The following is a 72,089-nucleotide window of genomic DNA, read 5'->3' on the forward strand; positions in this document are numbered from 1 at the left end:
CGGCAATACCTCCCCTTCTGGAAGGGTTGTTCTTCTCAGCTTATATGAAATGAAAAGGGATGAAAAGGAGAAAAAAGAACGAATTGAAGAGAATTGTATATATATAAAATATACTACCATAAAATATCTGGCTTGGAATCTACCTCTAAACTATAGAGGTTTGTCATAGGAGAACAAAACATATACGTATGTATATCAACATCAAGTATTATAGCATCGTATTTCACGTGTCTGAATATTTACTATTTCGTCCATCATTCTATGGATCCATGCTCTTGCTCGAGCTTATAAACAATCACTTTTGAAACTCCCTCGACATCGAAAATCGAATCTGGGATTTCATTCTAGACGTCATCGTTATTAGAATTCTATGCTTGCATCGCAACCTTCCTCGTATAGTAATACGACTCTCTATTGATAAGAAGGAATAAATATTCAATAGGTAGATAATCGACTTAATTAGCCTATCAATGATAACTTATACACCACCACGACCCGATTAGTGGTACTCACTCTCAACATCCATTCCAATACAACTCTTACGGTTGTAAGTAATCGGCTTATTACTCGCAGAATCATTCATGCATTACTATGGCCCACCGTTGACCTACTGTAGACATTCGTTTTCCATGAAGTTTTAATAGCTAACCATACGGAGTCCATTCATATCATATCGAATCCTTCTAAGGAGGTAACATAATCACCATTCATGATTCGTGAAGAATATTCCTGCACCTGACGTACATACATGACATGAAGCAGATAAAATTGCAGAAGAGTTTCAATCAAAGCAACGATAGCAGGCTAATACCATTATTAACCATATTTCTTTACTGGGAGACATGAAGCTCAAAGGTTCATTTAGTCCTTTCGTAACATGCTCCTGGCTTATCTCAAGATAGGACCTTCTAAGATAGAAAGCCCGCTCACGGTGATTACATGAATTAAATCTTTACCAAACTACTATTACGGTTGAGTACCGCACAGTCATCAAAAGGAATGTCAATCTTTCACACCATAATACAACCTTCACGGAATTAACCATTATCACTGTATTCCTCTGGCACGAGCGCCGATAATTGTCCTCTTACACTTAAAGTGTTGGCCACCTCTTTGGCCTTTCCTGATAGTAAAATTTCCTTACAATCAATGTCATTTTAACCACCTCCAACTAAATTTTCTACCTCATTTCAATCACTGCTTATGTGAAAATGCTTCTCTTAAGTCCTGGTGAGAAAAAAAATCACCATTTTTCCATAAGTCATTGCCTTAGTCTTTAGATGTGAACATTATCATGGCTGACTCTTGATCATACTTAGGACGTCTTTTATCTTGGGCCCTTATTGCTTTAACAATTCTGACCTTCATTGGTTCAATCTATACTATTTATGGTTTAACACGTGCCCACCTGACATTATTATAATTACGCCATATTTCCTTCATCAAAATTCCTATTCTTAAGAACTTTGAATATTACCTTTCTCCTTGTAAAACCTCTAAGGTTATCCTTAAATCCTTCATCAGGTACACCCTAGGCACAGGGCATATCAAGATACCATTTACTAATACCAGAATCATTGTCTATATACTTCTGAAAAATTTCTCTACTAATCCTTAAAGGTTGTTGTTACCTTAATCCTTTCCAATTCATACTGTCAAAACTCATGATGTCCCTATTAAGGGTGAAATGCCAACCTTTATGCATTCCCCTAGGATTTATTTCAAGTTATCAGGGTTTTATCCTTAATTCCACCTTTAAAGATACTTACACTCTTCCATGGATAAACCAAGTCATATATACTTGATAGATTACCTTATTCAATCATTCTCACTTCGATAGTCTATACTTAATTTCACAATAGCATCCTTATTCAAACTGAGGTCAATCCATATGGCCTCCAAAAGATAACAACGGTTTTTTTTTCGCTTTGCTTGCCTAATTTGGTAATGATAACGGGGATGTTCTGGAAGATATTGGTCGTGTTCAACGTGAACTTCTTCTTAATAATTCCTTATTTACTTTTGTTGTCTATCTCAACAGTCATCTCAATATTGGGATATCTTTCATACCTGGCGTCTCCCTTTCTGGGTATCAAGCCACCGGTCTTACACTTCACATTCTTGAAGGTCACTTCCTTCATCCAATTTTCCTAATTTCTTACTTCCTTGTCTCCTCAGTCTATCCACGTCTCATTATTTATCCTTCAAACTATCTCAAGGTTTCCTCGAATCCTCCCAACTTACAGGGGATAAAATATATGTATCTCTTATGCCTTCAACCATCAATTTTAACTCATGGTGAATCACCTTCATCCTGACGATTACATACTTTTCTATTTCTATTGCTACGAGTCATTAGGGTTTCCTCATACCCAACTCCCTTATCATTCCTCAAACTCTATTGCCTTTAAATTCCTTTCCACTTCAGTTTCTTTTTATTTTCCTTTCTCTTATCATTATTTCATGAACTAACACAACATAAGCATTGATTTCAAACATCCCGTCATTCTCGATTCGTGTCCTCAGAACAAATCTTGACAACTTTTACAACTTAGATTCATAATTCATCATACTCGTCTGCCTTTGTTCTGGCTCTAAAGCTTTTACACTATCTCCATAACCTTGGGAAGTACTTTCTTGAAAATAATTGACTGAACTTAAATCAGTTTATTAATATCTCTTGCTCCTTGCCTTCATTGGCCTTTCACCAGCGGGTGGCCTCTCTCTTAGGAGGGTAAGTGACAAAAATAGTCTTTTATGATTCGTCAATCATTTAGAATCTCAAATGATTCCTATATTTCCTTTAGCCAGGCTCTTGCCTCGACTGGGTCAGCTTGTTCCTTGGAACTTTGAGAGCTTAGCGACTTAAAGGTCCTGAAAGAATTTCTCACTGCATTGTTTCCTCGGGGTGGTGGTTGGGGATAATAGTCTAAGTTATGTCTAGAAAGGTCCATAAATTGTTGTATAGGAGTACCGTCTGAGGTCTCCTTTCCTTACTCGACTTCTGTTTCCTTAGTCTGAACGTTCCCTCCTCCTCCCCATAATCGGGGTCATCTTACATGTTTTAAATCCTCATTTTCCACTTCATTATGTTATGGGTTCCTTCTATCTTGATGGCGACCTCCCTGACTATCATGTTCAGGGTTTGCTCTAAATCTTATTCCTCGAACTAGCTTTCATCTAAGATCTCATCTTTAAGCTCTTGAAATTTTGGAACCCAAAATTCTGTAGGAATACCTCATTATTCCCTTATCATCTTTCTTAGTATTAATCTCTTATCTATTTGTTGGCTCTCTGCCTTCATTCATCACTTTTTCTGGCACAATATGTTCTTTTCCAATAATTCGGGCTGTATTGCAATCTCAAACAGCTTTTCGGTACTGGCTCCAGTTACCTTCACTTCTATTTCCATTTTCTCAACATCTCTTATAAACTTTCCCAAAGACATTTTTATCTCGGGTCTCTCCTTTATACTAAGGGCATTAGCCACCATTTTGGTTTTCCCTGGATGATAAAGAATCTCATAATCATAATCCTTGATTAGCTCTAACCACTTCCTCTGGCGCATGTTGAGCTCTTTCTGTATGAAAATGCACTAGAGCACTTATGGCTTGTGTAATCTCGCACTTCTCTCCATACAGGTAGTGCCTCCAATCTTTAGGGCAAAACTATTTCCACGAGCCCAAGCTCATGGGTGGGGATATCGAATTTTATATTCCCTTAATTGTCTTGACGCGTAAGCGATTACCTTGTTGTGCTGTATAAGAAGCACCCTAATTCCTTATGCGAAGCGTCACTACAAATCACAAAATCTCCTTTTCCATCCGGCAACGCCAACATAGGAGCCGTCACCAACCTTTGCTTCAGTTCTTGAAAGCCGTTCTCGCATTTCTCTGTCCATTCGAACTTCTCAGTTTTATGAGTAAGCCGCGTTAAAGGGGCTACTATCTTTACGAAGTTGAACGAACCTCCGGTAGTGACCGACCAATCCTACCTCTGGTAGTTTCCCTAACCATGGTTATCAATTCCTCAGTGGTCCTTTATTCATTCTTGTCAGGATCCCCCATGGGATCCTCCTCAGTAACAATCCCTTCTAGGATAACATCCTCAACCGCTACATCCTCAATATGAACATCATCCGGTCCCTCGTTAGGACGCTCTATCGGATCCACAATCTGATCCCCAATATGTAGTAAAACATCATCGCGATGTTGCTCCTCAACCTCAGGATTCGGAGTCACGCTACCATATACGATAACGAACTACGCTTCTATCACGATATTTATAAGGGTTCCCATAAGGGTTTTAACTATCAGTACTACGTTAGGTAGTCCGACTATGAACTTGGCAAGTGTTCTTATTATCTTAGTGAACTTATTATTTTAACGTCATATCATCTCTGAGGTTTATAACGCTTAGCTCTGATACCATTTCTGTAACACCCCTAAATCCGGGGTCGGGGATCCGGGTTGTCACGAGTTCCATTTCCCTTAATAACACGCAATCTTAATAAACATACTGTGACCCCACAATAAACACACACACCACAAGTTATAGTCTCAGAGATGAATATCCAAAAATAACACGAGTCATTTTATTCCACAATTATATGCCATTACACCTTAAAAGGGTTTCTGAATAAATTTACATTTCTTTGACATTATTACAATTCATAAAGATACATAAGTCTGGTACATCAAAAGTTGAAAACCTAGCCTATTGGTAGTTCCTACCTCAGCTACAGCGACATCAACGCCTATAGGAAACTGCAGAACGTTTCCTATCCGCTCGCGAATTGGGAGTTTGGTCCTGTTCATCTTGTCTATCTGATGTTGTGTGATGAAAGAAGAAAGCAAGGGTGAGCAACAAGCCCACCAAAATAATATGTATAATGATTTCCAATATGTGAGCATCCTCATAGTACTCATGAAAGTCTTGGTCAAGTAAAAATGAACCAAGTTTGATACCTTACCGCGACCAAGTCGCAAAATATTCAGTATATATGTATATATACTTTTCAAAATCTTGGAAGTCCTCTTCCATGCATAATATACACAGAGTTCCAGTTTATAACTGTATAAAAATATCGTTGCAAGGTGATCTCATATATCTAACCTTGTCTCAACGTTTTTCTGAAAATCTTTGTCATGTATAAGATAATCATTAACTAGATATAAGTTGAAAAGATAAAGTTACAAGATACTCCAATATACTTATATCTTTTCCGAATACTACTTGAACTACCACCGTTCAAGGTATAATCAGTTTCAAAAATTCATCACATGGATGAGACTACAAGAAAAGACTTGGATAGATTCAATCTTTGAAATATCATTATAAATAATGAAGTTACGAGATACTTCATTAAGTCCCGATATATATACACCTATATATATACATTTCATACACTCCTTGAAAACCTCTGTTATGAAAATTATAAACAGAGTTGCAATATCCAATGAATTTGGAAAGGAGAAAACCATGGCATAAACCTGATATCTTGTTGATCTGGCAAAGATAACAATAAGTAACCTTTTCTACTAGTAGATGGATGAATCCCCCACCGGTCATCACCCTGGCCTCATTAGGACCTTGTGCTGGACCGCCACCCAGCCTCTTACGCGTTGATGGGCTGCCACCCAGCCACTTACACTTTGATAGACCGTACCCCGGCCTGTCGCTTATGCCGACTCAATTAGATGGATTTACTTCCCGAACGTTGGGTAACTAATCAATTCATTTATCAAAACAACAACCTCGTTGCGAATATCAAATACACCACAGAGCCGGATCCCTCAATTTTTAAGCGAGTATTTAAATCCCCTTCGAAAGGAAGATCTTAAATTTGAAAACGAGTTTTGGGATCCGCTCCAACTTTTAAAATCATTTTGAAGACTCGAAAACATTTTTAAGAATGTTTGGAGTAATGCTGATTTAATAAAATAAATCGGTCCCAATATATTAGAAAATATATGAATATTATTATTTAAATAATATTTCCATAAGAGTAATCCTTATAAAAATAATTGAAGTAGAAGTTTTAAGACTCATACTTGAAATGAATAATAAATAACCAAAGATATACTTATACGAAAGTACGATCTTAATTTGAATAATCGAAAATAATTTTGATTATCGAAACATTATTCTTTAATAAAATAAAGAATATTATTTAATAAAAGAAGCGGAGTCATAAGTCCTCGAATGAATATTCAAAATAATATTCATTAATAAAATAAGCGGAGTCATAAGTCCTCGAATGAATATTCAAAATAATATTCATTAAATAAAATAAAGTTATCGAATAAACCTTATTCGATTAATAGCTTTGAAAACTATATCTATATATATATATATATATAAATATATATTATACTCAGGAACATCGACTATCGGTTTAGAAAATGTTCACCTTTGGGTCCCCTTTACTAAGGGTATACGCAACTACTACTTATCTCTAGCATAGGTATTATGCAACTTATAAGCATTTGAATCAATAATTAGATATCAAGATTACGAAATAGGCATGCATATATACCATATCAGTATGCTCCAATATATCGCAAGATTTGCTAATAACAATCATGCACTTATCACAAGATAATGCATATGCATATATACATCACAACAACAGTATAACGGGTAGAAAACTTGCATGAGTGCTCCGGGGTAGACTTAAGCTTAGAGTGGGTCCGGTAACCTATGAACAACAACATAAGCCGGAATTAAACCAAGGTCGCTTAAGAAACTAGACTTTAACTAATTGAACCCTAACGTTTGCTTATGGTCATTTCTACGCTTAACAAATCACATAAGTCATTTGAGTACCCTCGGCTCCACCATTTTTAATAAATTAACCGTTACAAATTTTAAGGCGACGCTTTCGCGAATACCCTACCAACTGCCTAGTCCACTTTACATAATTGTTTCATACTCCAATTAGTCATTTAAGGGCTTTAACCAAGGTTTCAAAGTAAGTCGAGGGGTAATGGTTCGTTCGCGAAACGCCGTTACTTAAAACAGTCGTTTCTCCTAAACCGTACATCGGATTCAAGCGAACCACATATCAAAACGAAGATCATAACATGAACTATCTAAAAATGGCAAACGTTAGAATCTTTCAGTGAGTTCATGGGTCCTAAAGGTAAGAACAGGACAGTTAAGGAAAATCGGGCTTTCTAACGTTTATGTTTACGCGATTTCCAATTTAATTAACACTCTAAAGTATCATCAATTCACTCACAACCACCAATACAATAATATTCAACCATCATACTACAAACTCAGTCCCAAACTCCATGTTTTACCAATTTATCCAACCAATCAAAGACCCAATATTCAAAACCAATACAAATCCACCAAAACTACTTACAATCAAAGATCAAGCCTTAATATTAACAATGCTTCAATAAAACTTAATGGAATCATAATATCAAAGCTAGGTTTTGAATTTGATACCTTCCTTGGTAGGTGTTAAGTTGCTAAGAAGCCTTAGGGAGCCTTAATTTAACGTCCTACAAGCTTGATCTTTCCAAAGAAATCAAGAACACAAAGTTAGGTTTTGAAGTTTCTAAAAGTCCGATTTAAAGAACTGTAAACAAGAGGGTCTTAGAATGCTTATTTGGACAAGACTTGTGAACAAGAGTTGTAGCCCATCTCAATACCGTTCCAACGAGCTATAGAACACAATATTTGAGTGAGTATTGAAGGAGATATGGTAGATTTAAGTTGCTGCTCTGGTTTTGGCCGAGAGCAAGGGAAGAAAAAGTGAAGTAAAAATATTTCTAGTTTGATTAAATGATTTGTGTGGTGTTTAGCTTGGTTACTTCCTTTTGTTGTTAATTAGATTGTTACCATGGTAAAAATTGTGTGGCTCACAATCAACCAACCAATCCCTCCATTTGTCATGCTTATGTCACCATGCCTATGTCATCTTTCTCATGTCATCCTCTTACACTTGTCTTCTTCTTGTTGGTGGGATGACATCATCATCCACTAACCTCTTTGATTAACCCCTAATTACTTGGCTAATGACCACTTATCTGTTATACGGTTCGCTTAACTTTCGTTCTCGTTTATCATTTGAGGGATCATACCTGGGATCTTATTACTTAGGTTCCCCTAAACCTTTCTCAGTATTTTATATTCCTTTTATGATCCTCTCTAAAAATCCTTGAATTTAAATCCTTTTTATTATTTTACCTTATATTCAATTATTTCGGTATCTGGTGGATTTTTGGGAAAAATCAAAGTGTTCGGATTTGGATTTTGACGATCTTTACATACACTTATATACCATATAGAGTACTAATAAGACCTCAGAATATCAATAAAAGAACTGCTACATTGTGTGGCATGAAAAGTTTTCTTATTCAGCATAATCAGCAAAATCACTATTCATAAGGTTTACAAAAAGTCCAAATTTTTTGGGGTTATTACATATAACGTACTTCTTGAATTAGGTCTCGTAAGTAATCAATTCTTTATAGGGTCTCACTTCTTCTTATTCGTTGTTTTTTTAACTTCCGATAATCAGTACATACTCTTATACTTTCATTCCTTTTTCTCCCTTGACATCACTGGTACACTTCACGATTCGCTTCTTGTAGAATCACTTCCTGGGTCTGCCTTATCTACTAGGCCTCTAATATTTCGCCTTAACCCTTGGACATGTCCACACTTCCTAATCCATCTTGAAATTTCCTTTTTATACCTGGTTATCACTATTTTTCTTTATATTTCCGTATATCTTGGCATTTCTTTAGTGAATTAAATACTTTATATTGTGAATTCCCCGTGGGATCTCATTTCTTAATCTTTCTACTTATATCATCCAAGTGCTGGAAGAAAATCTGGGGGTATCGTGATCGTTCTCCTGGGCACATAAATTTCCTCTTATTAACTGTTAACATCGTGATCCATTATCCTCCCTTGACATCTCCTTATCTTCTCTTAACAACTCTGACTAAAAGGGTCATACTACTCATCCTTGTTTCCTTGGGATTATATATCCGATTTCCAACTCCAATTTCTAAAATTCTATGGATAATTCTTTTCGGTGCAGTCCTTATGTTTATTTTCTCCTTTTTGCTTACTGATTGCTACTACATTTGCTTTTTCTCGTGAATACATACTTTAAACTCTTATGGTTCGTATAGATCTTACACCTTTCTCCATTTCATATAAACTTCTTGCTTTTCTTGGTTAGCTTCGTCGAAAGTATTGTAACTTCCAAGAAATCTTGCACCAATTTTCAATAATAACCGGTCCATGGTAAAAATCCTTACTTTTATTGGTACTTTTTGGCCTTTCTTTATTCATAGTAACTTTGATTTCTACTATATCTCCTTTGGTCTCCTCCTCACTGATTACTTATGCTTCCTACCATTAAAACTTTCACCTTGTAAACCTTACATACAATTTCTTTCTTCTCCGACTCCCTAGTTGTCATTAAATGCTTCGCATGGTCCTCCATTGACTTTAAGTAACAAAATTACAACTCATCCAGATATCCCTTAAAGATTCTGTCCATCGAGTTCACATATTACTGGTATATTGGTTAATTTAAATGACAATACGAGAACGGTACTTAGTTCTGAAAATTATCTTTGATATATCCATAGATTTAATCTTCAAATGGATAACACCCAAATCTTAAATCAATTTCAAAAAATACTTTACTTCTTCTGTTTGACCAAACAAATCAGTAGTTCGAGGTAATAGATACTTGCTCTTGATAGTAAACTTGTTGATCTTTCACAAATCGACACACAATCTCATACTTCCATCTTCCTTATGAACAATTAGTACCGGTGCACCTTGTGGGGTACACTAGGTCTAATCGCTCCTTCTTCTAACATCTCCTGCATCTGTTTTGCTAATTTCCTTATTTTAACTGGTGTCATTTTGTGGAAGGCCTTGGTCACTGGCTTCGTTTCAGGTGCTAAGTGAATCGCGAACTTCATTTCCCTATCTGGAAAAAATTTTGGTAATTCGTCTGGAAATATATCTTGGAACTATAAAATCTTCAAATTCTGTTTACTCCTGACTTCTATTTATAATCACCATAGTGCTTACCTCTTGGTCACCGTAACTTCTTAGCTTACGTCATCGTTAACAAATTCTTTACCTTCTTTCATCCTCTGAACCTCACCACCTTCTCATTTAGCGTCCTCGGAACTATCTTTTCATCACGACGATCTATCTGGGCATCATGCTTAAATAGTTAAGTCATTCCTTAGAATAATATCAAATTCTCACAAACTTATGGTCAGAAATCTAACTTTCACCATTGGTACTCACTTACATAGCAAATACACGTTCTTGAATTTGTTAGTCTTTTAATCATAATCTTACCAATTTAACAAGGTAAATCATCTTATCAACAATACCTTAGGGAATAAACAATCAAGTTGCTTCCACCTCTTCCAATACTTTAACGCATAAAGTATTCACCATAATCATCCATGTCCTCACGTCCGTATTCTGAATAACATCTTTCACAGGAAAATTGCATATTCTCGTTCTCGAAGGCGTATTCCTTATTGGAGTAGATTCCCTTGGTTCTTAGTGCATCCCTGACTGGGTTAGTGATTTGCAATTCTCGCCATATGCCCTTGTTTGCTTTCCATGCGTGAGAGGTAGATGGAACTTTGCCCGCTTGGTCTATAAAACGTTAATTTCTGTTTGAAAAAAAAACTCTTGCAAAGAACGATAATACAACGAAGCAACTAGAAGGATTCACAATTCAACAAAAATTAGAGTTGAAAAGAAAGGAGAAATAAGGATTTGAATATGAATGAGACAACCACATTGGTACTTAAGATGGCCAGTCTTTCATACCATATGGCACACATCACATGATTAGGTGGCGTCCCACCCGACTCTTCGTCATCCTGACAAAGCGTCTCACCATAACACTGTTTATCCCAATCAGAGAGTAAAACTTGAGGGGAATAATTTAAATTTGAAAGGAATGCAATATCCTCCTTTTTGATATCATCATAAGGAGTTTATTAAGAAAAGAAGTTCATATATTTTTAGGAATTTAAAAAGGAATATACGCTGCAATATTGAAGACAAGAACGACACCATTGGTCACCATCCATATTTCACTTGTATTCATCATTCAAACTTGTTCGATCATATTCCCATTGTTCCATGTAATAATTTTATAAAGTACGTTGAAATGCCTTCGCAAATTAAGCATTATGGTAAATTCTTACTTGTAGCGTCTTACGTCTTTAACATCGCACCTACACGTATAATACTTTAACAATTCAATCATAATAGCGTCCCTACCAGATAACCTTGAGTTTTTATCTTTTCAATTTAAAATAACCCCGAATCATTCAACATAACGATCATTTTGTTAATAATATTCTTATTTTGGAAAGGTCTGGAAATCTTCCAAATCTTCTTTGGTCATGCCCAGGATTCTGTTAAATTAATGAATTCTTTAAACTTTAATGGTCTCTGCAACGGGATGAATAATTACTCCGTACGCGGATTCTGTTATTAACTTTATCAACAATATTTGCATCTTACCGTTAGGAATAATCAACTTCTTCATAATCACGGATCACTTTATTCTCTGAATTAACAATACCAAGTCTAAAATAAATATCCTTCCAGGTAATCCGGGTCTTTTTACAAACAAGAAACTCAAGTAGTAACTTGACAACCAGTGTTTAAAACTTATTTTATTCAAAAAGGCTTTTAGAAATTTTGTAAGGAAAAATCTTTTCGAAAACTTGTTTAAAAATTTTGGAAATCACAAACCTGGTTGTCCTTACTATATGAGTTGGTTGTTGTCCTTCCTTCTTATAACAAGGTACCAAATTAAAGAAACGATCACATAAAAATTCATTTACTTCAATCTACCCTCTCTTCTTTATTGGGTCTATTTGCCTTCCTTAATCGACAAAAACTTCAGTTGTCGTTGCATGCTATCTTTTTCGTAGCTTCACATCAAGGCTTCCATACTGGCAATACTCCCGACATTATCATTGCAGTAGTTAAATAGAACAGGCTATCCAATTGTCAACAAATCGGCTAATGTCACATCACCTTGTTAAAATATATACCCCGTCATCATAACACAATTATCTAACTTCAAGAAATCTCCAGATCCAAAATCTCCTCTAACTCTCTCTTTTCGGTACTTATCTAATCCATTCCACAAGCTAGTCATGGGCGGCCTACTTACTAATGGCTTCTTTTATCCTGACAACAGCTATCCTTTGGAACATTTGAATCTTCTCTCTAAACTCCTTCTTACCTTTATTAATATCTCATGCATTAACCATTTACTGTAGCTATTGAATCCATCCTCGTAAATACTGTTGCTCCATAAGATAGGTTTTAAACGGAGGACATAGAACATGATGTAGGATAAACTGAAGAGATACACTCACAGCCGAATGTCCAGTAAAACAAGAATAACAGATGGAGGTTCCTAAATAGGTCATTTCATATCAAGAGGTGGTAAAATAGCGTAGAATAGCTTGGAGAAGCGCAACTGTCAGAACAGAAGGTAATACCATTAATACCGATGGAGGAACAAGGTGCAAATCAAATCAGAGAGAAGATGACAATCCTTTAACGAAAAGCTCCAAACGATCAGATGATAAAGGGAAATTAGGATCTGCCATTGTCATTGTCTGGGAATCACGTCGCAAGTTAAGAATCCCGAATCTCAATACGAACCGTGTCGGAGACCTACTATACAATCGCACTCAACCTCACAATGTCTTATCTTTCTATTTCCTATTCCTAATCCTAACCCCCTACCCAATCCCGACAATCTAGGCTTGTTTCAGTGACTTATAACCTGTAGCTCTGATACCAACCTGTGGCGCCCTCCAAACTCGGGTCAGAAGTTTGGGGTCCATAACACATACACAACATATAAACCTGTATATGAAATATTATTTGTAACGACCCTGCTCTACATAACCACGGATCGCAACAGGTTAAAGTATAAAAACAAGCCACAACCTTAACTTTTATTACAACATACCAAATCCCAACTAATTTAACTTATAACTGATAATAAAATTATTCTTACAATCCGACTATCTCTCTACCGCATGAAGCTCCTGTTAGCTCGATCCAACTCAACTGGAACCTTAGCCCGCACTTTGGACTGAGGAACTTCACTATCATCCATATTCTTTTCAACTATAAAATATATAAAAGAATCGCAAGGGGGAGCTAACTAGCTCAGCAAGTCATAATAGTAATGACTGAGGTTGAGCAATGTTCAATTAGAATGATTCAGAAGAATCAAGTTTATTGTTAAACAATCATTAGAATTGGATATTCATTTTTAAGTTTTAAAACCAAGGATTAGGCTGCTGATCAGTCATGCACTAACCCAGAGCAAAGCACACAACACTTCTCTAATTACTGGATCCAAGGCACACATTGGCCTATAATCGACCACGAATCTGGTCTGACCAAGAATCTGGTCTAACCACGAATCTGGTCCTTATTTAGAAAACTATCCAATTCTAAAATAATTCAGTATGACAAACAATATACTTACAATAAAATAAAATCATAATCAATGATGATCAAACACTTGAATAAAATTGTGAAGAAATTCATAGATATCACAAGGGTATATCAGGGTATGTATAAGAAACGGTTTTCAGTGTGTACAAGGGTCAGGTATTAGACCAGTAATGGTTTTTCAGGGTATGGTTCTTTGATGTTATAAAGAATGATTGGAGTATAAAAGTTTCTATGTTTTCAAACAATTCTCTTCCAGTGTTTGGTGTTTGGTAGTTATACATTTGGGGAGTAGCATCATATTTGTATGGTTTGGTGTCTGAGGATCAGCAAAGGACGGTTTACAAAGAATAAGGCTTATGGCTCAAGATCAACAAAATCAGGGTTCAAGGTTAAATAGTTTAAAGCACTTGCAATATAAAACAAGAGTCATTTTGAATAATAGTGATATGTTATGAAACAGTTCGAAAACATGGGTAATATATGTTGCAGAAAAGTTCAGAAATACTTGCCTTACAGGGCTTTATAACTATTACTGATCAACTCTGAGCCGACTCTATCGCTCAGGCTTTAACGTCCAATCACTAGATCCCATTGGATTCGACTTCGACACTCAGGTATTTCTTTGAAACTCTATTGAGCTCGTCGACTGACCACTAGGTTATCTTTTAGTCCATCGTCCACTTCAGGTTCCCGACTATAACCTACAGGGTCGAAATACCCTACGTTAGACGTCTAGGTATACTTGACATATCCTCGATACCAATTTTACCCAACGATATTCAAACCCGACTCGTAATTATGCATATTATAATAACACACGCAACAAGTAGGGTTAACAATCTCGAAAATCGGTTCCGTGTTCGTTTTCGGAAAATACATATACTCTTTATTTTACGAAATCAGGGTTATTGATTTGGAAAAATATTTCATCACATCGTACAACCAAGTTTCGTATAAAACACACAAACATATATATATAGTCTCTCGACGTCCCGATATTCATCGGATACGTTCCCGTATTTACGTAATTCAGTTTCCGTAAATCGATCAGCGTCTCCTTTGTTTATCGGACTACCCGTTGAAACATCAATCGACGTCAATTCAATAACAACAATCCAATTTAAAACACGACAACCAATCAAAACTCGCAAATTCCAATCACCGATACAATATAGTTATTAATTATTACTATTCGCATGTTTATATTTTTAGTCGTAGGACTCAGAAATGATTCATCACTGTCCACCGTCGGCTCGCCGAGGCTCATCGCCGACGGCGACAAAAATTCGCGGGTACCGAATGATTCGGATTTCCATCGCGAATTTTCACCGATTGATTTTTATAATTCCATGAAATTTATTTTACATCACAAAATGATTATCAACTAAATTTTGTAGATTTAATGAAACAACACTGTCAGTAAAAGCCAACCAAAGTAACAGACTACACTACGCGCCCACGCGCACCAACAACACCAAACGAGCACAGAACAGGACAGGCCGGAAAAGAAAGTCGAACGGCAACAATAACACAGTATACTGAACTAACAACAATTTATACCATACAGATATAGGCATATTTATACAAATACGTGTATATGCAATCAAACGGAAAAAGATCAGCCGAACCCACCAAGTCTCGCCGGTATTAAACGGCGGCTCACCGGAGACGAAAATCAGGAAACCACAACGAGTCGAAACAGGGAAACGGAGATGAAGCCAAAAGAGTCAGCAAATGGGAGAGAGAGATCGAGCCCCTCCCCTCTTGCCCACTTTCAATCCCCTGCCATGTTCACGCTCATTTGTTTTTGTTTATATACTATATATTTCTTTATTTATTATTTGCAAAACTGAAGATTTGAGAGACTAACACGTGTATGGTAATGGCACAGAAATTTGACACGTATACTCCATGCCCCCGAATAGCCTAATTGTTGTTCCGCATTACGAAATTCAACAAGCAGACTTACGATTGAGTAAACCCTAATAATTACCGAAATAGTTTTTAAAATATCCTAAATAATTTAAGGTTATTAAAAATATTTTTTTCGTAATTTTCGAAGTATATTTGAAACATAACTTATATCCGCATTTAACAATTAATGATCCGAGCTGCACTTAAAATAATTTCAGAAAATCACGAAAACAGTCCTAAAATGGTAGAAATATCCCGAAGTTTATAAAAACGTAATTTTCAAAATTTTAGAGTAATTTTCAAAATTTTAGAATAATTTTCGAAGTGCACTTTATACCCGCTTTTTAACAATTAAACGAAACAACGCGCGGGTGAAATTAATCCCGAAAATTTCCAAATTAATTTTAAAATTCTCAGAATATTATAAACTTAGAAATATATGAATTTTTTGATTTTTGAGAAACTCTGGAATTAAATACGGATTTTACGAGTAAAAGAAATCAGAAAATCATTTAAAGATAAATAATCAATAAAATACTGATTTCTCAATTTTGTAAAATCCTAAAAATAATTATTATAATTATAAAATCCTAAAAACAATTTTAGAGACACTTCAAGTATTTATACAAATAAATTTGCATTAAATCCACTTTAAAAGTGAAATAATTCAATACAATTCCTTAATTAATCACGCGAACAACCCGGTACATCATAATTCACACCTAGATAATAATCAAACAACACATAGCGGTCAAAACTAATACACATATTTTATTTAATAATTTCCATAATAATCACATATTAAAATAATTCAAAAATACACAGGTCATTATACGCAATGGGCTATACTTTATCCAAGATAAAAGCTCATAGAAGTTGGGAACCATAAAGTTACACCCCAAGTAATGTAATAGATCAGGTGACATAAGTGAGTGCCCAAGACACGAAAGTAGAAGGTTAGTATCCCATGAGAAGAGTAAAGGTGGGAACTCCATCTGACCACTACCAAAGGAAACCCCATGCGAATGCTCAGAATCTACAAAAAAGCCTTAAACGATATTCCTTGGCCCAAAAATATAGTTAGTAGATAATTACCTATAACGTGGAGTTAGAGATAGAAACAAGTTTTGATTCAATATCTTATAAGCTCAAACCGAAACAACGAATAAAATTGATTGTTCGAAGGCCGGAAGCCCGATTTAGGATCACAATCCGAATGAAAGAATCACGACCCAAAAGGTTAGGTATCTAGGTCCAAAAATAATGAAACGAGAGTGTCTAATGTCCATAACTAGAATTCATAGACGCAATCAGATGTGGAAAGAAGGCCAAAATGGTTTGTACACGACTAGAATCCTAGTTACAAGATCAAGAATACCAGTCATAAGACTAGGTAATTGGTCGTCAACGAATATAGATTTCTAGTCGTGAGAGCGAAAGGGTAGAAGGAATTTAAGTAATTATAGTTGTCCAGCCAACGACTAGAAGTAAAATAAGGTTATAACACAACTAGAATCGAGTTGTAGGGCATGGATTCCTAGTCATAAGACTAAGATCTTAGTCGCCCACGACTAAGTTTTTCTAGTCGTCCAGGCCAACGACTAGATTTGGAGTCATAACACGACTAAAATTCTGACCTTATTCGATAAAATTTATCGAGTTGGACCTTATTCAGAATTTTTTTAATCTGGTTTGGACTTTATTCGAAAGAATTTTTTCCGATTAGAACATTATTCAGAATTTTTTAATTTGGTTTGCACTTTATTCAAATATAGAATTTTATCCGAGTTGGACTTTATTTGAAAAAAATTTATCCGAGTTGGACCTTATTCAAGAATATTATATGTGAGTTGGACCTTATAAAATTTTATCACGGATGGACACTCCTGGAATGAGCCAATATTTTTTTAATAATAATATTTATACAAAAACAAGAAAATAAAAGAAAAAGTGAGGTCTTAATGAAGTCGTGACGAGCTCATTCTACTCGTTAATGACATGAAATTCCTAGTCATAATTGCCAACGCCAAGGCAAACAAAAAAGGTGAATGTAAAAAAATTGGCAAAGTGTAGTGTAAAACGAGGTTTAGCATGATTTACAACATAGCCACTGACATTTGAAAATTGACAAATTCGCACATGGAATCTACAAAATGACAGGTTTATAACTTAAGTTTGTAATTTTACAAAAAATCACCTAGAGTTTGAAAGGTTACATAATCAGATTTTATAAAATTACAAAAACAACCTAGAAGGGAAAAAAACAAAAATACCCCTGAAGGTATGTAAAAACTCCTAATATATTAGAAAACAAGGTACAATGTGGTACCAGCAGACATGTTAAGGACAATTTGGCCATTTTGTCAAAACTCAAAAGCATTTCTGAAGTGAAGGTATAACAAACATATTTTTGTGTGGCCTCCTAAATTCATCCATATAAACATTTTACATATAACAAATATGTGAGTAGCATTTTTTATGGGATTTCTTCAACTAAATTTCTTATTTATTTATTTGTAATAGAAATGAAAATCAGCTTTGGAAATTGGATGCAATTACTAATTCATGATGTGGCATGTACAGAATGAAAACTTCATTTTCTTAGCCTATAGTAATTAACGAAGTTATATCATATAATCTTTTCACAGAAAAAAAAACAACTTAAGTGGTATTAAAATAAATAAAATAAAGAGGTAATGTACTGGAAGTCGGAAGACAAGCTAGAATATCTACATAATAAAACTTGGGGAGGACTTATTAGGTTTTTTGGGAGGATTGGCGTGGTGCAGTTTTGCTAGTTGGTCAATTACTCTAGCTTAAACAACTACGGAATTAACTCTATATTTACAACTTCGGTACTATATATATATATATAAGTTGATTGTTTTATATACTTCCGATCGTGTCAACATATGAACTGAAGTGCATTACTACATATCTGTGTTTCTATAATTCTATGTGTTTTGATGATCGAGGATGCATGAGATATAAATACAAACATATAGGTTAGTACATTTAACAAAAAAAAATAACAGTTTTAGCTTGAATCAAGTATATAAAAGTAATGATCTGATAGTACGTAGTTTCAGAAACAAATCCTTAAAGTGTGCACATATAGTGAAAAATCACGCCATGATCTGTTTTATTTGCACATACCCAGCACTTGAACACTTTAAGAACACCACCGCACTAGTTCCTTTATTTTCTTGCCATTTCCCTTAAGCTTTATTTTTCTCTTCTTCATTTTTATTTGAATTTAAGTACAAAGATATTCTTGGCTTCACAGAAATCATCTCTTTTCCCTAAACAACTGCAAAATAAAATCAAAAGAATTTCATGGAACTATTCGGATATTGTCGAAGCAATGTTGCATTATAATGGGCGGTGTGGACGTGCATTTGAAAAATTGAAGAAATAAAAAGGAGATAAGAAAGTGGTAACAGGGATTATCGTGCTCAATGTTAGGCCAAAGACTCACTCGCTGTCTAGACCCCACAAAATTTAAGTGGAAAATGCAGGCAATATATATACAAATATGTCTGCCCTATAATTGACCTCTCTTTAACATGTCACCTTCCACCGATTTATAAACCACCCATTATGTAACACATTCCAAACTCCATTCCCACAAAGTGTATTGTATTATTCCCAACAACATTTCCACCATTAGAGAGCCGCCATGGCTGATGATCAAGATAGTATGTTAAACTCATCTTCCTCTAGTCGTAATTGGTTTCATCAACATGTCCATGCACCTTCACTTTCGTCCTGGGAAATGAACAATACAAACCCTAATTGGAATCCTCAAAACCCTAATTCTAGTTACTCGTCTTGTGAGGAAGATGTTTCCATGTCTACATCTGCTTCGCTTGCTCGTCTTACCGTGCACCCTACTGGTAGACTTGATGGTCAAGGTTGTGTACCGACGGCGAATGATTTGATGGAAGAGGATTCTGCTGATAATCATTTATGGAACCATGTCCTCTTGTAAGTACATATAAATATATACATATAACATAGAGAAAAAACTATTCTTATCCTGTGACAACTTAGCTAGCAAAAAAAATTAGAGGAATCAAACACGTGACATAATAAAAAAATTTGAAACTAAAGTAAATGTTGAAAGTAAATCTCATCTATATACATAGTCTAGTTTTAATTGTAGTTGATTAACTGTAAGTCTGTAATATTGATTTAATCATTGTTTTTATTTTCAGAAGTGGGGTAGAAAACAATGGAAATTTGCACAAGAGTACTGATCAAGATGCTGGTGATAATATGATCAATGCATTTTCCTTAAGGAATTTATCAGAAGGTCGTTTGTTTGAACCAGCTTGCAGTGACTACTTAAAGAAACTGGACAATGGTTGGGAGATAACTAGCTTTGAAAAGAATTTTAATGGATATAGCAACTCCATGTTCGAAACCGAAAGGCTAATTACCAAGGCGTCAACTTCAGTCAATAACTGGTCTATAGCTCCGCCTGATCCAGAAATTAGTAGCCAGTTCAATCCTTTATCTTGCTTTATCTCTTTGAGCCCGACTGCAGATCAATACAGTATCCCAACTACTGATCAAAAGTTGGTAAGTTCGTATTTGCCTCATAGCCCAAAGTTGGAACATGAAAGTTGTGCAAGTGGAAATTCACATCCAAGATCACTTGGTAGTAATGGTACTGGATATCCAATAGGGATGGACAATACTTCAGCGGGAGATAACAGCAAGTTTTACGGTGCTCTGCCAGATGTTCCCTGCAGTAAGGGGATAAATTTTGCAGATTTACCCCGTTTCAATAGTAATTTAAGCAAACCATGGATGAGTAAGGAAACCAAACCTATCTTGAAAAGCTTGAATTTATCGGATTGCAAGAAGCACTCCGTACAGAAAGCCTCACATACAGTAAGCCTATTCAATTTCAATGAATTTAGTGAATGCAATTTTTCACGTACGTAGTATTAAAAATCAATTAGATAAAGCAAGCTATTACATGTTATACGTGTAACATTTTCTTCAGCCTACTGCATCAAGATGCAATACACTGACAGATAACAGAAAGGGACATACACTCGCAAATGAAGGAAAGAAGAAACGATTTGAAGAGAACTCGGACATGGTGTTAAAGAAGCCTAAGCAAGAGAGCTCCACAGCCTCATCTGCTAAGGTATTATCTTTTACATGTTCTTAATATGTAGCTGATGATGATGTTTAAAAGACCTAAGCTTGTCCTTATAAATAGCTTACGCACATATCGAAGGTACAGGTACCGAAGCCAGAGTGGAGAGAGAAGATAACATCCCTTCAGCAAATTGTATCTCCTTTCGGAAAGGTGAAAGAAACTTCTGAACTTTTAATTTATGTGTGTGGGCGGCACCAATCTATAAAACTCTAGCTCCTGTCTACTGGGACTAATTAATACCTTCATTATGTTACTTTAAAATTTTGTCTAATATTTTGTTTGGTGCTGCAGACCGATGCCGCGTCTGTGCTATTTGAAGCAATCAATCATATAAAGTTTCTTCAGGATCAAGTACACGTAATAAAGCTTCTTGATTCCTCTCTAATTCCTCTTTTGGAAATTGATTTCTTACTTAAATAGTTTTAACAGATGGTCCGTGATGTTTACTAATACATTTCCGTAATTTTGCAGTTATTAAGCAATCCTTATATGAAGACAAACACCATGAAGGTATAACGACATATATGCAGATGAATTATTAAGACATAAACTTATCAGTTGATCACATTGAAATAATATAAGATTCTTGCCACGGAATAATTGTTGGATCTGATTTAGTGTAAAGTAAAAATATTCTCTGTAAATTTCGCTGCATATAAATATTTCAGGACCCATGGGGAGGAATGGATAGAAAAGTTAGGGGACAAATAGAAGTGGATCTCAAGAGCCGAGGTCTTTGTTTGGTTCCAGTTTTAAGTATTCCTCAGGTTTATCGTGACAACATCGGACCTGATTACCTGACTCCCGCATACAGAGGATGTTTATATAGATGAACGAAACTATTAGATCTTCTATGTGAATCGTTTGTCACTTAATAACTTGATCTTGTAGGAGACAATTATTATATATACGGTAAAATGACTATATCTCTTTACTGTAATTCTAGCTAGTGACTAGATATGCTACTCTCCAGTCTCCAGTCTAATAAAATGTCTTTATTCAGAGAAGGTATTTTCAATGCATCTAGTATTATTTGTGACAAAAATGTTCTGTACTCATATTGCAGAAACAAAAATGTTGGGATAAACGACTACTAACTATAATTTACGATGGGATCGTCGCTTAACCTATTCAAGCCATTGATATGATCGCATTGCCCTAGCTAGTTCAGTACATTATGTTGATCATAGGCTTGCAAATGACTGGCTACCGGGTATGATAAAACGCATTAACGAGTGGTTGTCTTGACAATTGCAAATTGCTTTAACGATTTCCGGTCCTCCACTGTCGTTTTTACAGGAGTTTCCAAGTAGAGATTACAAGGAAGAAGCGGATATACATAATAAAGATTAGGAGATCAATTTGACTTTCTATATGAAGACCGGAAAATTATAGGTGTAGTTTGAACAATTTGGAATTTTGGATGAATTTTCACAGATTATCGTAATTAGAGATGCACGAAAAATCCGGACCCGAAAATCTGACCCGGTCCGATCCGGTCAAAACCCGGTCAAAACCCAGTCAAGCCCGGGCCGGTCCCGGCCCGGGCTTCGGGCCTCTTATATTTTTAGGCAAATCCGGCCCGGAACCCGGGCCGGCTCAATTAAAAACCCGAAAAAAATCCGGTTATAATCTGATTATTCTAATATATTTTCTTATATATTTATAAATTCACATTTACTATAAATATAAATAATACTTTAAACACATATATATTTACATATTTGTGATTAATAAATACACTATATATATTCGAATATCATTGTTATCATAACAATGATAAAACATATTATTCTATAAGCATGTTTATTTTTTTCCGAACTTAAATGTTTTCAACGAAGTAATGTTTTCATAAAATATTCCATGTAAACTAATATATTTTTACGATGATCTAGTTCCTAACACATGTATTCTTCGGAATCTCTAATAATACTCGATCCGATATCAAAGTCAAAGCCCGAAAAGTCCGGCCCGGTCAAAGCCCAGACTTTTTAAGACCCGGTCAAAACGCGGCCCGATGGGCCTTTTGTACACCTCTATTCGTACTACATAGATACAAAGCCTGTGGGTTAGATCTCAAATAATTATCCTTACATATGAGCAATGTTAGTGGTAAAGATCATATTACCACTGAGTTATATCGACTTATATGCCTTATAAATAAGTATATGTTCTAATAAATCTCGGACATGGGCGAGAATCCATATAATGACAAGAGAAAAACCTTTATAATTGAGCTACGCGCTCAATGACTGATTACTTAACAAGCAAGTATTGTAATTACCTTTTATGAGAATTGAGAGATGATGTCATGCAGGTGATGTTTTCTCTCATCACCCAGTTTATATATACTAGTTGGTAACCCGTGAGAAGCACGACCCGAAATTAAAAATAATAGTATTATATTATTAATTGTATAAAACATAAACCGATAATCCGTGCAAAATATAGATCTAAATATATTATATAAAATTTTGTTAAAATATGTAGTTAAAAAGTCGAAATTAAGTGTAACTCTAAAATTTCAACTTATAGTTCCAGTAAATCTGACATGTTAACTTACTGATCCAATTATTTTGAAGTAAACCGACGCTTGGATGTTCAGCAACAAATAAAAATTGAAGAATTATAAAATTTACAGAGAGTAAAAGTTAATTTTTGTCAGTTGAGATTTTATTATATAAAATTTTAAAAATAATTGTATAATTTTCTAGTGAGTACCAAGATTTATGATCTAAACATGATTTCCTTATTAATATAGATAGTTGATAATGCGTGCGACACACTTGCCCGTGCGACACACTTGCCCAACACTAAAAACATTGAATTAATATCTATAGAGAATTATTCATAATCAGTTCAGAAAACGAATTAAAATTAATATATTAATATCAATTATTAAATTGGTACTTGCAAAAAATAGTTATGTGGTTAAAAAGAATCGAATCAGTTATGAAATTTTCCACTATAATTCTAACTTTGCTTTGTTTTACTTGATATAGAAATCTAACATATTAGTTTTATTTTTGTAAAACGAATTGTATATATATCTTATGAACCAAGTATATTTTTTTTAGATAATTTAATATTAATTAATATAATTTGATAATTATCTCACAATTAGCATTTGCAATACAGTTTATTTAATATTACTTAATTATCGATAAAAATTACGATTGGATGAACCCTAATTAAAAAAAAAATCACAAAGAATTTAAGTCGATTTATGTTAAAAACAAAGTTTATTGAGAATAGAAGTCAACTTATATTAAGTAAGTACCAAATTTGGTACTTTGATAATTTTAGCACCAAATTATACATTGTTTCGCTTATTAATAAAGAGTATAGATTTATTATTTGCAGTCACATACAATTATTGTACTTCCCGGTTAGATTTCAAAAAATATATATATGGCAATTTTAAAAAAAAAATTAAAAAAATTATGAGCCTTCCAACTGTATGGGCAATGAGCGAACTTGTCAAGAACCCAGGTTCAATAAGAAAGGTGCACGCTGAAATCAGAAAGATGACAGTAAAACAGAGATGCTCCAGTATTAAGATGGTGGCAAAGGAGACTCTTAGGTTTCACCCTGCAGTGCCGCTATTATTACCTCGAGAATTAATGCACCACTGCAAGATTGGGGGTTACAGTGTACACCCGAAACTAGAATCTTGGTTATTGCATTGGCAATTGGTAGAGGCGGTAATACATGGTTAAATTAATCCTGAGAGGTTTTTTTACAGTTAGAAAAACAATACCAACAGTTCACTATGTACAACTAAATTAGATATTGATAACTCTTATCCAATAAAGATTTTATGATAAATGCAGACAACACTCAAAGACAATGATTACTGGAATACTCTCCCAAAATACATTATCATTCCTGATGGATTGAATACAGAATGGGAAGCTTATAAAGCCAATCTCTGACTAACTCCCAGACTAGGACAAGAACCACTGACAACATGCTACTGCTACCTACCAGAAACATAATTAAAAACACTGTTGTTTGACTAGTTAATGTTCATTACCGTAAAATATTTCCCATGACTTGCAGCACTTTGCCCCACTCAGCTAAAATATTTAGGATTTCTTTTTAATGTTCGCCCAGATCTTCTTCTACGCCTATTACCAGCTGGCTTCGCCCTTGCTCGGTTTCATACCTTGCCAGACCCTGTCTGATGTGACAACCTCATTCCTGGAAGGTGAACTAGGGTAGCTATAAGACTAAAGCACTTGATTGACTCCCCTTCTTCATTGCCAAGACCCTCAATTTTATTTATTTTAGGATCGTAGTGATAATTTTTATATATTTACCTAGATTATAGATGTTTGATAAACTAAGAATCAAAGAAGAAAGAAGAAGAGCAAATGAAAAATTATGTTTTTACTGCATATCTCAAAAAGACTACATTGTAAATCCAATCTATCGAAATGAAACTAAGTGGGGCTTTATATATAGCCCAATACCTACTCAATTACAAATACCAAAGTACCCTCATATTTTATTTCTCAATACTCCCCCTCAAACTAATGAGTAAGAACAAAGTGAAACTCTTACCTTCAAGATAATGGACTGAGCTTGAGACACAAATGGATCGTAGTTGCAAGGACCAAATATAAACCAGATAAAGGTGAAAGAATAAAACTGAAAGAAAGAGTGTAAATGGAGAAAATATGATGAAACAGATTAGAGAGAAATCAGAGGTGAGGAATATAAAATCTCGATAACTTGGCTCAATGCAAGCTAAAATGTCAATAGCAGAGAAGAAGAAATACGACATTTTGTCTCAATGCAAGCTTCGGCGTCAGATTTTTTAGAAGAAAAAAATGATAGCAACTTGACATTAACAATGCAAGATAAACTTATCATAGAACTATGCTGAGCTCTTAGCTTGATAGACAATGGTGCAGAACTGATAGTAGTGGCGGACCCCAAATAAAAACCAAGTAAAGAAGAATATTAGTAGTAGATGATGAAGGAGAAGAGGAAAAGGAAGGCTAGAAATGGAGAAGAATTTGTATCAAGAGATTCGAAGAGAAATCAATAGATTAAGCTTACGTGACCTGGCTTCGCTTTCCATTAGAGTAGCCTGGCTTCGCTTTTCATTAGAGTAGCCTGGCTTTGCTATCCATTAGAGGTCTCCTGGATTTCCTTGCCATTAGAGGACCGTTCCAACTTCATTTGAGTCCTGACTTTCCTTGCCATTAGAGGAATCATGGCTTTGCTTGCCATTTGAGGAATCCTGGCTTTACTTGTCATTAGAGGACTATTGCTCACAGAGCTCAATATATCAGCCAACTTGACGCTATGCAAGCTCAACTGTAAATGCTCACAAAGCTCAAAACAAGCACGAGTACTCAATCACTTCGATGGAGTGACCTCTCGGTTTCAACAATCCATAAAAGGGAATTTTTCAGGCAGAATTTGGAGTAAACAAAGCTTCATACTCGATGATTTCTAAACATTAGGTTCCATAACTCAACAATTGAGCAGTCCAAGTCCCTAAATGAATCACTTAAAGAGTATTTTGATGTAGCTCAACTCGGGTGCAATTTCTGGACATTTGCAGCAATGTGGCAATGCAAGTTCTGCTATTCAATTAGCTCGATTACTCATTCACTTTGCACAATTCGGAAGTGAACTATCGGCTTGTAATTAGCTCAAGTACACATTCATTCCACTGTAGTTTTTTTTACTAAATACTTCACAATTTTGGAGTGAGCTCTTGGCTTGTATTTTCACTGAAGAGAAACAACAGAATTTACTTACAAACCACTGGCTTATATATCTTCTAGCAGTTTTGTGTCAACAGCTCTTCCTATTGACTTCAACGGCCAAGACTGCTTCCTACACAAGAGCTTAAAATATTATCTGATAGTTCTTGAGCACTCAGCATTATCTTATACAATATTTCAGAGCGTTATTTTCCAGAAATTTCAATCATCGCATCCATCTTTGTGACATTCATAACTGACTTCCTTCTGCCATTAGCGGCACACCAGCTTTAAAAGTGGTGATTCACCCTTACCAGAATTCTTTGGGAGTGTCCATTTGTGTCTGCTTATTTTTTAAGTGATTTTCCGCAATCTTCTTGATTTAGTTCAAACCTTCTGTCAAAGACCAATAATTTTCTGAACACATTTCAAAGTTCCAGTTAGAGGAGGTTTTCCAGGAACATGAGTTGTTGGTCAATATCAAAGAGCATGTCCTAGTTCCTTAACACCGGGTGCTTACAACAGAAGAAAATGAAGATATTGCTGAATAGATATACTCTGAGAGAGACAGAGCTACCTCGTATTAAGCTTACTGATCTAGTTGCCAAATACTAGAACACATTTCACCACCAAAAGTCTAAATACCTCCATCCTAACCCTCAGACAATATATATACACATTTAAATTACATGTTTTGGTAACTACCAGATTCTTATGCTCACGGTACAAGTTTTCAAAAGTCACAAAAATCAATCCAGGGGAATGGATGGATAAAGCTACATTAATACCCTGGAAATGGTTTCAACCAATCTCAGAAACTTAAGCTAATGAAGTTCAGCACTGAAAGACAACAATCTGGGTCACAACCCACAAACCTAACCAAACACGGCTCAGCTTCAACAATGCCTCCCCTACAATGGGTCTCTTCTCTATCTTGAAGGTATATAAATGCACTACAGATAGATTGAAGAATCATTAGTTCAGGCTATGTATCAAACACCTTGAATGCATCATATTAATCCCGCAAGTAACACTAGTGAATACATTGTTTCTCTTTGACATTTTATCAAACAGCTCATGCGCAATACATATCTAGATCTAAATTCAATCAAATTCTCATCTTCTCCCACTCAAACTTCACCCTCTGATCTCATATATACATTTATTTAAATACAATCTATGCCTATGACCACCTTCGACGCTCGTTGTTGTCATCGAGGTTTTACAGACAACATCTTAGCACTACGATGAAAGGATAGTACATATTAATTATTAGGCCTCAAGAACCGGAGGCTCTGATACCATGATAATTTTTATATATTTTTACCTAGATCATAGATGTTTGATAAACTAAGAATCAAAGAAGAAAGAAGAAGAGCAAATGAAAAATTATGTTTTTACTGCATATCTTAAAAAGACTACATTGTAAATCCAATCTATCGAAATGAAACTAAGTGGGGCTTTATATATAGCCCAATACCTTTTCAATTACAAAGACCAAACTACCCTCATATTTATTCCTCAATAAGTAGTACACAACTTTATTTCTATATTGAACTTTCGAATCTACATTGAACATAATCTGACCACCATACGTAAAATGATGGGACAACTCATTCACATCACAAGTTATTGTCCCCACATTGTACATCTTCCTCCAAGCTCTAAAAATCGCATCCAAACAATATACATCCATCAAACACTTCGATGTGCAAGTCTCGTACACCAGTGCCGATATACACTCCTTTACATGCACCAAAAGAAAACCATCTTCGTTGAGTTTTTATTCAAACTCAGGCAAACACCTAAACTCATTCCTCCCAACCTCAAACTTAAAAGGCACCACATATGTAGTTCTTGTCTCACTGCAGTCCAATTTGAAGTAGATAGTAGTCCAATATGGCACTCCTTTTATAATCACACACAGTACGCAGCAATTCTCATTAAAAAGATACAACGAAAAATTAGTTAGTAAGTCCAACAACTGGATTTGAGTGAGTAAACATAGCTTCTCCCAGTGTAAGACACCATTACCACTTTATAATCGTCGCCTACCGTATCCCAACTGAACCCTAAAAACTTAAATGGCACTGACTCTTTGATTGACGCTTCAATTATCTTAATTTGTCTAATAGTAAGATTCCATATCACAAACTTATGTAGGTTCGGAAAACCAAGATAGACTAAACCATTGACAGAACCCATCAATCTTGTATCATCGGTAATAGGGTTGTTAGTTACGGGCCCAATATGGCCCACTTAGCGAAGCTCATCTGACGAATATACTACTGGGCCGAAGGACTGCCAGGCCCGCGAGCTAAAAGCCCACGGAGTACCACAGGCTAAAGCCCATTTCTCCTCCAACCGTTAGGATGCCCCTTTTCACTCATCCTAATCAATGATGAATAAAGGATGAACATTAATGGTAAATTGGGTATAAAACCCGTTGGAAAGTAAGAAATAAACACTCATTCTCTCAAACAGTCTACTTTCTCGTATTTACTACCCACCTTACAAATAGGTTCTTATTCTCACACCGGAGGTGAATCGGGGGAATAATTCCTCGCATTCTCTTCACTATCAGGTCACAGCTGAAGGCATCTTTACGGAGGCCGAAGCCTGTTCATCCACACGAAGTAATCTGGGCGTAATATTTGGCGCCATATGTGGGAAGTACGAGAATCACAAGACGAGATATCGAGATAATGACAGAAATAATTCATGAGCATTCACCGCCACCAAGTTTTACCGATAAGGGGCAACCGTCCACCCTAGTGGACGCCGATGGAGTCATCACATTAACTCCTGAGGAAGAAGCCTGCTCCTAAATATCTGAGCGGAAAAGTTAGCTGCGGAGAAGGGTAAGACCAAAAATGACCAAGAAGAAAAGGAGGCAGAGGCCCGCGCAAAATGAAGAGAGGCTGATGCGTTACGATTGAAAGCCCTACAACTGCAAAGAGAAGAAATTGAGCTGTAAGAAAAAGAATTACGTGAAGTGCTGCAGGATGACGAGCCAGAAAGAACGAGTAAGCACAGGAAAAACCGTAGGGTGCATGATGAAGAAGATGAGTCTGACTCTGATTCGCATCCCCGAAGAAATAGGACGAAGCAACCCTCTTCATCTGGTTCGGATGAAGAGCATGATGGTTCCCGACTCAGGCTCACTCTCCTAGAAAAGGCCTTGTTCGACAAAAGGAGGACTGATCGAGAGCCGATCATGACAGAAGAAATTGAGCAGTATCAGCCCCTCCAGGTGAGCAAAGGCAGTTCCTAAGATGAGTGAGTTTAACGTAAAAGGGGACCCTGAGGACCACTATTAAAAGTACGAGTTGCTGATGATTGAGATGGGGCATAATGATATCATGCTCTGCAAAATGTTCACGACCTATCTGAAGGGATCAGCCTCGATGTGGTACAAATCCCTCAAACCTATGTCCATCGGGTCTTACAAACAATTAAAAAGAAAGTTTCTGAAGTACTACTCGCACCTATGCCGGAAGGAGAAGGATACTGAAGCCTTGGTATATTACAGACAGAGGGCTAATGAAGAGTTGGGGGATTATCTGGCTCGGTTTAAAGAAGAAGCTGGAATTATCACTAATCTGGACAAGGTCAAAGCAATGGGCTTCTTGATGGCGGGGCTGGACCCCTATAAAGGTAAAAAGCTTTGCTCCTCTCTTTATGATTTTCCCCCGAAGTCCCTAAATAATGTATATGTGAGGCGCGAGAATATTCGTCGAAAAATGGAAAGTATTGAGGGATATAAGGACTCCCAAAGGGACGGCCGATTGAAGCAAGCTGATATATATGAAGGCTCAAGATCAGGCTCAGACCGCTGGGAGAAAAGAGATGGATCGTGGTGTCGAATGATGCCGAGATAGTTATTCGGCCGTGTTCACCCCTCTGAATGCGCCCATCTCCAAGATTCTCCATGAGATCAAGGGCAAGCCTGGGTTTGTTCGGTCGGCCAAGATGAAGGTCCCAAATCATAAGAAGAACCCCGATATAATACTGACGAATGCTACCACCTCAAAAAGCTGATTGAGCGAATGATCAAAGAAGGAGAACTAAATCAGTTCGTCTGAGATCTGAGGGACAGACTGGGGCCGAAGGAAAACCAAGAAGAAGAAGTAGAAGCCGAATAGCCGGAGCGAAGAGACATGATAAGGGGCGAGGTGAAGACTATATCTGGGGGCAGTATCCTAGACAAGGATAGCAAGACAACAAAGAAAAGTACGCCCGACAAGTGTATAATCTCTATCACTTCGGCCAGGCAAAACCCCACATGCCCATGACATTCAGCACCGAGGACTACGAGGATGTCATTCGTCCACACAAAGACCCCCTCGTCATCAACCCTATCATTGGGCAGAATAAAATCTAGAAGGTGATGGTAGATACCGGAAGTTCGGCCAACATACTTTTCCACAAGACCTACTGCAAGATGAACTTGGCTAGAGAGCAGTTGGAGCCCTGCAACGAAGCTCCTCTCTATGCCATCGGAGGGCACCCCATAGAGTTTGAGGGCACAATCACTTTCCCCGTCCTCCTAGGCAAACTACCATATACTGTGGAAAAGCCGGTGAAATTTATGTGGTTCGGATTGAGAGTCCATACAATGTCATTTTTGGAAGATCATTATTGTCAACCTTTGAAGCAGTAGAATCTATACCCCATCTCAAGTTCAAGTTTTCAACCGAGAAAGGGATAGGAAAAATGAGGGGCGATCGAAAAACTGCCCGAATTATAATGCTGGAAGACCTGGAAAAAGATGAAGTATATGAGAAGCCGGACGAAACCGGAAAATGAAAAAGGGTCGAGGTAGAGCACAGTGGAAGCAGAGAAACATTGAATATCGAGTTGGAAAAGTTTGGAGCAGATCTTTCAAGTCCGATCGCCGAATCCGCGACAGAAACCGAAGAGGTAGAGCTGTACACAGGTCATTCGGGAAAAATGGTTCGGATAGAGAAAAACATGGAATCAGATATGAGGGAGAAGATGATAGCTATAATCTGGAAATACCATGATGTGTTCGCTTGGGGCCGGAAGACATGCCCGGTTTGGATCCCAAAACGGCTAAGAACTGCTTGAACGTGCAGCTCGAGGCCAAAATGATGAAACAGAAGAAGAGGACATTTGTAGTCGAACGATAGAAGGTAATAGAGGCCGAGGTAGAAAAACTGTTAGAAGCCAAGTTCATAGAAGAAATTGAATACCCAGACTGGTTGGCCAACGTGGTGGTCGTCAAAAAATCAGACGAGAAGTGGAGGATGTGCATAGATTACACGGACCTCAATAAGGCAAGTCTGAAGGACTATTACCCCCTGCCCAGCATCGATCAGCTGATAGATGCAATGGCTGGCTACTAGGTAAGTTTTTTGGATGCTTTTTCTGGCTATCATCAAATCTCTATGAATGACAAGGATGTGCCCAAGACATCGTTCATAACTCCGAAGGAGACTTTTCCCTTCGGACTAAAGAACGCTGGAGCCACATTCAGCGAATGGTGAACAAAGTCTTTAAAGAGCAGATCAAATGGAACATGGAAGCATATATGGACGCCATGATTGTAAAGTCATTATTCCAAGATCATGCAGAAGACTTGAAAGAGTGCTTCGAGATGCTCCGAAGAAACAACATGAGGATCAATCCGAACAAATGCACCTCCGGAGTGTCCAGTGGAAAATTCCTGGGCTATATGGTCAGTACCCGGGGGATAGAGGCGAACCCTGAGAACATCGAAGCAGTCATTAACATGGAAGCCCCTAAATGCATCAGAGACATCCAAAAGCTGACCGTCCGACTCGCCGCCCTTCGGAGCTTCATCTCCAAATCAGCCGAGAAGGCACTCACTTTCTTCGCCGTATTTAAAGGGTCAAAGAATTTTGAGTGAGGGCCCGAATGCCAAAAGGCATTCAAAAAAGTGGAAGAATACCTCACTAAGGCACCCCTCTTAATGAGGCCCGATTCGAAGGAAACTCTTCAGCTTTACCTGGATGTGTCCGACAAAACTCTGAGGGCGGTTCTTGTGAAAAATCATGAAGGCAATCAACACCCGTGTTCTATGTGTCTCATGTCCTAAAGGACGCGAAAACGAGATACCCCAATGCCGAAAAATTCGCATATGGGTTGGTTATGGCCTTCCGAAAATTGCGACATTACTTCCAAAGCCGAAGGATTCAAGTTGTCACCAGTCAGCCTTTGAGGAAGATCAAATTTGTGGAGTTCGATCTTGAATACATCCCCAGAATGGTGATTAAGGCCCAAGCCTTGGCTGACTTTGTGGTCAAATGCACATTTTCGGGGCCGCGGGATCTCACCCCGGACGAACAGCTATTCGAACCCCCCGCAAATGGAAACTCTTTGTAGATGGATCGGTCGCTGGGAAAAAATGTGGGGTCAAATTAATACTTTCTAGGCCCGAAGGGGTTGAGATATGCCAAGCTATAAGATTCGATTTTCCTCTGACGGACAATGAAGCAAAGTATGAAGCACTCCTCACAGGAATGGAGTTGGCACGAAGCCTTGAGGCGAAGTACCTGAGGGTCTTCAGTGATTCTGTGTTGGTAGTAAAGCACTTCTCAGGAGAATATGAGCAAAGGGACCCACGAAGGAAGGCTTACACCACCAAGGTAAAAGATGCTTCTCTATCATTTGAAACTTTTGAGCTAAGTCAGATTGGAAGGGAGAACAATGGACGGGAAGACGCCCTTTTCAGGCTAGCTTCGGCTGAGACACAGAGTCTAACTGGTTCTGTCTACCTCACCGAAGCCAAGACGCCTTCGATCGAGAAGAAAGAATGTATGGAAATTCACCAAGGAGCTGATTGGATGACCCCACTAAGAAAATTTCTTGAGAAGGGTATCCTGCCTCACAACAGAAGAGAAGCACTAAAGGTAAAATACAGAGCGTCGAGCTACACAATCATTAAGGGAAGAATGTATCGTCGGTATTTCAGTCAGCCCCACCTCAGATGCCTAAATACTGAAGAAAAATATCAAGCTCTCGAAGCGGTACACGAAGGTAGTTGCGGAGAGCATCTGGATGGTCGGTCCTTCACCTTCAAAATCCTTCATCAAGGATTCTTTTGGCCAACCTTGAAAGCGGATGCCTTCGACTATGCCAAGAAATGTGTACAATGCCAGTTATTCGCCACTGTTCCAAAGCAACCCCCTGAAGAAATGACTTCAGTTCTCAGCCCTATTCTGTTCTCCATGTGGGTCGTGCACATAGTTGGAATTCTCTCCACTAGCACGAAACAAGCAAATTACTGCATAATCACAATCGACTACATAACTAAGTGTGTCGAAGCCTGACCTTTGTCGGCTATAACCAAAGAAGCCGCAAAGAAGTTCTTCCTAGAGCAGATTATTCTTCGATTCGGGATTCTGAAGATTTGCATCTCTGATAATGGGACTCAGTTTATTGGAAACAAGTTCTGAAGGTTTCTACACCACTTCGGGATCGAACAAAGATTTAGCTCGGTCGCCCACCCGCAAGGGAATGGGGCAATCGAAGTAGAAAATAAAGTAATTTTCAAGGGATAAAGAAGAGGCTGGGAGAAGCTAAAGGCAGATGGTTAGAAGAACTCCCTTGGATCTTGTGGGCCTACCGAACGACACCTAGGTCTTCAACGGGGGAAACTCCTTTCAGGATGGCCTATGGGACCGAAGCCCTAGTTCCTGTCGAAGTAGGATTGGAATCATACCGAACTAAGGTCTACAATTTGGAAACCAACAGCTTTGGGCTAAAGGCGAACATGGACTTGTTGGAAGAAGAAAGAGAGGCTGCCACCAAAGAAACATGAAATATTTGCTACAGGCGACCCAACACTATGACTCCAGCATTAGGAAGAGGTCATTTGGAGTGGGAGACCTAGTCCTCAGGGAGCTGGCTCCTTCCATGCCAGCAAAACAAGGAAAGCTTCAGCCAAACTGGGAAGGGCCATACAAGGTGATTGAAGTCGTTCGCCCAGTAATATACAAACTTGAAACGCTAACATGCGAAGCAATCAAAAACACCTGGCACGCTAGTCGCCTTCGAAAGTTCTATCTGTAAGAAATTTTCTTTGGTCAATTTGTACTTTGAATTTTATATGGAAAGTGTAAGGAAGTTTAATGATGAATAAGAATGCACTTTTTGTCACATTAGTTTTGCTTACGAAAGAAGGATGAATGGATAAAAATCTAGGGGCAATTCCACGAAAATCAAACATCCTTCACTCCACCACTATTAATTAATTCGCAATGAACACGTGGCAAGGACGAATGAAGAATCTTTAGGGGCAATCCTGAGATAAGACCTTCTCCTTTATCCTTCCCTTATAGTTCATAATGAAGACCGAAGAAAACCCTATCTAGGGGCGATCCCAAAGAAGATAGGAGCCTTCGGCCTCAATCATGCATCTATTTGCTACATATACAGAGAGATGAAGGCCTGGTCTAGGGGCGATCCCAAAGAAGACCAATGCATCCTCTTTTTGGCTTAATAACAGCTACTTTTCACAAGTACCGATATTGGCCGAATGAACGAGGTCATGCTGGTCAAGGGGCAATCAAAAGCCGATCATCATCCCTGTTTCTTCGCCCAATAGAACCCCTTCGTAGTATTAATATCCCTAAGTTCCCTTCGGCCTTTGACACTCGGGGCCGAAAGAAGTAGCAAGGCCATAAGCAAAAATTCTGAAAATTGCTAAGGCGAAAGATAAAGCCGAAGATGCGATGACAAAATTAAAATTGTTAAAATTGCTAAGGTGAAAGAAAAAGCCGAAGATGTGATTAAAATTGTTAAAATTGCTAAGGCAAAAAATAAAGCTAAAGATGCAATAAAATACAGAGATACAATAAAACAATGCTGACAAAAGATGAAAGATGCATTAAAATAGATCAGCCCAAAGGCTAGTTAAATTACAAAGGCTCGAAGGCAGGAGTACCAATTACAAAAAACAAATTTACAAGTAGAAAAGATAAACGAATGAAGCAGCTACAAGAGTTGGATATGACCATTGAAAAACCAACAACAGACTTCGCACCAAGATCGTCTCCGGTCATATCAAGCACCTCAGGGTTGAAAGTTTAGGCCTGAGGGTCTTCATCCGAGAGCTCTTCGTCTTTGCCGGAAGAGACGGGAGGGGCTTTGACTGCTGGCCGGCCGATAGGATCTTCAATGCTATCGTCCAGCAACTGTTTATAATCTCAGTTAAGGTCGTGAGCCTTCTCCAAGGCATAATCAGCGTCGAACTGGAAGCAGCACTCCTCCGTCAAGTCTAGCTATTTCTTCGTCTTCTAAAGCTCCTTGCGGGACTTCTTCAGCTGGACATTCTGGTGGGCGACCCTCCTATTCGCCATGTCAAGGGCCTCCTCCAGCCTTGTCCTGTCGCCCTTCAGCACCGTGGCCTGACCGTCTAGCACCTTATTCTGAGTCATCACCCTCCCGAGCTCCTCCTCGGCCGCCGTGGCCCTCCTCTCCAGCTCCTTCACCTTGGCCATCCGAGTCTCCATGTCCCTAACTTTGCCCTCCACGGCCGCAGCCCAAGGAGTATCCTGCAAAAAATACACAAGGAAAAACTGTCTAACGAAAGAAGAAAATCATGCACAAGGATAGACGAATAAATATAACTTCACATACCAGGGACAGAAGCTCGGTACAAGCTTCGGTTGCGGAGGCCGATGTAAAAGTTGGGAGATCAGCAGGAAGCTGGAGACCGTGGCATAGGTCCGAGGCCACCTCCTTCGTCGACTGCCTCGCCGATTAGACGGTGTGGTTGGACGTTAGAACACCCCAGCCAGGGAGATAAGACTGAACGACCCCCTCTCAGCTTCGGGTCCTTTTGGAAGGGTTCCCTTCCCAATGAACTCCGGCCCATCCCCTTCGCCGCCTTCCGAAGCAAGTGGGACTTGGCGAAGCGGCGAGACCCTCTCAGCCTGGGGCCTCTTCTCCGTCTCCTCGGAGGTGTCCAGAACATCCTTCTTCCCAGCAGCCTTCTCCTTCGCCTCCTCCTCTGCTGCCCTCCTTTTGGCTGCCCTGGCCTTCTTCCTCTCAATCAAAGCCTCCCTCGAAGACACTGAAAAACATGACAAAGTACAAGTTAGACCCAATATATGCAGAAGAAAGTAAAGAAAGAAGACAGAATGAAGGCGTGGATGTATGAACAAAGGAAAACAACTACGAAAATAATAAAACTACAAGGAAAATAGATGAAAAAGATGTTTGTTACCCCCACCCCATAAACTAAGCAGCCAGTCTCTGTCCCAAAATTCTTCGGGACCCAACTTGCTCACGCGGACATCAACCAGAGCCTCATAATTCTCCTTCTCCTCCTCTATCAAATTCGACATGAGGAGCAACGAATAGTTAACGTCATGCCAGACAGACATCTTAGCCGGCTTCGGCCCACTCACAAAGCACCAGTGAGTATGAGTGGTCTTGTTGCTGGAGTTGGTCGCCGTCCAATCCGCTCGACCAGCCCGACGAGTGATTGTATAAAAACTTGGGCTCTTTGGATTCTTTCGGAAGTCGTAGTTATACCAGAACAACCGAGTGTAGGGGGTCATCTCGGCATGAAGGCACATATTCTGGAAGCAGTTGATATGGATGTACCCAATAGGGTCCATCTATCCAATGGCGATCCCTATCTCGCTGAAGAGGTGCTTCATAATCTTTAGCGTTGGCACTCTGAAGCCGTATTTGAACGCCGCTTCTGAAACTCCAACGGCACTGTCGCCATATCCCTTCGGCACTCCCAGAGTGTCATAAATCCGTTCGTTCTCCTTGGTAGCATAAACCTAGAAGAAACCCCGGGTAACGAAGAAGGAGGAGTACATTTGACCTACCCGCTCCTTCGATAAATCCGATCGGTTGTTCGCCACCGGGTAGTTCATTGCGAAACCGAAAAGATATTGCCCATTCCTCTCTGGACGGATAGAAGATGTTCCGGCCAAACTGTTTGGCCTCGAGTTCCAAGTTTCAGTCGGAGGATTCGCCCGGTCCATGTCCCTGTATTCGGAAACAGAGAGACATTTGTCCATGTACTTGGATTAAAGCAAAAAGAAAAATAAAAGGGATAAAGGACCGAGTACATGTCCTAGAACCGAGAGAACAGAAAAAGAGTCTGGAGTCGGCTCCCGAAAGATGTCCCAACAGAAAAGTTTCCTGAAAGAAGTTCTTGCCCCCAGAAACCCTTCGTCTGCCATCTTTAAACTCCAGACCAAACATTTACACCCTGGGTCGGCTCCCGAAGGATGTTCTAAAGCCAAGAACCCTCGAAGATAGTTCTTGGCTAGATAACGCCTCGCATGCCATCTTTAAACCCGTAGGGCACCCCTAAAACAAACAAAAAACACAGAACACTCCTATTAACTACCCAGAAAATATCCCATAAACCAAAAACCCCAAAACACAACTGCAAAACACACACGCCCAGGAAAAGGCCCCTGGACTTTCATGCAAAAAACAATGGCTCTGTTAAAACTTTGATGAAAGCACAAAACGCACAAAAATGGGAAAAAAGACTTACTGATTTGGACGATAGGATGATCTGAGAATGTGGAGTTGTTGTTTCCCATGATTGGAGATCTTGACAATGTTTGTTGTTGTTTGTGACTAGAGACTGGGAAATGTTAAAAAGAAAATGGAGTGCACTGTGATCCTTTATATAGGCGCTCAAAAATGAGTTTAGGTGCCAAAAGGTGCAACATTTGGGGGGTTTTGAAATCAACATCCCAGATTAAAATGGATGAGATTCAATGGCTGAGATTGAGCCATGAAATGGCGTGCCAACAGCTGTCACATTAATGTATCCACAAGTTTCCACAAACTTGTCACGTGTACGAACGAAGATCGAGGCGAAACAAAAGTAGTTGCCCTAGGGTTTCTTTGCCCCAATATGGGCCAAAACTGATGTTCATCGGCCCGACCGAAGGCCCAGCCGAAGGACAGGGACATGTTGGGTATGGGCCCAATATGGCCCACTTAGCGAAGCTCATCTGACGAGTATACTATCGGGCCGAAGGACTGCTTGGCCAGCGAGCCGAAAGCCCACGAAGCACCACAGGCTAAAGCCCATTTCTCCTCCAATCGTTAGGATCATGAAATCCTAACGCCCCATTTTCACTCGTCCTCATCAATGATGAGTAACGGACAAACATTAATGGTAAATTGGGTATAAAACCCCTTGGAAAGTAAAAAAATAAACACTCATTCTCTCAAACATTCTACTTTCTCGTATTTTCTACCCATCTTACAACCAGGTTCTTATTCTCACACCGAAGGTGAATCGGGGGAACAATCCCTCGCATTCTCTTCACTTTCAGGTCACAGCTGTAGGCATCTTTACGGAGGCCGAAGCCCGTTCATCCACATGAAGGAATCTAGGCGTAACAAGGGTAAAGGGACAATATCACTTAATATTTTTTCATTTGAATCTAAGAAAGAGACCATACTTATTTCATAGTAACATTCATCATAATCATACACCGAACGTAAACATTTAAGCATTAGGAGATTTTCATCATTAGGATTCTGCGAGGTGCAGTCGAGATGAGATTTTACGAAATCGGGCTGGAAAATTATTGTTTTCCACCATTTACAAACAGAGCGGAATCGTAAAAGAGACTTTACTGGTAAATGGGGAAGTATCTGTGTTTCAATCACTTCCACGGGCAATGGCCTTGGGCGTGGTCTCATATTGGTACATGTTGTATTTGCCAACCCCAACCAAAACAAACAACGAAAAGGTGAAGTGCATTGTTAGCTTTGAACCTTATATATAGATTATAGACACTCGTAGTATTTCAAATCCTAACAGAATTAATTAAGCTGTTTCTGTAACTACAAAAATATGTAATAACGTGGTTATTCTATTTACATTAGAATTATGATTGCATTTTTCTAAGAGAAATTATATTCCGAACCTGTAACAACAAGAATATATAATAATGTGCTTATTCTAATTACATTAGAATTATGGTTGCATTTTTTTAAGATGGATTATGTTCCTTTTTATTTCAATATTTTCCAGGAACTTTATAAAAAATATTGATATTTTCAAACTTATTATAAAAAATACAGTAAAAGTTGCATATGAGATTGAGATTGTTGCAAGAAATTGTGTATGAGGTTGCAACTTGTAAATGTTGCATTTTATGTATTTTTTAAGAAGAAATGCAATTTAGGTATTTTAAAAAAAACCCTACTTTCTATTAATATAATTTAATGCCTTTCTTTCAAAGATGAATGAATACGATAAATTTTTGAATTATACTTTTCTGTAAACCATGTGAAAATGAAATCTCAGATGTCGGCCCCCGACAAAAAAAATCTCACATGCCCTGTAAAAATTATATTTTAATTATACACTTATATCTATACTATTTACATCTAGAGTTGATAGTCGTATGATCAATTCAAGTAACTTTAATTTTATAATTACTAGTATAGAATCAGTGCATTGTACGGATTTTTTTAATATTTTTTAATTTTTTATTTTAATTTGAATTGAAATATTTTAATACCAAGTCATCAATTTGAATTGAATTGATAGTATATGTTTTAGGCTGAAAGAGTTACTGGGTTATTAATAAAATTATTGTTTAATTAAATAATTTTGATGATTATTGTAGAAGAATTAGTACTTGCAAATAAATAATTTCAACCGTTCAAACCAAAACAAATGAATAGTCAAAATATTATAATATATTTTTGGAGTATATTTTCGAAGCTCCGAAATGAATTGAACAAACACGTGTGAGTGGGTTTACACTTGGATATGATCCACTATTATAGACTGTTCTTCCAGCACCTCCACTCTAAAAATTGTAAAAGTTTTATTGCTACTGTGGTTAGAGATCATTCATGAACTCTAATGGAAGGTCAATCAAGTTGTGAACAAGGCACTGTAAATCCAAACCTTGCAGAAGTCACAAGTGTAGTCCAGGCCATCCGGTGTTCCTCAATCAATCTTTCTTATTTAGGGAGAGTAATATATGCCCTACAACAAAAATGACTAAATACAACCGGTCCAAAATACAGCGGTGATATTTAGCTAAATACGTCCGGTTTTAATCCCGGTCGTACATATGAGAGTGATATTTAGTAGGTTGTTGTATTTAGTCTAAATACGACCGTTTAAATACGGTCGGTTAACTATAGTTTGGCCCCCTGAAGTTTCCCTCATTTACAAAATCAAAATTCCTGTTTTAAAATTTTGAAAAAATCGGATTTCTGTTTTAAACATTTTCAAAAATGGTATTTCTGATTCTTTTATTTTCAGAAAATTATTTTTAATTATTTGAAATTTTAAAAATCATTATTTTTAATTCTGAAAATTATTTAAATTCAAAAATAAATCTGAATTATTGAAATAATTAATTTTAGTTAATAATTAATTATTTAATTGGTCAATTAATTTAAATATTAATTGATTTAATTAGTTATCAATTAATTTTAATTGATTATTTAATTAGATTTAATTATTTTTTGATTTAAATATTCTGAAAATTAGTTCTGAGCTTTAAAATATCACTTTAAATTATTTTAAAGGCTCGATAATTATTATTAAATGATTTTGAAGTCAGATTCGGGTATTCGATCCTTATAATTATTTATAAAATGATTTTTTGACTCATTTTAATTTTGAAAAAATGTTCAAAAATTCGTATTAAATGCCCGAAAAATCATTTTAACTCCAAATCTTCTTTAAAAAGTTATTTTTATCGAATATCTTACGTGCTATGTGCTAAATGTGATCTGATTGTATAATATGCTTATGTGTTTGTTATTTGTCGGTTTTGTTGTAACTTTGAATCCGTACATCGGATTTGGGTGAAACGGTGGCGCCCTCCAAACCCGGATCGAAGTTTGGGGTCCACACACACACCTTATTTATATTCTGCTTAACAATAATAAAGATAATAATAATATGCAGTGACCCTACTTACCAACTACCACAAACCGCAACTGGTTAAAGTCTGCACACAAGACAAACACACACTTATATTATAAACCGTTCAAATCCTAACTATCCAAACTCAGAACTGAGTATTAAACATTATTACAAACTTTTACAAACTTAAATTACTGCAAAAGGTGCCTACTAGCTTAACTCGATCAACCTGAACCCCTAGCTCCCGCGCTGGACTGGGGATCCTCATTACCAACTGGTTCCTTCTTAACTGGAAAAGAACATAAACAATATCGCACCAATGAGCTAACTAGCTCAGCAAGTTACAATGACAAAACTGAGAATAATGATCATTAAATGAAAAGGGTTATGATATCAAGTGAACAATGAATTATGATTTAGAATTGGATATTATATTTTCATTTTAAAAACCAAGGTTAGGCTGCTGATCAGTCACGCACTAACCCCGAGCAAAGCATACATCACTGCTCTAATTACTGGAACCAAGGCACACATTGGCCTAACTTGACCATTTATATGGTCTGACCACAAATCTGGTCCACAATTTTATAAAACAATCCAATTCTAACATAACAACAGAATAAACAATTTAAAACAATAAACAGAATCATAAGAAACATTGGATATTTAATAAGGAAATGGTTTCAATCTTTACAAGGGATCAGTATGGCAATTTCAAAGCTTAACTGTTAAGTGATGAAGGAATTGGATAACAAAGGAATCAAGGTTACAAGGATTTGGTATTTCAAAATATAAGGTACAATAGGTTGAATATGTAAGTAATCCGGTTCAGTGCTTGGTATTCAGATTGTATGTATTTTTGGAGTAGTATCGTATATTTGTGGTTCGTATCCAGGTGTACAACTATCAATGGTTTAGAAAGAATAAGGTTTACGACTCAAGATCAATAACTGGAATCAGGGTTTAGGGTTCAGTGCTTCAAAGCACTTGTAATATAAAACAGGATTATTAATCAACTACAATATATCTCGAGAAAGTTCAGAACACTTGCCTGGTACTAGCTTGCTATACTATACTATCTTCCAATCATAACCGTCTTACTCCTCGACTATCTGATTCCCTTTCATACGCCTTGCCTCTTCTGCTCATATATTATAAGCATCTATCAATATTTAACTCATACGATTCTATTCGAAACACACTTCTATCTACCCTTCGTTTCACCCAAATCCGATTAATGGATTGAAAGTTACGCTATAAATAAGTAAACACCGAACATATAGACCGACAGTTAACCAACAAGTCACGTATAGCACATAACACATCAACCATCAATAATATATCATTTATAAAGAAGTCTCGGGTCGTAAACAGGCTTTCGGGTATTTAAAATGATTTTTAAAACATTTTTCGGAATTAAAACGGGTCGTTGGATCAATTTCAGAATAATAAACAGGGTTCAGTTGGCCAAATCTGGCTTCAAAACAATTTTATAATAATTATCGAGCCTTGAAAACAAATTAAAATAATATTTTAAAGCTCGAAACTATTTTTTGAAATTTTTAAATCATTTTTAAATAATTAAATCTAATTAAATAATTAATTAAAATCAATTAATCAATTAATTTTCGAATTAATTGACCAAATAATCAATTAAATATTAACTGAAACTAATTAACTAATTAATTAAGATTTATTTTTGAATTAAAAATAATTTTTGGAATTTTCAGAAATTAAAAACGGATTTTTATAATTAAAAGAAATAGAAAATATGATTTTAAATAATTTTAAAACAGGAATCCAAAATATGCAAATTCCGGATATTCAGGGACTGAACTTCACCATCTTCAAAAGTACAGGGACTAAACTGCAATTTTGCAGTTTAGTCGCCGGAAAATTTCGGGGATGGCCGGAGAACACGATTCCGGCATCCTCACCCCACCATCTACTCTAGATATGATCTACACAACACCGGGAACACAACCATGCAATTAAATCACATCAATAACCCCTGACCTGGCCGGAAAATGGCCAAGAACATCACCGATTTCCGATGAACCGACGAAAACTTCAAAACACAACTCCCTTCGATTCACTAATCCTCTGTTAACGAGCTATATACCAATCGATTGCAAATTTCATAAGGAACACAACCCACTATAATACAACAGCTAATAACCCCTAAATCGAAAAGCCCCAAATTCAATTGAAAACATTCATACGGGTTATAAACCCTAATTTTAAAATTCGAAGATTAAACTCAATTTTGAACATGTTACAGAACTCCAAATCAATCATATGACATATGAAAATCATCAGGAAAACAAGCTCTACAACATGCAATCATCAAATCATTCAAACAATCATCCGAAAAAAATTCATATTTTTAGTAAAAATAATTCGAAAATAAATAAATTTCCAGAAAATAAACCTTTGATTCTGCAGTTCTGGAACTTGTATAATCTGATAGTACTCTTCAAAACCTCCATTTTGGTTACTAGAGCTTCCCGAGCAGATTTCAATAACACCTCCAAATAGTAGTTTGATTCTTAGAAAGGTTTATGAATATAGGTATTTTCTCTGGAAAATTATATAATTACTGTCTGCAAATGATTTTTGATACGGAATAAAATACGGTAAAAGCTATTTATAATTACGAAAAATTAGTATCCCGTTGGATCATTCCAGATACAAAATGGTACGTTTATTTATAAAAACTGATCCAAACGGTACCAGTTTTCAGGATAATTATCCAAACCAGTACAATTTGTACTGCGATCTTGGTCTCAGCGCCTGGTTACACGTATTACGAGGTGATAATTGTGATAATTTAATAAAAGATCATGTTTATCAAAAATACGAGTTTTATTGATTTACCGAAATGAATAATGTATCGAAAATGTTGCGCCGGGACCTGCGCAGGACATACCGTACGCCGGATCGAAAAAGTGGAAACATGGAAAATGCTCGGAATATTGTAATTGGGTTAGGAAGGAGTTTTCGGAAGAGTTTCAGGTTATAAAAACGTAACGACGGATGACGTAGGTTGGTTCCCGATTATATAAAATAGTTTTTAAATACTCGGAAAAAGATTTTATAAAATCCATATATTTCCTATAAAATCATAAATCAACATAAAAATAATTAGGAAGATATGACAATTATCTATATTTTATTTTGGACATATAAAAATTAAAATACTCAATTAATATTATTTTTAAACATCCAAACACATTTAACACATATAATAATTGTCTATTAGCAAAAATAATTACACGATATATCCCGGATATTACATCCTTCCCCCTTAAAAGGATTCTGTCCTCAGAATCTCCTAAGAAAATAAATGAGGGTACTTTTCTTTCATATCACTTTCTAATTCCCAGGTTGACTCTTCAACCTTTGGGTTTCTCCACAATACTCTTATTAACTTTACCACTTTATTTCTAAATACTTTCTCTCTTTCCTCTAGAATTTCTATCGGACTCTCTACATATGACAAATCTGCCTGAAGCTCTATTGGCTCATATTCTATTACATGCCTGTAGTCTGGATTATAATTCTTAACCATCGATTCGTGAAAAACATTGTGAATGTGCTCCATGTGCGGAGGTAACGTCAACCCGTAAGCTACTTTGTCAACGCGCTTTAGAATCTCAAAAGGTCGACATATCTTGGGCTCAACTTTCCTTTCTTTCCAAACCTCGTTAATCCCTTTCATGGTGATACTTTCAGTAATACTAAGCTTCATTCTTCGAATTCCATGTCTTTCCTTGATTGATCTGCATATTTCATTTGATGGTCTTGTGCTGTTATCAATCTCTTCTAGATAACTTCAACAACTTCTTTTGTCTGCTGCACTAATTCAGGTCCAAGTATTTTACGTTCTCCTACTTCATCCCAATACATTGGAGATCTGCATTTGCGTCCATAAAGGGCTTCATAGGGTGGCATCCCAATACTGGCGTGATAACTGTTGTTGTAAGCAAATTCTACCAGAGGTAAATGCTCGTCCCAACTCCCTTTGAAATCAATAGCACAAACACGTAACATATCATCAATTGTCTGGATCGTTCTTTCACTCTGGTCGTCCGTCTGTGGATGGTAAGTTGTACTCATATTCAGTCATGTTCCCAAACATTCTTAAAAACTCTTCCAAGATCTTGAATTAAATCTTGGATCTCGATCAGATACAATAGATACAGGAACTCCATGACGAACTACAATTTCCTTCAGGTACATATGGATTAACTTGTCGAGCAAAATCTTTCATTTATAGGCAGAAAATGAGCTGACTTGGTAAGTCTATCCACTATAACCCAAATGGCATCATGATTAGCCCTTGTCCTTGGTAATCCAACTATGAAATCCATTGAAATATGTTCCCACTTCCATTCTGAAATCTCCAATGGCTGTAGCAATCTACTTGGTCTTTGATGCTCGGCTTTAACTCTTTGGCATGTATAACATCTGCTAACCCATTCCGTAATTTCCCTCTTCATATCTGGCCACTAATAATTTTCCTTTAAATCTCTGTACATTTTGGTACTCCCTGGATGGATTGAATACCTTGAACTATGAGCTTCCTGTAAAATTTCATTCTTCACCTCCGTCACTGGTGGAATCCAAATTCTAGAAGAAAACCTAAGAATACCTTGATCGTCCTTTTGCGTGCACAATTCTTCACCTACCAAACGATTTATGTCCTGATTCATTACTTCTTCTTGACATTTCTTTATCTTTTCTAACAACTCTGGCTGGAAAGTCATACTATACACGTTTACTTCATCAGGCTTACAAACTCTAATTTCCAATTCCAATTTATGGAATTCCTTATATATTTCTTCGGGTACTGATAACACATTTAACTTTTCCTTCCGACTCAACGCGTCTGCTACAATGTTCGCTTTGCCGGGATGATAATTAATCGTGCAGTCGTAATCCTTGATTAATTCTAACCATCTCCTTTGCTTCATATTAAGCTCCTTCTGTGTGAATATGTACTTCAAGCTTTTGTGGTCCGTGTAAATCTCGAACTTTTCTCCATATAGATAATGTCTTCAAATCTTCAAAGCGAAAACTATGGCTGCTAGCTCCAAATCATGAGTAGGATATTTATGTTCGTGTGGTTTCAGTTACCTTGACGCATACACAATCACTTTATCGTGCTGCATTAGAACACATCCGAGTCCTTTATGAGAAGCATCGCTATTGATTACGAAATTTCCTTGATCGTTGGGAAGTGACAAAACAGGTGCCGTGATTAATCGTTGCTTCAATTCCTGGAAACTTTCTTCGCATTTGTCGTTCCACATAAACTTTTCATTCTTCCGCGTAGGCTTTGTCAATGGTGTTGCAATCCTTGAGAAATTTTGAACGAATCGATGATAATATCCCGCTAATCCCAAGACATTTTAGTCACTAAAAATTTATAATGTCCATACCTTGTCCTAAAAGTTGTCTTTGGTATATCTTCTGGCTTGATGTTTAGTTGATGATATCCCGATCTTAAATCAATCTTGGAGAAGTACTTGGCTCCTTTAATTGGTCAAACAAATCATCGATTCTGGGTAACGGATACTTGTTCTTCATTGTAAGCTTGTTGAGCTCCCTGTAGTCGATGCACAGTCTCATGCTTCCATCCTTCTTTTTGACAAATAGTATCGGTGCACCCCACAGGGATTCACTGGGTCTGATTACTCCTTTCTCTAACAACTCTTGTAATTGCTTTGCTAGCTCTTTCATCTCAACGGGCGCCATTCTGTATGGGGCCTTGGATACTGGTTCTGTTCCAGGTGCTAACTCAATTGTAAACTCAATTTCTCTATCTGGAGGAAGTCCTGGTAACTCATCGGGAAACACGTCTGGAAATTCATTGACGACTGGGATATCTTCAAGTTTTGGTGGCTCTTGGCTTTTGTCAATCACATATGCAAAGAAATGTTCGCATCCTTGCCGTAGTAACTTCTTGGCTTGAATCATCATTAAGAATTTCTTTACCTGCTTCTGGCCTTTAAATGTTACTATCCTCTCATCTAGCGTCTTCACTATTACCTTCTTATTTCGACAATCTATCTGGGCATTGTGCTTAGATAACCAATCCATGCCTAAGATAACGTCAAATTCTCCTAACTTAAAGGGTATCAAATCTACACAAAACTTACTACCAGAAATATCAACCTCACAATTCCCACAAACTTGATTAACAGATATACGTTCTTGATTTGCTAATTCCATGGTCATTATTTCATTTAAATACTCAACTGGACAATTTAGCTTATTAACAAAATCTTGTGAAATAAATGATCGAGTTGCTCCCGAATCTATTAACACTTTGGCACATAATAATTCACATTAAGTGTACCTGCCACGACGTCAGTATCCTAGATAACGTCTTTCACAGACATATCAAAAACTTTAGCCCTTAGAGTCTCATTCACTGCTGGGGTAGATCCCATAATCCTCAATACATTACTGACTGGGGCTGGTGTCTTGCAATCCCTGGCTATATGTCCTGGCTTTCCACATTTGAAGCACGTAAATCCAATAGCTGGAACCTTAACTGATGGATTCCGGATGGGCTGATCCTTGTTTGCTGGCTGACTTCGGCACTCCCTTGAATAGTGACCTTTCTGATTACACTTGAAATAAACGACATTCAACTTATTACAAACTCCTCCATATTTCTTCCCACATACCTGACAATCTGGAAAAGTTAACCTCAACTGATTCAGCTGATTTGCATTAACTGGACGGTTGCCCTGGCCTCCATCGCCTGCATTTTGTCTTTTGAAATTAAAATTTCTCCATGGCTGAAACTTGCCCTTCTTAAAATTTGGAAACTTCCCTGGTTGTGACTGACCTTCATTTCCCTCAAATTTCCTTTTCTTGCTTTCTTTCTCCTTCTGTGATATCTCGCTCTCTGTCTCTGCGATCATGGCCTTCTGTACAATTCATGCATAGGTCTCCAACTCAAAAATGGCTACCTTCCCTCTGATCCATGGCTTCAGACCTTGCTGGAATCTCTTAGCCTTCTTCCTGTCAGTATCCACATATGACGGCACATACCTTGACAATTCTTCAAACTTACTCTCATAATCTGCCACCGACATATTTCCTTGCTTTAACTCTAAAAACATCAGTTCCATCTGATCTTGGACAAACTGGGAAAATACTTTTCTAAAAACAATTCCTTAAACCTCTCCCAAGTAATATCATCTATACCTTCTAATGTCTTCACAGTCTCCCACCAATAGGTGGCCTCATTCTTCAAGTAATAACTCGCAAACTCAACCTTCTGTTCTTTCTTTACCTTCACTAAGGAAAATGACTTTTCTACCTTTAACCAAACATTTGCTTCAATCGGTTCTAAGGAACCCTTGAATTGTGGTGGGTTTACTGCCTGAAAAGTTTTGAAAGTTACCTGGGGATTGGTCCGTCTTTGTTGTTGTTGTGCCAGGTGAACTGTTTGTTGGGCCAAGATTTGGAGAATCTGGGCTATTGCTGGGTCTATGGGTCCTGGGTTTGCATTCTGGTTTGTATCATCTTGGTTGTTATTGTTGTTGTTGTTAGTGGTGGTTTCTTCATTCTGGGTGTTGGTGCGGGTATTTCTTCTGAGAGGCATTTTCTGTAAAGAATCAAACAACTTATTTAGCTTTTAAATTAAATCCTTTGTATAAAGGAGAAGTTTTGTAAAACAAAAATATCTCTTTTTGAAAACAGTTGTAACAGTTGAACTAAGTAAATTGCATGCTTCTTTACAGAATATAAACAGTTAAGAGAACAGGGTACATGGTATCACCGGGGTATAACTGGTGCAATAAATAAGGTAAAGTAAAACAGGTGCAGTAAAATAAATGACAATGCTGGAAAAGAAAAGGTACTGGTATATATATCAAAAGTTTTAGGTAGTACAAGCGTAAAGACGCTTTGGAAGTAAAAGCAAAAAGGTACAACAACCTACTCACTAGTCAGCAGCTTTAGTCTATAAATACAACTCAAAAGTCTACTGATACATACTACACACTACTGTACATACTACACAACCATAATAACACTGATCAGCATCTCCATCTCTGGATCTCTGACTCAACTCCAAGGAAACTCTGGTCCTCCTAGCCTCTCAAAGTCTTCCATCCCCTCAATAGCCCATCCCATAAGTGCATCAGGGCCTCGGCCAGGTAGTGTAGCTCCATGTAGCCTAGCCTCAAGAATCCTACGTGTCACATGGATCTCCTCTCGAAGCTCCCTCACACCACGATCAATATCTGTAGTCTTGATGATATGTTGTAGCTCTCGGATCTGGGCCAACAAGGAATCACGCTCCAATAGAAGGGCCTCATATCGGTAATAAGGAACTGGGTACAATGTAGACTGGAATGGGGCACCTGCAACTGAATGCCCAGTGGAATCTGAATCAGCTGGTGGGGGTCTTCTGATAGGTGGCCTCATGCCTGGGGGTGGAATAGCCTGCAGTGGCATGGGCTGCAACACAGGTGGGGGTAGAATAGCCAACACTGGGGGAACAACAGGACGTGGATCTGAATATGGTACTCCAACTGAAGGCTCTGAGTGATCAGCTGATACGGGGATGAATGAGTTGGCCATCGCTGCTATCTGAAATCATATTATAATATAAGAATCTCGAACCACAACACGAATCATACTAATACCTATTATACCGTATCACTCAACCTCTCGACGTTCTATCTTTATATTCCTTACTTCTAATCCTAACCCTCTACCCATTCCCGTCAACCTAGGCTTGTGTCGGTGACTTATAACCTGTAGCTCTGATACCAAACCTGTGGCACCCTCCCAACCCGGGTCAGAAGTTTGGGGTCCACACACACACCTTATTTATATCCTGCTTAAAAATAATAAAGATAATAATAATATGCAGTGACCCTACTTACGAACTACCACGGACCACAACAGGTTAAAGTATGCACACAAGCCAAACATACACTAACCCCGAGTAAATCACACAACACTGCTCTAACTGCTGGATCCAAGGCACACATTGGCCTAACTTGACCATTTATATGCTCGGACCACGAATCTGGTCCACAATTTTATAAAATAATCCAATTCTAACATAACAACAGAATAAACAATTTAATACAATAAAAAAAATCATAAGCAACATTGAATATTTAATAAGGAAATGGTTTCAATCTTTACAAGGGATCAGTATGGCAATTTCAAAGCTTGACTGTTAAGTGATGAAAGAATTGGATAACAAAGAAATCAATGTTTCAGGGTTACAAGGATTTGGTATTTCAAAGCATAAGGTACAATAAGTTGAATATGTAAGTAATCCGGTTCAGTGCTTGGTATTCAGATTGTATGTATTTTTGGAGTAGTATCGTATATTTGTGGTTCGTATCCAGTTGTACATCAATCAATGGTTTAGAAATAGTAAGGTTTACGGCTCAAGATCAATAACTGGAATCAGGGTTTAGGGTTCAGTGCTTCAAAGCACTTGTAATATAAAACAGGATTATCAATCAACTACAATATATCTCGAGAAAGTTCAGAACACTTGCCTGGTACAAGCTTGCTATACTGTACTATCTTCCAATCACAACCGTCTTACTCCTCGACTATCTGATTCCCTTTCCCACGCCTTGCCTCTTCTGCTCATATATTATAAGTATCTATCAATATTTAACTCATACGATTCTATTCGAAACACACTTCTATCTACCCTTCGTTTCACCCAAATCTGATTAACGGATTGAAAGTTACGCTATAAACAAGTAAACACCGAACATATAGACCGGCAGTTAACCAACAAGTCACGTATAGCAGATAACACGTCAACAATTAATAATATATCATTTATAAAGAAGTCTTGGATCGTAAACAGGCTTTCGGGTATTTAAAATGATTTTTAAAACATTTTTCGGAATTAAAACGGGTCGTTGGATCAATTTCAGAATAATAAACAGGGTTTGGTTGGCAAAATCTGGCTTCAAAACAATTTTATAATAATTATCGAGCCTTGAAAACAATTTAAAATAATATTTTAAAGCTCGAAACTATTTTTCGGAATTTTTAAATCATTTTTAAATAATTAAATCTAGTTAAATAATTAATTAAAATCAATTGATAAATAATTAAATCAATTAATCAATTAATTTTCGAATTAATTGACCAATTAATCAATTAAATATTAACTGAAATTAATTAACTAATTAATTTAGATTTATTTTTGAATTAAATATAATTTTTGGAATTAAAAAAATAATTTTTGGAATTTTCAGAAATTAAAAACGGATTTTTAATTTTTCTAATTAAAATAAATAGAAAGTATGATTTTTAAATAATTTTAAAATAGGATTCCAAAATATGCAAATTCTGGAAAGTTCAAGGACTGAACTTCACCATCTTCAAAAATACAGGGACTAAACTGCAATTTTGCAGTTTAGTAGCCGGAAAATTTCGGGGATGGCCGGAGAACACGATTCCGGCATCATCACCCCACCTTCTACTCCAGATATGATCTACACAACACCAAGAATACAACCATGCAATCAAATCACATTAATAACTCCTGACCTGGCCGGAAAATGGCCAAGAACATCACCGGTTTCCGGTGAACCGACGAAAACTTCAAAACACAACTCCCTTCGATTCACTAATCCTCTGTTAACAAGCTATATACCAATCGATTGCAAATTTCATAAGGAACACAACCCAATATAATACAACAGCTAATAACCCCTAAATCAAAAAGCCCCAAATTCAATTGAAAACATTCATACAGGTTATAAACCCTAATTTTAAAATTCGAAGATTAAACTCAATTTTGAACATGTTATAGAACTCCAAATCAGTCATATGACATATGAAAATCATCAGGAAAACAAGCTCTACAACATGCAATCATCAAATCATTCAGACAATAATCCGAACAAAAATTCATATTTTTAATAAAAATAATTCGAAAATAAATAAATTTCCAGAAAATAAACCTTTGATTCTGCAGTTCCGGAACTTGTATAATCTGATAGTACTCTTCAAAACCTCTGTTTTGGTTACCAGAGCTTCCCAAGCAGATTTCAATAACACCTCCAAATAGTAGTTTGATTCTCAGAATGGTTTATGAATATAGGTATTTTCTCTGGAAAATTATATAATTACTGTATGCAAATGATTTTTGATATGGAATAAAATACGGTAAAGGCTATTTATAATTACGGAAAATTAGTATCCCGTTGGATCATTCCAGATACAAAATGGTACGTTTATTTATAAAAACTGATCCAAACGGTACCGGTTTTCGGGATAATTATCCAAACCAGTATAATTTGTACTGCGCTCTTGGTCTCAGCGCCTGGTTACACGTATTACGAGGTGATAATTGTGATAGTTTAATAAAAGATCCCGTTTATCAAAAATACGAGTTTTATTGATTTACCGAAACGAATAATGTATCGAAAATGTTACGCCGGATCGAAAAAGTGGAAACATGGAAAATGCTCGGAATATTGTAATTAGGTTAGGAAGGAGTTTTCGGAAGAGTTTCGGGTTATAAAAACGTAACAACGGATGACATTGGTTGGTTCCCGATTGTATAAAATAGTTTTTAAATAGTCGGAAAAAGATTTTATAAAATCCATATATTTCCTATAAAATCATAAATCAACATAAAAATAATTCGGAAGATATGACAATTATCTACATTTTATTTTGGACATATAAAAATTAAAATACTCAATTAATATTATTTTTAAACATCCAAACACATTTAACACTTAACAAATAATTCACAGAATAGATACTGAACACATATAATAATTGTCTATTAGCAAAAATAATTACACGATATATCCCGGATATTACAGAAATGAAGGGTATTTAGAAGCCTGTAACGAATAAAATAAATTAAAAATGAGTATTGATAGATACTTGTGATGTATAGCAGACGAAGTAAGGCGTAGAAAGGGAAAGCAAATTGTCGGTGAATAAGAGTCGGTAAACGATAGCAAGTGAAGTGTTAGAGAATTGAGATAAGGCAAGTATTTCCGACCTTTCTTGATATATATATATATATATATATATGAAGTAGTTCTGTTTTATATTGCAAGTGCTTTGAAGTACTTAAACCTAAACCCTGATGTTACTTATTGATCTTTGAACCGTAAGCCTTATTCTTTGTAAACCATCAATTGTTATAATCCCAGATACGAACCACAGATATACGATACTACTCCACAAACACATATATACCATATACAGATCACTGATTTGGATTTTCTTAATATACGAACCTTTATACCTTGTAATCATTATACCCTTGTTCTTCTATTATCTGATTCTTTTACAGGCTGGAAGCCAATCCTTATACAAACCCTGTTATACCTTTATGGTGCTGTGAATCACCTTATGCTTTGAGACGAATGTTGTTTATGATTCTGTTTATTGATTTACATTTTTATATTGTTATAAAATTGGATTGTTTTCCAAATATGGACCAGATTCATGGTCCGACCAGATGTGTGGTCGTATTAGGCCAATGTGCGCCTTGGATCCAGTATATAGAGCAAAGTTGTGTGCCTTGCTGGGGGTTAGTGCGTGACTGATCAGCAGCCTAACCTTGGTTTTTAAAATAAAAGTGAATATCCAATTCTAATCATTGCTTATCAGTAAACTTAATTCCCTAAATCATTTCATTTGATCATTGTTTAATATCAGTATTGTCACTATGACTTGCTGAGCTAGTAAGCTCACTCTTGCAAATCTGTTTATGTTCTTTTCCAGTTAAGAAGGAAACTGTTGGTAATGAGGATCCCCAGTCAAGTGTACGATCTAGGATTCCAGGTTAAGACGGAATAAGCTAGCTGAAGACTTTTGTTTTAGTTTTGAGTTTGAAAGTTTGTATGAATGTTTTATTTTCTGATGTAAGTTAAACAAGTTGGGATTCTATACGTTTGTATTGTAAATAAGGTTATGGCTTGTGTGCATACTTTAACCTATTGTGATCTGTGGTTATGGTAAGTAGGGTCATTGCATATTAGTATTTCATAAATGGGTTTAAATATTGTATGTGTGTATGTATTGTGAACCCCAAACTTCTGACCCGGGTTTGGAGGGCGTCACAGGTTTGGTATCAGAGCTACATGTTATAACTCACTGACACAAGCCTAAATCTTTGGGAATGGGTAGAGGGTTGGGATTAAGAGTAAGAAATAGCAAGATAGAACATCGAGAGGATGAGTGAGACTGTATAATAGGTTCTAGTATGATTCATTTTATGATTCAAGATTCTTATCTTGCGATGTGATTTTCAGATAGCGGTGATGGCATATTCTATCATTTTTGTATCAACTGATCATTCTGAGCCTTCAGTCGAAGGACCGTCATTTAATCAACGCCCTGCTCTTCCACCAGTGTTAGCCAAATTACCTCATATTGTGAAGGATGTACCACTACGAGCTATTCCACCCCCTGGTATGAGGCCACCTATTCGAGGACCCCCACTGTTGGTTCTGACTCTACTGGGCATTTAGTTGCGGGTTCATCTTTTCAGTGTACTCCACACCATGTTCCATACCATCAGTTTGCGGCTTGCCTTATAAAACAGCAACATCTACGAGGACAAATCTAGGAGTTACTGCATATCATGCGTACTTGGGATATTAGAAGAGGAGAAGAGTACTTAGAGAGAGGATTCAGGTGTTTCAGAGAGCAACTGATGTCAGGATATATGGAGCTACCCGTGAGGATAACACCCCTGACTTTCTGGTGGAGTGGGCTAAATGGGTTTTAGAGGAGCTTGACTAGATCGGATGTCTTGACTTACCATGAGCTAGACAACAGAGATGTTATGACAGTTGTTATATGTATACTGGTGAGTAGTGTGTATTAGTAGACTTTTGGCTTGTATATATAGACTAGAGTTACTGACTAGTGTGTATGCATGTTGTACCTTTTTGCTTTTGTTGAAGCGTTTTCATGCTTGTACTACCAAACTTTGATATATATATATATATATCAGTACCTTTCCTTTTCCAGCATTGTCATTTACATTACTGCACCTGTTTTATCTTACTTTATTTACTTCACCAGTTGTAAACTCTTGTGATAACATGTACCCTATCCCCTTTCTTATTTATGTTCTGTAATTGTTAGGAAGGAGCAATTGATGATATCAAACAGAAACTATCAGAAGCATCAACGGATGATTATTAGAAGCATCAACGGATGATGATTACACACATCAACGGATGATGATGACATTGATGGATGTTGATATTCGACGGATAATGGTATCTATAGATGATGATGTCAACGGATGATGAAATCAGTATTTGTCACATCAGTTGATCTTTGAAGATGAAAAGGAAACATGAATTTCAAGTCGGTGGAGGACTTTATCTCAGAAGCAATAGTATAGGTTTCCTTGTTGTTAATAGAATAGGATTCTTTATACATTGGTAGATGTGCTTTATATAAAGCATAGTTTAGGTTCATGTTATAAGCATTGTGATATTGTTATATCTTTCGCATAACCTAGCTGCTCTCAAGGATATTTGTTCATCCTTTTGAGAGAGTATTTGTGTAATAAGTTTTTATAAGATTGATATAAAAAATGTTGATTATGTTGAAGATTTGTCTAGTTGATCATATTAAATATATTCACCCCCCCTCTACAGTTGATTAAGGGCCTAACAATTGGTATCAGAGCTTGCTGTTAACGTACGAACAGTTTAAGATCTAAATATTGATCAACCATGTCAGACAAAGGAGAAGAAGAAATACAGAATCTGGATCTGAAGCTGCAACACCCAGCCATATCACAGATAAACAGCAACATGAGTAGGTATGAAGCAATCAAGGTGCCCATCCTGGAAGTACATGAATATCAAATATGGAAAGTCAGGATGGCCATGTGTTTGGAAGCTACGAATCCTAAATACTTAAGTAGGATCTATGATGGTCCTCATAAACCAATGAAGGTAGTTGTTTCAGTTGCAGGAGAACCAGAGAAGATGATAGACAAAGATAGGAAGGACTACACTCCTGAAGATATGTCGTTTATCATGAAGGATGTTAAGGTTAGACATATCCTGCACAGTAGTCTTGATAGTGTTATGTCCAATAAAGTCATTGGATGTAAAACAGCAAAAGAGATATAGGATACTTTAGAAGTAAAGTGTCAAGGTACGACTGCTATAAACAAAAATAGGAGGACAGTGTTTACTCAAGAATATGAGCACTTTGACTCAAGGGACAATGAATCTCTAACTGAGATCTATGACAGATTTTAGAAGTTTCCGAATGACTTATCCCTTGTCAACAAAGAATATGATTTGGAAGACTCAAACTTGAAGTTCCTACTTGCTCTTCCTGAAAAGTGGGACTTTAAAGTCACATCAATCAGGGATAACTATCAACTTGACATCACACCTCTAGATAAAATCTATGGAGTTCTTAAGACTCATGAACTAGAGATGGAGCATAGGAGCAAGAGGAAAGGATCAAAATCTAGACCAATTGCACTCAAAGTTGAAGAGAAGCCAAAGGAGAAAGCTAGGAGGAAAAGTTACTGCAAAGGGAAAGCCATGATTGCTAAGTCAGACACTGAATCATCAAATTTTGATGATGACTCAAATCCTGATACTGAATCAGATACTGATAGTGATCATAACAACAATGAAGATATGGATCAAATGGATGCCCTACTGGTTAAACGTTTCAAGAAGATGGTCTACAGAAACTTCAAGAAAGGGAGAAGATTTTCCAGAAAAGGCTCCAATTCCTCAAACTCTGATAAGAGGAACAAAAGAAGAGATATTGATTGGAAGGAAGCTAGATCTGGAAAACCTGACAAGTCAAAAGAGAGAGAGATGTTACAACTGTGATGGACTTAGACACTTTGCAGCTGACTACAGAAAACCAAGAGCTGAGAAGAAACAAGCTTTGATCTCAAAGAAGAGAAATTGGGATGATTCATCAGACTCAGATGATGGGATCAATTATGCTCTCATGGAAAATATGGATACCGAGACCAACACTGCTGAATTAAAGGTACCTCAGTCTACTCTTGCATTTGATATTGATGATATCTATAAATTAAGATTATTTCTTAAGACTCTACATGTTAGTTTTAGGGAGAATAATAGAATCAAGAGTGAAAACTCTGTGCTTAAGAAAAGGAATGATTACCTAGAAACTGAGATGTTTTCCATGATAAAATTTCAAAAAAAAAGAGACAATGCTGTTTATGTTAAAGAAAAATAGTTAGAAAAACATGCTTATCTAGAAATAGAGTTAGCTAAAGAGAGAAAAGTCATTAAACTTTGGACTAACTCAGGAAAGACAGCTCAGGATATCTTAGAAAAAGATTGTTGGAGATCAGGATTAGGATATTCAACTAGATCTAATTCTGATAAGAAAAGTGGAGAAGAAACTGATTAAACAGAACAAATAAAAATTGATAGTCAGGTCAAATTGAACAAGGTTTAAATAAAGACCATTAAGTTTAATTTTAGTACTAATTTTGTTAATTCAATTCAGGAGGAAGGTACTAGTTCAGCACCTAGATCAAACTTAATTACTGATAAGAGTGAACAAGTTAGCACAAACTCAGTAAATATTGGTTCAATGACTCAGAAACAGCTTAAGCAAAAACTGAAGGATTTACACATGAAAGACAAGAGGAAAAGGTCTAGGAAAAATAGGAATGGCAAGGTAGGTGTTAATAAGAATGGAAACTATGTAACCCCACCTAATGCACCTAGAAAGACCTGTTCAAACTATGGTAGCACTAATTATCTTGCTAATTCCTGCAAGAAGAATAAAGAGATAAAAGTTGTTCCTTCCAAATCAGAGTTTAGGAATAAAACAACTAGATATAAACCACAGAATCCTTGTTTTCATTGTGGTAGTGTTTGTCACTCTATTTATATATGTAAAAAGTATCAAAGTTTGTATTATGATTTTTATAAACTGAAACCCTCTTTAGTTAAAGCAAAATCTGTTTCTGCATGTATAAAAACTGATAGTAAGAATGTTAACATAAACTCTGATATGAAGTCTTCCACTGTATATGTTAACAAACTTAAAAAGGACAAAGGATACAAGAAAGTATGGGTCCTTAAAAACACTAACTGATTCAAATTACTGATTGTAGGGTGACAGGAGGAATTCTCTAGTCTTGGACAGTGGATGCTCAGGACATATGACTGGTTATTAATCTCTGCTATCAGAATTTGAGGAGAAGGCTGGCCCAAGCATTTCTTATGGAGATGGCAACTTAGGAAATATCTTGGGATATGGCAAAATAAAAGTTGGAAATGTCATCATTGAAAATGTAGCTCTGGTTGCAGGACTCAAGCATAATCTGATCAGTGTGAGTCAGATTTGTGACAGAGATTACGGTGTCAATTTTAATAAGGAGCATTGTGCAATTGTCAGAAAGTCTAATGGCAAGATCACATTACCTGGTGTGAGACATGGTAGTTTGTATGAAGCCAGGGTCTCCACAAGAACTGATAACTCAAAAAGTTTGTCTACTAAGTAGAGCATCAGTGGAAGACAGCTGGAACTGGAATAAAATACTTTCTCACCTCAACTTCAACAATATCAATGAACTTGTGAGGAAAGATCTTGTAAGAGGATTGCCCAATGCAGTATTTACTCCTGATGGCTTATGTGAATCATGTCAAAAAGCCAAGCTAAGGAAGACATCTTTCAAGAATTAAACTGAATCCTCAATTCTTGAACCACATCATCTACTTTATGTTGATCTTTTTGTTCCAGTGAATGTTATGTTTATTTCCAAGAAGAGGTATGCACTTGTGATTGTTGATAAATTTACAAGATACACATGGGTGTTTTTCTGCACACCAAGGATGAATCTCCATCCATTCTTCTTGATCATGTGAGGGAGCTGGAGAAGGGGTCAACATACAAAGTGAAGATCATCAGAAGTGATAATGGAACTGAATTGAAGAATAGCTCTGTTGAGTGGCGTTTATGACACTTATGACTCTCCATGAAGCTTTGAATTGGTGTTTTGTACTCGAGTTGTTAGTGTTTTTAACGTATTTTTTTAGTGTTTTTGCATTTCAGGCATTTATCAGGAATGCAGGTCAATTAGCATTATTTTGGTGCTAATATAGTGTTAGGATGATGTCCAGAATAAAAGCTCGTGAAAAGACCAACTCAAATCAGCAAGAAAAGAAGAAGTCAGAAAATTCTACAGAGAGTTAGCGCGCCCGCGCTGTAGTAGGTGCGGCCGCGCCCTATGAATAGAAACTCAGCACACCCGCTCTGGTCAAGCGTGCGCCCGCGCCAGGTCGGGTTTCCAGAATCCTGATTCTACTAAAATTTTGATCCAAAAGACTTCTACTCTGCATGGGCTGCTATATATTCATAACTTAAGTTTGTTTTTCATAACGAGACGTACCAGAGCTTAAGGAGATGGCGTAAGAAAAACGTAGAGCATAATTCAACCAAGGCGAAGAGGATCTAGTTCATACTTGTGATTCTTTGTTTTAAGTTGTAACGTTGGATGCTAGTTTTCTTATTCGTGAACCTATACTCTTGTTTCGTACTTGGTTTATTATTTATTCAGTATAAAGACTATGTTTATTATACCATGATTTCATCGGAACCCACATTGATGATGAGTCCAATTATGGGCTAATCATTATCGTGGGGTTCCAACAGATTTATTTATGGAATTCTTCAGTTAATTTATTTTGATGCCTTAGTGTGTGGTGATTGTATGATAACCTAGTATTGGTTGTGCTTATTCGTCTTATGAGCGTCGCGAAATTATAAGATAGCGTGTTAATCTCTAATGAAGTGAAAGTGAATTTAGGGGCTTAGAACTTGCCATGCTAGCATAGGTTCATGTATTTGTTATGCATGATTCGTAGCTTGCCCTATATAATCACGATAGATAACTTGTGCGTTAAACCATCATGTTGTCAAATTCTATAGACATATAGGATCTCAATATAGTATGGTACTCGTACAATGAAAGTTGGCGTTTATCAGTTTCGTGTTATCTGATTAGTGTCATCACCATGCAATGATAAGGTTAAGAACAAAAAAGGCTATTGAATGAAGTATTTAATGAAGTTAGAATCCCAGGTTTGTGTCATATAGTATTCAATTCTCTTTACTCTCTTAGTTAATGTTCTTTAGTATAATCTCTTAGTTAATTGTAGCTATAAACAATCTCAATTTGTTATTCATCTTAGCATTGAACAATAACCATACCATTGTTGCATAGATCCATTGATTGAAATTAACCTAAACCAATCCCTGTGAGAATGAACTAGAATTTATTATATATTACTTGTGATCGCATATACTTGCGTGAATAATAGTGCGTATATCATCCCTACCAAGCTCTATGGAAGAGTTCTGCAAATTCAAGTGGATAAAATAAGAGTTTTCTGCTCCTGGAACTCTACAACAAAATGGAGTTGTTGAAAGAAATAATAGAACTCTGATAGATGCTGCAAGAACCATACTAGAAGAAGTAAAATTGCCTACCCACTTTTGGGCTGAGGCTGTCAAACTACATGCTTTACACAAAATGCAACATTGATCAACAAGCATGGAAAGACACCATTTGAGATGGTAAAAGGGAAGAATCCAAATTTGAAATACTTTCATATATTTGGTTATAAGTGTTTTATTCTCAAAACTCATCCGGAGCAGCTTACCAAGTTTGATCTAAAAGCTGATGAAGGAATATTTGTAGGATATCCGTTGACTAGAAAAGCCTTCAGAGTTTACAATCCGAGAACAAGAACAACCATGGAGTCTATACATGTATCTTTTGATGACAAGAAGATAATAGGTCTAGAAGATGTAGATGACCATGACAAGTTGAGATTTGAAAATGAAGTACCTTATGTTGAACTTTTAAATCCTGACTTTGATACCGTAAGTCCTGATATCACTTAAAGCTCTGAAGTTCCACAGAATAATGGAAATTTTTTTGATACTGAAGCATATGTTGAGGGGGAGCAACATGACACAAATCCATAGACTATTGCATGTGATTTAACTCAAGAAACATCAGTAGAAAGATCATCAGACCCATCTTCCTAAAACTCTGATGAGTCAAATGCTGATAACTATGAGAACACTGATTCAGGAGGAGTATCAGGAAACAACAGTGTTACTACTCAAAGAAATAATATAGAATTCATGGATCAAGGGGGAGGTTCTTCTTCTAGGTTTCAACTTTCATTAGCAAGAAATGGTCTAAGTCATACACACCTAACTTGATCATTGGAAACCCTTACAGTGGTATAAGAACATGAAAAGCCACTCAGAATGAATGTCTCTACCTTTTTTTCTATCTCAAACTGAATCTAAAAAGGTTGAAGAAGCTCTACAAGATGTTGACTGGGTCACAGCAATGCAAGAAGAGCTCAATGAATTTGAAAGGAACAAAGTCTGAACTCTTGTGCCAAGACCAAAGAACAGATCCGTAGTTGGCACAAAGTGGGTGTACACAAACAAAAATGATAGTGAGGGCATTGTTACAAGGAACAAAGAAAGACTGGTTGCAAAGGGTTACTCACAATAAGAATGCATTGATTATGATGAGACATTTGCTCCAGTTGCAAGGCTAGAGGCAATAAGGATCTTTTTTGCCTATGTTGCTCACAAGAAGTTTAAGGTGTTCCAAATGGATGTGAAGAGTGCATTCTTAAATGGAGAACTCGAAGAGGAAGTTTATGTTGAACAACCTCTGGGGTTCATTGATCCAAAATATCCAGATCATGTCTACTTTCTAGATAAAGCACTCTATGGATTGAAGCAAGCTCTAAGGGCCTGGTATGAAACACTGGCTCTATTTCTGCTAGAGAGTGGTTTCACAAGAGGTACAATTCATAAAACTCTCTTTTATAAATACCATGGTAAGGACTTGTTATTAGTACAGATATATGTTGATGATATTATTTTTGGATCTACTAATGAGAAACTCTGTGAGAGATTTGCAAAGCTAATGCAGTCCATGTATCAAATGAGTATGATGGGAGAATTGAGTTCTTTCTGGGGTTACAAGTCAAACAGACTAATGAAGGAATCTTAATAAATCAATCCAAATACACCAAGAACTTACTCAAAAGATTTGGAATGCAGGACTGCTCAACTACATCAACTTATATGGCCACTGCAACCAAGTTAGATTTAAATATTGCTTCTTCAGTAGATATAACTAACTAAAGAGGTATAATTGGCTCACTCCTATATCTGACTGCTAGTAGACCTGATATAATGTATGCTACCTATCTCTGTGCGAGGTTCCAAGATGACCCTAGAGAACCTCATCTATTAGCTGTACAGAGAATCTTCAAGTATCTCAAAGGCATTATGAATCTGGAATTATGGTATCCTAGAGATTCAGACTTTAAGCTAATTGGATCTACAGATGATGATTTTACAGTATGCAAAATAGACAGGAAAAGTACTTCTGGAAGCTGCCATTTCTTGGAGGCAGATTGGTTTCTTGGTACAGCAAGAAACAAAAGTCAATTTCCACTTCAACTACAGAAGCAGAATACATTGCTGCAAGAAGCTGTTGTGCTCAGATTCTATGGATGAAGAATCAATTACTGGATTATGGGTTAGACTATTCTTCTATTCCTATATATTGTGATACTCAAAGTGCTATTGCAATGACAGGAAATCCATTGCAGCATTCTATGACTAAGCACATCGGTATCAGATACCATTTCATAAGGGAACATGTGGAAGCTGGTACAGTAGAATTGATCTTTGTTCCAATAGATCAGCAAGTAGCAGATATATTCACCAAGCCTCTCTGTGAAGCCACATTCACAAGATTGGTGAATGAATTGGGAATGATTTTATGGCAGTCTCAAGCTCTGATAATTAATTCTGCTGATATTTATTAAAGCATGGTATCTTATTATTTGTCAGTACTTATTAGATACTGATTCTTATGCTAAATGCTTGATGTCATGATAACATGCAAATTGTGCTAAATAATCTTACGTGAAAATTGCATGTTGAACTACTGATTTTCTTATAAACTTTGTTTTTAGTTAAACTTGTTTTGACTAATAGTTTATATCAGTAGTTGATAAATCCTGATACTAGTAATTAAGATACTGATAATAGTCAAACCATGATTGATTGTTATACTTCATTGATTATTTTGAATTTATTCTGAATAAATTGATAACAGTATTTTTAATTAATCAGTGAGTGAGTGGAATATCATTTAATTGATTAAATGGGTTAGCTACTGATGCAAGTATCTATTGATACTTGAGTATTTACATTGGGAATAGGAATATGAAGAGAGATATTACTTTTTGCTTGCCTAGATACGCGTAATCATGTATGCTTATTATATCTAATTATTACATGGTCAATCGAAGAGTCTCTTCAGTTTCCATCTTCCTTTCTATAAATACAACCATTCACTCTCAAAGCTTCTCATTACCATTTTCCCTCACAAATTTCCTAAATACTCAATTTCTTCATTGCAAACCTATGGCCTTCTATTCTCATGGAGTCTACCGACCAGTAGCAAATCCTGAATACGGGAGATTGTATTTCGACATTGGTCGATTCAGGGAAGTCTTTCACGGACAAGACTATCATCTCTCTGAGATTCCTCAGTCGGTTCTTGATCGACTGAACTCAGATGACACTGAGTCCCTTCGTCTCTTTAGACTAGATGTTCAGTTTGAAGAGATGAGACGTGCTGATGTGGCTACACAAAGGCATCTCAAGGAAGAACAACGCCGCCTAGTACGGCTGGCATTGCAAGAGAATATCATTTCTCTTGCAGGTTTAATGTCAAGAATCTTCCATCAGAGGACATTGAAGAAGTTATAAGAAGAAAAGAATAAGAAGCTAGAATAGATAGATTGTTTAGGGTTTTATTTATAAAATTCTATAAAAATCTTGTATTCTACTTCTTGTCTAATGAATGAAATTATTCTATCTTCTTTTGCTTTATTACATGAGTTCTTGATTACTTTCTTGTATGTGTGCATAAATGTTCCTAAATGATTGAATGTTAAATCAGTATTGCATGATAAATATAAGATATTTTTCATAGTGCATGTGATTAAACTAATTTCTGTTTGAGTTTCATATGATCACTACTGTACATATTGAGCACTACCAGAAGTAAATGCTATTTGAGAAGGAAATTTAAGAAAGACTTAATTCTTAATCATTAAGAGTTATAGTCTTTGAGTGTTTCTTACAATACAAAATCTTTTGAAACTTTCTTTTCTTATCAAGAAAGTTGTCCACACTCAATCTATAATTTCATATATCTTACATCTTAAATTTCTTCTTACAACTAAAACACTTGAATTCTTTTCTCAAATGTTGCCAAAAATCAAGTGTCATAATTCTTGAATTATGTTCACCACTCAGAAACAACATTTAGTTGGTTAGAGACTACTTGCTGAGGTATATCTTGATGATACTAACAGAGACACAGAGGTTTCATCAGTCTTTACTGAAGACTTTATGACAGATTTCATTAAACACATTTCAAGTGTTACTTCTTTTCAAGAAGGATAAAGGTTTGAGATCATGGTACATGACAGTAACCTGATCAAATCCTCTCCAATTCAAATGGAGGTTCTCATTATTGATGGACAACAATTGTCATAACCACAGTATCAACTGTGAGTCTAATTGTGAATTCATAAGGTATAAATACTGGTGTGACTTTATCAATATTTAATTTATATACTAATTTAGTTCTTTCAGCATTTATATTATGCTTTTCATGATATAAATCCTGTTGATATGATTACATCTAGACCTTAGTTAAGGACTACCTCTAGTTGTATGATCACAGATCACCCTTCTTTAGCCACCTCTTATTTCTTTATGACGATCTTTTGGAGCCTTTTTCTATGAGATGTGTGAAAACATTGAGAGAAAAACAGAATTTAGGAGAGGTAGGATCCTTCCTGGAAAAAGGAGAGGTAGATGAGAGATAGGATTTAGTAATCCTTGTGAGGAAGCTCTGACTATTAAAGTCATGAGATGTGTGGTGTGAGGAGTAGTGAGACTACTTTAAAATAATAGAGAGATTAAGTTTAATTTGCTACATGTTTGCAGATGCTCAGAGTACTCAAGGAACATATGTTGAACAGCAGTCTATTGCATCTCAGGAACACTCTGTTATATCAAAGGCTATTGATCTCCCTGCAAGTTTAAGTACTGACATTTTCTTGCAGTCCATATATTCTACTATTCCACCATATGAGATAATCCCTGTTTTTGTTGAAAAATAGTCCATTCATTCTTCTATTCCATCAAATGAGATAATCCATGTTGTTGCTAAAGATGTAATAGCACAACAGTCCATTCATAAAGATTCATCAATTTCAGAATTACCACAGCATTCTACAGGACCTGAGCTCCTGGAAGTTCGTTTTGAAGCTCCAATTCATTTATCTACAATACTTGAAGATGTGGAGATAACTGCTGAAGGTGTTGAAGCTTCTGAAGCCACTGGATCAATTTCTTATTCTATTCTGCATATTGAAGCTAAAGATAAAATTCAGAAATTAGTGCAAGATTCAGCTGCTATTGAAGAATCTAATGATGGTAAAGAAACTCATGTATCTATTATTATGTTAGATCTTGAGAATGAGCTTTTCTTTCCTAAAGATATGCATTTGCATGCTAGACAACAGAAAATGAAAGAGTTAGATGCTAAGAAGAAGCAGGATTATTCTGATAATCTCTGGAATGCTTATTGGAAAGATATTACATATCCTATTTCTAGAATACGTGTAGTTGAACATCTGGAAATAGCATAACAGAAGATTACAAATCCTGATGTGCTGAATCATTTGAAAGCATATACTTTGGTTTTCAGATCTTTACATACAGCTCATGAAGCAACAACTACTCAAATCAATCAGATTAAAGAATCACTGATTGCTTCAAAGCTGCTTACTCATCAGGAAATTTAAAAATAAATTTCACCAATAGTTATCAAACAAATTTCAATTGAAGCCAGTCAAGCTAGATTGGAGGTTAATCAAGCTCAAATGTCTGATCAACTTACTGAAGTATAGAATTCAATGGAGCTGATTCTTTCTTGAAAGAGATATGTCCTAAGTCCAATCGTGTATGAGGATTTAGGAATAACTTTTATGTAATATATTTTGATTTCATTGATATTAATAAAAGACTTGTTTTGATTTTATTACGGGCTCTATCTATTTAAATGTTTATATAAGATATACCACAGTTTAGAGTAAAGCTTTTTATGGATTGTGATGAGATCATAATAATGAGACCTAAAAGATGATAACTCTAAACTTAAATAGTTCCTGGTCGTAGGATTACTAACTGGTAATTAATAATCCGCAAAGATCGGTACATACTATGCTTGCTTCATTATGAAGGATGTCTGTTCTCATAGACATTTGTGTGGTGACACTATAGCTAGTATGTATGTGCTTATTATAGAATAAGTTCACTGAATATGACTCACACAGCTGAACAACTGATGGAGTTCACTCACGTGTCAGCAGTTGTTCACATAGTGATAGTTGTACAAGTATCCTTAGACTTGAGGTCATCATAGTCATCCTGTGTACACTGAACTATGCTTTGGTTTAGTTCTTAGTCTCAAGGGACAATTATAAGGGCTCTACTGGGTATAGGAATTTGTACACGAAGATAGTGTATGATCAATAAAGGATCTACCCCTTCCAGTGAAGAAAGAGAATGTTCAATGTTGATCCACTTATGCTAGTTCAGGAATCTCTGGCCAGAGTGAATGAAATTAGAAAGAAGTTTTTAATTTACATTAAATAGAACTAAGCATAGTGAATGGGAAAGCAAGTGATTAAATAAGATAGGCTTGACACAAGTTCCATGCCTTGTATTTAATCACGACATTGCAGGGTAGAATGAATTGATTGTACGGTAACTACTCACTGAATAGGTTCTTGGTATTCTAAGCAGTGAATTCGTATTATCCGGATAGTCGCGATATGCTGAGAAGTATCCCTCACGATGTAGAATAAATATGATTAATTAATTAATCATATTTAATGAATAGGGAATTTATATAAATAATGATAAAATAGTTTTATTATTATTTATTTCTACTACCGGCTTAATATTGAACCTACAGGGTCACACCATAAAAGAGAATGATTTAATGGTGGAGGAATTAATTAATAATGGCTGATAATTATTTATTTATGAAATAAATAATTAATTGGCAAATTTAATAATTGATTAAATGAGATTTAATTGATTATAAATTAATTAAGAAAAGGTTCTTAATATTATTAATTAAGAATTTAATTTTCGGAAATTAAATCAAGTGACAGAATTATTTCTAAAGAGTTTAGAAAAAGGATTAATAATTAAAAGGTGTTTTAATTATTAGTGAGAATAATAAAGGGTTAAAAATAAAAATATTTTATGGAAAATTTTCAGCTGAAAATTTTGCCTATAAATATACTATTATAGACCCTATTTTTGCCTCAACCAAAAAGATTTACAAAACCCTAATTCTCTCCATCTCCTCCTCCTTCATTACATTGTTTTCTTGGTGGATACCGGTGGAGTGCTTCACACTTGAGGAGCAGCTGCTAAGGATCTCCATTCATCGTTTTTGGATCGCCATTAAAGACATCCATCTTTCCATTAATGTAGAGCTTCTTAAGGTAAACATACTGAACTACAAATAAAATATTATTTTTCGCATGGATCCTGCGGAGGGTTTCAGTTTTTTTTTAAGATTTAAATTTACGTTTTCACTGTGTTTATGTGCTAAAAACCCTTCAATGGCATCAGAGCTACTTGCGAAAAGTTTTTAATTCGTTTATGTGTTTAACTGTTTTCGATATATGAGCATGTACGTGATTCGCCATGATTTGATGTTGATATAATATGCTTATATATGTATGGTTTTGAATATATGATATTCATGTGAGTTGTATAATCATAAGATGATTATGTAATCTGTATATATACTGATATATACATGATTTATCTTTGTTCTAATTATGAAAATCATATTAGATACGGATTCTGAATTGGCTGTTGCAGATTTGCTGAAATCTGGGTCTGGTGTCCGATTTACGCAAACGAATACCCTATTTCATAGGTAAACGAGCGTCTGAACAAAACTGATAGCTAAAGCTATTAATGACTCGTCTGTAAGGCGTTTGACGTCATTTACTGCCCGTAAACAGTGATTCTTGTTTTTCTGATTTGATTCTGATTTTTCTGATTTTTGTCATATTTTCTTTTTATGATTAGATCATGGATAATATGATATGTTAAAATCAGATTATGTGTTTTAACATGCATTTATGTGTTGTATGAGCATGGTGGATGGTTATGGCCTTTCGACCTTAGTGTAATGGTTTTGGTTTTGGTTTTAAATACGACTTGCATGTCGTCAAACTTTGTAATCATAAATCTCGAATGTAACTCGAGTTATTCTTGTAAGTTCATTAGATTAGTTTTACTTTCAATCATGTAATTTAATTGAAGACTCAAGAAGGCTATCCAATGGAGGTGATACAAAGAAGAAGACGAGGCATACAAGAAGACTTATGTAATAAGTAGTTGTATTTATTTCCATCACCAAACTAGATTGACCTTGATCTTTATCATGAGCTTGATAAAGATCACATAGGATGGGGCCATAACCAAACACATTTACTTTATTGCACTTTACATTTACTTGTTTATTTAATTTTATATATGAGATATATGCCTATGTTTACCATGCGATGATAGATTTAGGTGAACTTAAATCAATATAAGGCGTGCTCTAGAAAATCTAGAATATGAATCGTTTCTTGCCTTAACAATAAATATTATGAATACGATCATGAGATTCTTGTGTTTATGAAACACGTAATTGAATATGAATTTTCAATATTGAGAGAAAGGATGATTCTGTCAACAACAGATTTCTATCTGTAAGAAAGGGTTATTAAGTGATGCCTCTTGACAATGCTCCACCCGATCTGGGAATCATCTGATTATCGATTATTGATTTGAAATATTTAATTTAAAAGGAAGAATCTCTTTATAATATGATTATGATTGTAACGTAATATAATCCCTCTAAAATTAAATAATATCAAGTAGTAATTGGCCAATGACACAACGGGCTTGTGTCGATCATAGCCTTCCAACATGGTAGAAAGTGGTTCTTATTTTTAAATCATTGTCGTTTCGTGCTACAGCCGAGGGCTTTGATTTCGAAATAAGAAATACTTGTCTATTAGATAGAGATGTGTACATTGAATTAGAATCTAAAGGTCAGTACGTGCCACAACCGTGGGCCGTTGGAGACTGATTCAATTGTACGAAATGTTGGGTTAGACTTGACTTAGAATATTGAGTTTGTCGTGCCACAGCGGTGACTCAATTATTCAAGAGGCTAAAGTTATATTAGGGAATAACATAAGATGTAATTGACAAGAGTTGTCTGCCTATTGAACATCACATGACGTTTCGTGTCACAGCCGAGGTTGTGTGCTGGAATGTAGGATCCCTATTCCCATTAGCATTATGAATGCTTAATTTTCACTTAGGGGGTTGAAAAAATTAGATAAACTAGTGGGAGACACTTATGAATAAAGACCCGATTCATATAGTATTTTGAAATGAAATTGAATATTTGCTAAGTGTTGTTATGTGTTTATCATTTACAGATTTACTATATTCATCATGTCTTTTGCACTATCACTCTGAAGCATACTAGATGCTCACAAGTTGACTGGTCCTAATTTAGCTGTTTGTTTTCACTGTAACAAGTTGGGGCACTGGAAGAGGAACTCCAAGGTTTACCTTGCAGAATTGAAGAAGAAGAAGGGTAGTAAGACTACCGCTTCTGATTCAGGCATGTTCATGATCGAAGTTAATATGTCACTAGGTCAAATTTCTACTTGGGTATTAGATACCGCCTGTGGTTCTCATATTTGCAATTTGTTGCAAGGACTAAAGGGAAGTAGGACTCTTGAAAAAGATGAGGTGATTCTACGTATGGGCAATGGAGCAAGGGTTGCAGCCATATCTGTAGGATCATTTAGTTTACATATGCCTACGGGCAAGACTATTATTCTGAATAATTGTTATTACGTTCCCTCTATTGTGAGGAATATTGTTTCTATCCCTATGTTGGATTTGGATGGTTTTTCATTTATTATTAAGAATAATGAATGTTCTATCCTTAGAGATAATGTTCTTTATGGACGTGGTATTATAAATAATGGTCTGTATATATGTGACGTAGAGCATGATTTACTTCAGATTGAACAAACTAATAAAAGAAAACGAGATGATGAAAATCTGACCTATTTATGGCACTGTAGGCTAGGTCATATTAGTGAAAATAGATTGCGGACATTGCATAAGGAAGGGTTATTGACCCCTTTGATTTTGAATCATATCCTACATGTGAGTCTTGTCTAATGGGTAAAATGACCAAATCTCTATTTAGTGGACATGGAGAGAGGACTGCAGATTTGCTAGGATTGGTACACACAGATGTATGTGGACCAATGTCTACGCAAGCCATGGGTGGATTTTCGTACTTCATTACTTTTATAGATGATAGATCTAGATTCGGATATGTGTATTTAATGAAACACAAGTCCGAAGCCTTTGAAAAGTTCAAAGAATATAAACATGAAGTGGAGAAACAAACCAAACACAATATTATAACTCTTCGATCAGATCGAGGTGGTGAATACTTGAATGGAGAGTTTCTAGATTATCTCAAAGAAAATGGTATAGTCTCCCAGTGGACTCCTCCATATACTCCACAGTTAAATGGGGTATCTGAAAGGAGAAATCAAACTTTGTTAGACATGGTTCGGTCCATGATGAGCTATGCGAATCTTCCAGTATTCCTATGGGGTTATGCATTGGAAACCTCAGCATATTTACTGAATAAGATGCCTTCCAAATCTGTTCCTCAAACACCATATGAGATATGGAAAGAAAGGAAACCGAGTCTTAAACACGTTAAGATTTGGGGATGTCCAGCTTATGTCAAGAAAGTTGACCCAGGTAAGCTGGAATCTCGATCCGTAAAATATAATTTTGTGGGATATCCTAAAGAGACTTTAGGGTATTACTTTTACACCGATCATCGGGTGTTTGTCTCCAGACAAGCTACCTTCTTGGAAAAGGAGTTTATCCTTGAAGAAAACAGTGGAAGCAAAATTGAACTTGATGAAGCTCAAGAAGCACAAACTACTACGGATCAAGTGAAAACACCTGTTCAGACTGAACAACCTTATGTGGAACAGCCCATTCGTAGGATAGGGAGAGTGTCTCGCCAACCTGAGAGGTATTATGGCCTTGTCACTGAGAATGACAATGAGTTGTCAATCATTGATGATGACGACCCTGTGACCTATAATGAGGCTATGAGTAGTATTGACTCAGAGAAATGGCATAGTGCCATGAAATCCGAAATGGAATCTATGTATACCAACCAAGTATGGACTCTGGTTGAGGTACCTGAAGGTGTTAATCCTATTGGGTGCAAGTGGGTATACAAAAGAAAGATTGGAGCAGATGGCCAGGTGGAGACCTATAAGGCCAGGCTCATGGCAAAAGGATTCAAACAAAGGCAAGGGATTGACTTTGATGAAACTTTTTCGCCTGTAGCCCTTTTAAAATCAATTCGGATTTTGCTTGCGATTGCTGCTTACTACGACTATGAGATCTGGCAAATGGACGTGAAAATGGCCTTTCTCAATGGGGAACTTGAGGAGGAAGTGTATATGACACAGCCAGAGGGTTTTCTTTCCAAGGGAAATGAACACCTAGTGTGTAAGCTTTTGTGAACCATATATGGTTTAAGGCAAGCTTCTCGTAGATG

General features: G+C 36.5%; 1 protein-coding gene across 2 annotated transcripts; it reads left to right on the forward strand.

The window, feature by feature from the left end:
- Positions 1–19,064: 19,064 nt before the first annotated feature.
- LOC141661607 (uncharacterized) lies at positions 19,065–21,606 on the forward strand. Of its 2 annotated transcripts, none has more exons than XM_074468614.1 (7): positions 19,065–19,419; positions 19,650–20,331; positions 20,447–20,593; positions 20,687–20,758; positions 20,900–20,965; positions 21,080–21,118; positions 21,277–21,606. In XM_074468614.1, the coding sequence occupies exons 1-7, from the start codon at positions 19,112–19,114 to the stop codon at positions 21,439–21,441; spliced, it is 1,479 nt and encodes a 492-aa protein (XP_074324715.1). In that variant the 5' UTR covers positions 19,065–19,111; the 3' UTR covers positions 21,442–21,606. The 2 variants fall into 2 exon arrangements, with proteins under 2 accessions (XP_074324715.1, XP_074324716.1); XM_074468615.1 differs by having other exon boundaries at positions 20,693–20,758.
- The last annotated feature ends 50,483 nt before the right edge of the window (positions 21,607–72,089 follow it).

Source organism: Apium graveolens, chromosome 5, assembly GCF_009905375.1.
Source record: "Apium graveolens cultivar Ventura chromosome 5, ASM990537v1, whole genome shotgun sequence".
NCBI lineage: Eukaryota > Viridiplantae > Streptophyta > Magnoliopsida > Apiales > Apiaceae > Apium > Apium graveolens.

Excerpts from the sequence above, each read along its gene's own strand:
- LOC141661607 (XM_074468614.1), top strand. The coding sequence starts at position 19,112 with ATGGCTGATGATCAAGATAGTATGTTAAACTCATCTTCCTCTAGTCGT. Across the intron at positions 20,966-21,079 it reads TTCTTCAGGATCAAGTACAC|TTATTAAGCAATCCTTATAT; the intron begins GTAATAAAGCTT and ends GTAATTTTGCAG. Across the intron at positions 21,119-21,276 it reads TGAAGACAAACACCATGAAG|GACCCATGGGGAGGAATGGA; the intron begins GTATAACGACAT and ends TAAATATTTCAG.